Raw genomic sequence first — 61,514 nt, forward strand, 5'->3', positions numbered from 1 at the left:
CTGACGGCCCTGAAGGACGCCGTCCTGCAAATTGACGGTGTCAAGAAATACCTGGCCAACCCGCCCACCTACTCGATTCCGCTCTAAGAAGTGAAGAGGTGAACCGATATCGCGAATCGCCTCGCGAAGCGATCGAGGCTAGCGCTTCGCGAGGCGACGGTGCTGTTAAGGAGCAGCATTGTTCTGAACTCGAGGTTGATTGGTCTTTCTCTTTATCCGAATTGCACCGAATAGCTATATGGTACAGCAACATGGCGTCGAAAAAATCTATATGTAATGCTCAAATCGGTTTGAACCAGCAGTCAGGCGAAGCCTCTTTCGATTTTGTGACGTCATAATAGAACACTGACGCATGAAAGAGGTGACGTCGAGTTGCGCGCGCTTTTCCGTCCAGAGAACATTCTATGTCGAATATCACGACAGAGACTTAACAATAACACCCAATTATGCGCTCTGTAACCATTGACTGCACTTCGTAATTTGCTTCAAACCTGTATCAGGTTAGCTAGGGTGTGGGCATAGAAGCCAGTAGTCATTTTTAAACCCTTTTTAAGTTTGCCGACTGTCTGATTTTTTCTTATTTTACCGGATGCTTGCTACCACCTTGTTGCTGGAAGTTATTCGTCAGATCTCTATGGACCACGCGTGTTATACGAAATAAAATAAAATCAAAGAAAGTGTTTGGTCGTACAATATTTTACATACGTCCGGTGGTTTTGCATGAACATTCATTTGCAGGGCTAAAAGGCTTACCCAAGCAAGAATCACAAAGCAATCGTCAAAAACGCTGAAACATACTTACCACGCATTCGATGTCTCTCGGACGACGAAGATTCTACGCCGTCCGGCCAATCACGTTCCAGAACCGCAGCCGAGCCCCCGCTGACCTTGGGCGGCATTGGCCGGACGACGTAGAATCTTCGTCGTCCGAGAGACATCGAACGCGGGGTTAATTACTAACGAAAACGTGACTTCCCTTCGGACTACATCAGTTTGGATTGGGAGCCTATGATTCCATTTCGCTGACCATATTGATACAATTTACGAACGAGCCAGTGGCGTATCCAGGGGGGAGGCCAAGAGGCCATGGCCTCCCCCTTTGGCATCAAACATGCAAGTGGGCCCTTTGGGTCACTTGAGTGCAGTGACGTACCCAAGGGGGCCACGGGGGCCCCGAGGGGCCCCTGGTCACTTGAGGGGCCCCTGGTTATCTGAGGGGCCCTTGGCTACCTAAGGGGTCCCTGGTTATCTGACAGGCCCCTGGTTGTCTGAGGGGCCTCTGGTTATCTGAGGGGGCCCTGGTTACCTGAGGGGCCGTGGTTATCTGAAGGAGTCCTGATTACCTGAGAGGCCCTGGCTATCTGAGGGGCCCCTGCGTTACGTAAGGGGCCCCTGGTTATCTGAGGGCCCCCTGATTACCTAAGGGGCCCGTAATTACCTGAGACCCCCTGGTTATCTGAGGGGCCCCTGGTTACCTGAGGGGCCCCTGGTTATCTAAGGGACCCCCAGCTACCTGAGGGGTCTCTGATCCCTTGGGTGGCCCCTGGCCAGTGTCCTGAAGAAACCCTGGTCGCCCAAGGGGCCATGTTTACCCGGGGATTACCTGGTTATGTGAAGGGCCCCTGCAGTCACATGAAGGCATTTAGGTACCCGTGGAGCTCCTGGTATAACCGGCCCCCGGTTATCAGAAGGTCCCCTGGTCACCTGGTGGGCCCTTGGTCAATTGAAAGGCCCCTGGTCACCTGAGAGGCCCCTGATCACCTGAATAGCCCCTGATCACTTGGATTCAACGGCATAGCCAGGGGCGAGGGGCACATGTCCGTTATAAGGTTTAGGGTCCCCTCGGGCCCGAGGGACCCTGCGGTGCCAATTGGCAGCAGAGGGTTCGCGCTGGCCACGCTTCAACTGGAAAGGACACCACAGGGCTTGTGAGAATACCCCATGGTCTCTTGTGTAGTCACACTTATCTCCAGAAGGGCCCCACGCCGGGTTCTGAGGGACCTTGCCGGCCTCTGAGGGCCGTTGCCGGCCAATCAGGGATCAGCTGTAAGGGCCCCATACCCGTTTGTTATGGCCTCACGGTGCACACCAGTTTCTGATGGCCTTCACTGCCACCTCTAAGGGTCCCACACCAGTGCCTCTTAAGGGCCTACTTCGGTGGCTCTGAGGCGCCTCTGGCGCCTCCGAGGGCCCTAGGCCAGCGCATCTGACGACCACTTACCAGCGACTCTGAGGGTCTCCCGGCCTCTGAGGGTCCCTTGCCGGCCTATGAAGGGCCACCAGTAACTTTCAGGGTCAAACTGCGTCAAACTATCTTAAAATGCCATTTGATGGCCCTCATAGGCCAGCGTAGGGTCCTTAGAGGCCAAGGCTGAGCCCCCAGAGGCTAGCGTGGAGCCCTCAGAGGTCGCTTTGGCGGCCATAAAAAAGCTTAGACTTGAGCGTGGGACCATTTGACGCTGGCGTAGAGCCCTAAGGAGCCAGCGCTCAGTCCTCTAAGGCCAGCGTGGGACCCTCTAAGGCCATTGTGGGGCCTTCTAAGGCCAGTGTTGGACCCTCTATGTCCAGCGTGGGGCCGTCGATGTCCAGCATTGGGTCTTATAAGCCCAGAGACATGGGACCTTCTTAGGTCAGATTGAGGTCCATTGGCCACGGAGACCAGCTTGGGGCCCTCTGAAGACAATGTGGAGCCCTTTTAGGCAAGTGTGGGGCCCTCTGTGACCAGCGTGAACCCTCTGAAGCCAGCGTGGGGCCATCTGTCATCTGACTCCAGACTTGAGAGGCTGGTGCTTGGCCCTCAGAAGCCAGCACGGGCCTTCATAGGCTGGCGTCGGGCCATTAGAGACCACCTCGAGGGCCTCGGCAGCCACTCTTCAGACCTTATGCATGTTTGGGCCCCCTGAGGCCCTAAGGTAAGGATGGCCCTTAAAGGCATGCGTGGGACCCTCAGGGGACATCGTGGGCTTCTAGAGACCGGCGTGGGTTCGAGAGCGGCATAGGGACATCAGAGCCTGACTCAAAGGCTCCCAAGAGCCAGCGGGGGGCCCTGTGAGGTCAGGCATAGCATGGGTCTCCTGAGGCCATTATGGGGCCCGGAGGCCAACGTGGTTCACTCTGTTGCCGGTGTGGGGCTTTCAGAGACCAGAATGAGCCTTCAGAGGTCGGAGTGAGGCCAATGTGGGCGACATAGAGCCATCAGAGTCTAGATCAGAGCTCAAACCGAGTCGGGCCCTTCTAAAGTTAAGGGTACCAGCCCTCAACCAGCGCAAGACACTAAGAGACTGACATCTGCCCTTTGAAAAATGTTACATCTTAAAAAAGAATTGGCAAAGACATTTTGCTTTTGATGATTTTTAGTGTCCCTAGCGACGACCAAAGCAAAAAAAAAAAAAAACTATATGCCATACTGCTGAAATAAATTGTACGCTACAGAGCTATAGATATCGATGCCTTTTTCACGTTTCAACATTTTTTTTTTTAGATTGCCGAGTGTGCCTAAAAAGGCTCCCTCACATGGCAAAAGTGGCAAAGAACCGCACCTGGGCGTGAGTTAAGTACGCTATACTACTGGGGCCCCTAAGGTAAGGATGGGGCCCCTCGAACAGGTTTGGCCTCCCCCTTTCCAAGATCCTGGATACGCCACTGGAACGAGCCCTTCGCAAATATGTTCTCAATCTCACCTACTCCGATAAACCCCATCAGTCGCCAAAGCAAAACTCCATTGTGCGTAGAGAGTCTATCTTTATTTAGCGATGCACTTTGTGAATAAAATAGGTCGATAAAACACCCAACATCAATACCTCAAAAAGGTCCGTAAGAGTCTCAGTGGGCACCATACGACCACCCAAACCTAAATCAACCTCCTGCTCACGTCAATATTCTCCGTAACTCTCTCCACTCCTCCATCCCTCTGCCTCAACCCGTCCCACGTCGAACGAACAGACATACGCTCTCGCTCGTTTTCTCTCCCTCTCTCGAATCGACACATCTCACGCCGCGCCAGAGTTGGCGAAAACGACGCACACGCAACACACGCGGCGCAGACAACCAGACTGAGGGGCGGGGGCGGGGGCGGGGGCGGAGCCGCCCACAGCGCGCGGGCGGCCTCACTCACTCACTACCGACTACGATAGTTAAGAACATCACCAACATCTCGGGCCCGAAGAGAACCACATCAGCGGCCGGCATGGCATCTGGCGGCGGCGGTCGGTACTACGACTGCGGTCACCCGCCGCCAGGGCGGCGCCACAGTCGCAGTCGCCACCCAGCTTTACGGACGCAGAGTATTGGGTAATGAATGGCTTATTGCCTGTATGCGGCTGGCCAGAATAGTTCAGTCAATCAGCCTCAAGCTAACTCGCGTCAGAGACCAGATATAATAAAACCCGGACAAAGTTCTCGATAAGACCACAAGCAAAGGGGTGGAGACTGTCCAAACGCGTCCTAGCATCAATACAGCCGACGCCGCTGGCTGGCGCACCCTGTACCATTGCACGCACACACAAATACAGTCCCAAGCGGGTGGGCAGAATGAGAGGGGAACCACCTAAAGACAGGACGCGCGCGCTCCCCGGCGCAAGTACGGACATTGCAGGCACAATAAAAAGCCATCAAATCCGAGCGGCGGCGGCGGCGCTGCGCCTGCCACCTAGCGGCCGACCGTCAAAGTTCGGCAGCGGAGGGGCGCCGCGCGAGGACAGCAGCTGCGTTGGTTTTGATTTCGCCGCCGACTCCTCGACTAGATGTGACTTTCGGCTCGGCCAATCGGCGATCAGCCGGCCGACCGGCTAGCCAATCAGCACACAGCACGGCCGGCAGCCGACCAATCAGCGGGCAGCGCGCCGGCCCAACAACCAATCAGCGAACACGGAGCCAGTCGCTCCACCAATCAACAGACACCTAACCGACGGCTGCCGGCCAATCCGCGCTCAGCCCGCCCGCGCTCCACCAATCAGCGTTCGAGCTCGCCGCGCGCCCACCAATCACAAAACACCCACACCCCGCCTAGCTCCTTCGCGGCAAACGCGCGAGAACACATAACACCTACATGGAAATCGATCACATGACCTCCCCACTCTCTCTTTCTCTCTTTCTCTGCGGGTCTGCAGCGGTCTGGCGTTTCTGGGCGTCGAGCGTCGGGCGTCGGGCGGTGGCGTTTTCGGGCGTTTCTGGGCGTGGGCGGTGGCGGTGGCGGATTACTTGGAGCCGTTCTGCGAGCGGTGGAAATGAATGTGCTGCCACCTTCCGTCGTGTCGGTGCCAGACGCGGGTCTCCTCGGCCTGCTCCGTGTGAGGCACACCCTGCCTGTGGACGGTAGGTAAGATAGGGGTCAGTCCTGCCTGTGGAAGGTAGGAGAGATAGAGGTCAGCAAGGTCTGTGGACGGTAGGCAAGATAGGGGTCAGCAAGACCTGTGGACGGTAGGCAAGATAGGGGTCAGCAAGACCTGTGGACGGTAGGTAAGATAGAGGTCAGCAAGACCTGTGGACGGTAGGAGAGATTGAGGTCAGCAAGGTCTGTGGACGGTAGGTAAGATAGGGGTCAGAACTGCCTGTGGACGGTAGGTAAGATAGGGGTCAGCTAGGCCTGTGGACGGTAGGTAAGATAGGGGTCAGTTTGGCATGTGGAGCGAAGGTAAGATAGAGGTCAGCTAGGCCTGTGGACAGTAGGTAAGATAGGGGCACACCCTGCCTGTGGACGGTAGGTAAGATAGGGGTCAGCTAGGCCTGTGGACGGTAGGTAAGATAGAAGTCAGCTAGACCTGTGGACAGAAGGTAAGATAGAGGTCAGCAAGACCTGTGGACGGTAAGAGAGATAGAAGTCAGCTAGACCTGTGGACGGTAGGTAAGATAGAGGTCAGTTTGGCCTGCGGACGGGGGGGGGGGAGATAGAGGTCAGAGAGTCAGCCCTTCCTGTGGAGGTCAGCTGGGCGGTCGGAGGGTGTTGCGATCTCGATATTGATGGGCTGGGGGAGGGAGAAGGGCAGGAGGTAGGTTAAGGTCATACTCGTAATCCGAGGGGGAAAGATACTCGTACCTAGAGTCAATCAGTATGTAGTTGTAGAAGTAGGAGAACCACAAGAAAGACGTTGTCAGATGAAAAGAATACAACATATTTTGTAAAGAAAAGACAATGGGAGGAGAGTTGATGAGGAGGGCAGGAGACGAAAAAAGCCTGACAGGCAGAACACAACATATTCACACAAAGGCAGAACTTGAGGGGTGACGAAAATTGAGGGCGCCTTTCATCCACGCTAACATAGCCAAGTTACTGAGCTGCCTGTTGGCCCAGAGCTCTGCGATTACGAGAATATCAGCCCTCTTCCCACCCCAGAAGGGTCCCCCATGCCTTACAATACTCATCAATGTAGTGGGCGAGTCGCAGCTTCCTGCCCAGTGGACACCCCACCCCGAGCCCAGGCTTTACCTGTTAATGTACCGCGAGAGCCTCAGCCCCCTACCCACTCCACCCCCTGTCCCCCATCCTTACCTGTCAATGTACCGCCGCCCCCCCCCCCCCACCAGCACCCCGTTTCCCCATGCCTTACCTGTCAATATACTGAGATTGGAGCGAGCCGCAGCCCTACCTCCACCTCATCCCGTCTCCCCCTTCCTTACCTGTCAATATACTGCGAGAGCCGCACGTAGGCAATGCAGGCCGCCTCGTCTCCCAGCAGGTGAACGTTAGGGTTCAGGATAGTGGTGTTGATGGCCTTCCGGAACTTGCCCAACACTGCTGGCGGAACGACCACAGATGGGTCAGATAAGACGAAATAATAGAACCAACGAGATATCACGAAATTATGGCGAGAGGACCATAGACAGGTCTAATAAAACGGAACGTCGGGAATGGAAGTATCGAAATAATGGAATCATATTGATACAGACGATTCAGCTAACAAAGTAATAGCGCAATCGGTGGAACATTATCCACATGAGGGTGGAGGACATCATCTTAAATCGGAAAGCTACAACTGAAATAATGTGATAAATGATCGGGCTTCCAGCATGGCTGGTTATCGCTTGAGCAGCAAATCCAGTGGACCCAGTGCTAACTAGAACACTCGCGCTGTTCTAAGCGGCTAGAGAGCGACCAGGGCACGTGTCGAGCCCAGATGGTTCATTCAAGAAGCAAGGAACTTATCCTTTGACTAGTTCGCCTCCTTTGCTTTATGCATGAAGAATTACTAGTTTTTTTATTAGTCATAGTGAACGAGCAGCATAACTGCAATATTTCGACCTTAACTTTCGAGGTAAACCTGTACTATTCCCAATCGAATGCCGAGCCAGCATCCATTTTATTCCCTGACAAAAAGTTCTCACGGACAATAGATATCATCCTTTAGGAAATCTCCCCAACCTTAACCCTCGCCCGCACATGGGGGGTGGTGGTTGCCACCCCCCCCCCCCCCAGGCAGTCTTTCTGTTCTGCACTCAACATTTTTAGAGCTAGAAGGCTGATTTTTCGTATAGCTGCTCGTCTATCCTTTCTTGATGTCCACTGAAAATTCCAAGTTTCTGTGATTTTTGGTTTCGGAGATATGACCTTGTTTTTCAGGTCATGTCATGACCCAAATGGCCAAATCTCAACATCTTGCGTTTGCCATGGGCCTTGTGAGCTTTTGACACCCTGATTTCGGCCTTTTTTGCCAGTCTTACCTCCCACCTATCATGGAACATGTTGTTCGACGATGTACAGGGGTCAAGGTCAGGGTCAAGGTCAACCTAGGTCATCTAAGATAATTGCGTTTTAGGCAAGCTGAATTTACTTTTTGTGAAGTTTTTTGACTGCATTTTTGGTAAAAGCTTCTCAGATCATGATTTCATGTGATATGGACCCAAAAACAATCGGTGCACACATCAGTATACACACAGACACACACAGACATACAAACACATATAATTGACCTTGACCTGAAATGACCTCAGCAGCAAAATTCTGGTCGGATAGTGTGACAAAGAGGTTCTAGCTGGCTTGGCACCAGAAAACAGCATCGTCATCGGTATTTGATAAGCAGCGCACTGGATATCCAACGGTGACCCAAAACAGCAACATTTTTTAGTTTGACCTGACCTGGAAGGTCAATGACTGACCTGAGAAGGTAAAACTGGGTATCATTGGATTCGTCTCTTCCCAAAGAATCTTTTTGGTCTTTACTGCTAAGCTCTATCTCCAACAGGAACGAAATGGCGCGGGGGGGTGGCAACCACCCCCCCCCCCATGTGCGTTCTAGGATGGGAAAATGGCATGTGCGGGCGAGGGTTAAGCCGATCACGAATCGCATGTGACCATGTGACTTACCGTTGTCGAAGTAGAACTTGTGGAACTCCATGCCTTCCACCAGGTTACTGAGCGCCTCTGGCTCGAACGAGGTCAGGTGAGGGTCACACAGCTTCCTGCAACACCACAGGTCAACGAGAGGTCACCGAGGGGTCATCGAAGGGTCATCGAAGGGTCATGATAGGTCACCATCAATGAACGAAATGAATGAATGAATGAGTGAAATCTGAGAGAGCAGGATAGACCATATGACAGTCTTGTTATCGCGTGTAAATGATGCCCAATGAATGAATGAATGCATGAATGAATGAATGAATGTATGAATGAATGAAAAAAGGATACAGATAAAGTAATGAATAAATTAATGAATAAATGACTTGTGGGCAAGCTAAAATAATGCTTATTTGAGCTTTGCATGAATGAATGAATGAATTAATGAATGAACGAAAAATCATCTGAAGATAAAATGAAAGAGGGAATGAACAAGTAGAAAAGCGATGTCATGAAAGTAATGCTTCCTGCAACCTTGAAGATCCAAGAACACCACCCAAATATTTAAATAGAAACCTGGCCCAACCTGTACTCTACTTGTATTTGCCTGACTTCATTTGTATTCTGCGGAGAGCCACAAGCTTACGACAAACTCCCGATAAACCACAAACTTACGACATAAGACTTATGCCTCCTACTCCCTCTATATTCTATATGTATAGTAGTCCCAATTCTCTACTCACATGTAAACCTATTGTTTAGTTACACCAATGCCCTATATATTGAATTCATACTCCCTTACTCACGTCTAGACCCATAGTGATGATGATGATATTTATTGAACAGAAAGTACTGGAACAAAAGAGTAAATCGGAGATTGTCTACACCTTATCCCTCTACATTAAAGCTATAGTCCTCAACTCACTTGTAGACCTCATAGTGTCCCCCTTCTCCCTCAATATTGAAGTCATAGTCCTCTACTCACGTATAGGCCCTGTAGTCTACCTCCACACCCCTCTCTATATTGAAGTCATAGTCCTTTACTCACGCATAGACCTCAAGGGTCTCCCGTGGCCCCTCTAAATGGTACGCCCCGGCCCCCTACTCACGTATAGGCCTCATAGTCGCCAACTGTGATCGCCTCGACAAGTTGTTCCGTCAGTTTCACGATCTCCTGTTTCCGAGCTGCAAATACACAGTGATGACGTCACTGGTGGACAAGTGGTGACGTCACTGGTGGACAACACACGGCGCGGGTAGCGTTAACGTTAGATCGAGATGAAAGCAACAGCGAGAAGTAAAGGAGATAATTCAAGATTAAGTGTTGGTAAGTACTTCGTTATGGAAAAAACATAAAAATGCAAATGAAGTTAGCGTTAACTTGATAATTAATCGATAAAATAAACATGTCAAGAGTTAACAATCAACCACAGTAAATGAACGACAAATAGCACGTACTACTCTGGGCATTAGGTACGACAAATAATCCAGCTATAATAGCACTGGAATAATGTAAACACCTCGGATATCATTCGATGGCTGACATTTATAAGATTATAAACAAGTGCCCGGGATGTGATGCCCAAATGTAAGCAGTCTCTGTCAGTTATGTGCCAGGCGTGGAGCTTTGGCTGGATATGAACCACCACTCTAGACAAAATGTGTTACTATTGTCAAACGTCGGCAGTGCTTACGATTTGTGTGCAACAATTCAGCGTTTCTTTAGAGTTACGCGCAAGTTGGTATTCTTTCTGCTAACATGCAAAACAATGTCATGGCTGTGCATCTACTGCAAAACCGGCTACTGTTTGGAGGATGTTTACAAGATTTCTGATGAAGGAGAAGGAAAATCGGAAGTGGATGAAGGATAGTGTGGAATATTTGTCAGAGAAGTTGAGGATCGGGATATCTAATTACATTGTCACTGTATATTTATGTTAAAAAACTAATTCGGTTGAACATGGACTTACTAAAATTGTGTCGAATTGTTAACTTTTTTTGCAACTACGGCCAGATAATTCAACCTACAGCTAAACCGATCCTTTAACACTGGCGCACGGTCAATCTCACTCAACGACAGAGTCCTAATGGCTTCTTTGCCGTTTGTATTGTATTGTATTGTATTTCTGTTGAGGAGCACAGTGACTCCACAGCAGCAGTGGCTATTTGTTTCATTTGACGGTCTCAGTATATAAGCTTACCTGACAGGTTCGGTTGCTTGGCCGTCAGTTAGAATATATGATCAAAGAGAAAACTTACATCCATATTGCATAACCATTCCAAACTTATTTTATTAAACTGATTTCGTTATATCAATTTAGCACAATATCGATGACTGAATTCTTATGTCAGGTTTAAACAGAGTCATTGCGTACTTGTTCTGTTTGCTTTCTTCTTCCTCTCTTCGCTTTTCGAAACATTCACACCCGATTTGCAAATAAATGCATCGGGAATGAGCCAGCGTTATGGCCTCTTACCGTCTCGAAAAGTTAACTTCTGGTCATTTTTGTTGTAACTAACCAAATAATAAGCATTCCTACTAAATATTTCAGAGCCTACAAGGATAGCCACAGCTTGGCTTACCTATATCAGCTACTGAAAATGAAATACGCACATTTGGGGCACATCTACATATGAGGATGTTAGTATGGTCTACAAAATAATAAGGATACGATTCAGCATAACACAATACTTCCTGTGGCGAATTTGTGCGCACTTGACTGCCAGAAACTACCGATGTAAAGCCCGTCAGCGGTCTTTACAGGGTGATCAGATGATCCAAGATACATCTGATAACACAAGATACAAGATACGGCTGAATCAATATCTACTAATAAACGAATCGGGTTTTATCTACCAAAGGGCCCTACCTACAAAAGCACCGCTTACCTAAGATAGCCGGAAAAGTCCATGGAAGTAACTTCGCCAGACACAACTGCCAACCCAACCCTCCCTTGCATGAAACCGATAGGGCGACTATATTTATTACTGTTTTTGACATGACTTTTCAGCGGAGGATTGTATGTATTTCTCACCATTTATCGATAAATATCAAGTGAAATGGAGGCTCGCTATTTACAAAGACGTCACTATCTTTCAACCGTCGTAATAGCTAGGACGGCCTTAACATTTCCTGATATCTGGCCCTGTCTATCAACAGTTATAGTTCAACTACAGTCGCAGCATTGCACTAACTATTTCATTCGATATACCAGAAAATGGACTAGACTAGAAAATGACTATGAAAATGACTAGAAAATAGACTAGAAAATGTTCTTATAGCCACCATAGCAACGTGACAAAATTACAACGTAGAGCTCTAGTTATCTTCTCTGGACGCACCTATTGGCATTGAGGACAGTATTCAAGGTAGTAGCGACGAACACTGCCGTCCATATTACATCACCAGTGGCGCTGGGTTTGATAGTAGGGATAATGTGTCTATATCTAACTCTCGACATCATTTCGAATCGTATAACCAATACCTATTCATAAACCAACTGAGCAACATGATCATACAGTGTAAATGAATAGCTCGGTACCAATCGTCCAGAAAACAACTGTCCTGTATGGTCACTTAAATAAATTGCTTGCGACTGGCATGGTCCAGCCATTAAACCAGAAATCCAGGGCTTTTTACACAATTCCACATTCACAACTATGCTGATTTACAACAGCTGTCCCCGTGCCTCGGAGCCTAGTCATTGTTCTGAGAAGCCATTTTCCGACGTCTCACCGCTGCCGTCTAATCGCGAATGATGAGGATCTCAAACTGCTTACCCTCCTCCTCAGAGTCCAGCGAGCTGCTACCGCGTGCACAGCCATCTAGCGGCGAAACACAGAAACACAACATGCGGGGTTAATAGAAAGGTGGCGCTAGCTGCGGCGGCGGCGGGCGGGACGTTCAAAACGGCAAAGCACAGCACACCACACAGTAGAGAAACTAGCACTCCGGGAGAAAAATCCCAGATTGAGAGAGAAAATTGTAAAGCAATGCATAACAACACGCAGAGTAAAGAGAAAAAGGGGAAAAGAAAGCGTGAGCGTGAGAAAAGACACGAATGCTAAATAGCGAATTGCTTATAGTTTATGTGATCACGTCAAACGACAAGCAATGAATCTGAGAGGCGAGGCTGATCACCACAGTTGCATCATTGTGGTTAAGATATACTCACAGGATGATCACACATCACACTAGATTGAAATATAAACGGAACAAAACGTATCGGAAAACGATCCAGCAAACAATAGGTAAAAGTAAAGAAAAAAAAATAGCTTGAGATTGGATAAACGGGGCGAAATTGGATATAAATGAGAACAAAATTGGGAAACAGTACGCGAGGGAAAACGTTTCAAATAAGACCACAACACAACTGAAACAAAACATCAATGAAATAAACGCATAAAATCATTCAAATTATACATTTATATCCAACATCTCAGTCTGAACACCAGGCAGCATGACAAGAAAGAACTAATGCACAAACACGAACAAACGAGAGTCATAAGGCATGCCAGTCATCAATTCTAGTCGTGTGACGTAATAACTGACGCACGGACTGCCATATCCTGTCAGAGAAGCTGCCAAATCTGGTCCAACGGCAAAAAAAGTCCAGGGAACTCCCAAAAATAATGTGAGAGAATTCTGTGGGATATTTCTAAACCGACGCCCTTCCAAAGCCGTTGCCAAGTCTTTTAATCAAGACAACGTCAAAGGAACGGACACGACAAATGAAGCAAGCCAAAAATATAAAAAAAAAACAAACAACATTAAACACAGATGAAACAGATTTGGCAGAACTCTAATACCTGAAAGCAGGACTCCACTCTTGGTGTCATGCCTTCACGCATCCAAGAAACTTCTGAGCCAAGACGAGATGCAATAAGCCAAAACTAGCTCAAAATACCTTTCGCCTTCGCTCAGCAGCTCAACACGAGCAAACCTCTAGCTAAAGCGCTTCACGCGAACGCATTTATTCTCGTGCGCAGGCTGAGGCAACTGAGAAACTGCGGAAGGCTAGGCGAGGCAAGGCGAGGCGAAGGCAGGTCGAGGCGGAGGCGGGGGCGGGGGCGGGGTCGGGGTCGGGGTAGGTAGAGGCAGAATACGGGGGCGGGGGCTCACCTTTAACTGCAGCCCGCGACGGCGGAGGGGCGGTGGCCGAACTGATCCGAGTCACAACACTAACCACCGTTTGAGACATGGCGGAACTCTCACCGATTGCTCACTCGATCTCACCCAGTGTTACTCTCTGTGTGAACACCTCTCACTCGGTGAGATTCTCTCTACTCTCTCTCTCTTGCCCAGAGCCCAGTGTGTGTCTCCGTCCTATCTGAGCGCCCCAGTGTGTGTGAGTGGTCTCTGTTGCCGAGTGGGGCCGATTTCAGTCTTCGCGGAGCCGCTAGCGCTGGCAGCTGTTTGGCAGGGTACGAGCCGGGCGATATTGCCACACCGCTATCAGTCAATGTCACAGCTCACCCGGCGACGATAACTCCTCAGAGTCACTCACAAACTCACAAACTGGGCAATGAGTGACGACTAACTCACAACGGGAATTTGATATCGGCACTACTGGTATCTCAAAATGCACAATTTTGCAGCCGAAGCTTCGCTAAATGTGCAATTCAATTATTGACCTTCAACTACTAATCGAACACTTAAAACAAACCCTGGAGCTAACAGCCTCACAATAAATCAGCGGGTTCCACGAATGCTAGACTCTCCCAGTCCTTAACAATGTACAACATCCACAAATCTACTCTTGAACTGCCCACAGTCACAACTTGTCACCATCCGCTCAACTGAGCCACCTTCTAACGTCCCCCTCCACACAACACCCTTCCACCGTCCACAATCCACTGTAAACTATCCACAGTAGCACCCTTCCACCGTCCACTGTCCACGGTAGCGCCCTTCCACTGTCCACAGTCGCACCCTCCACCGTCCACAGCGCTCTACCGACCAGCGCCAAGATCTGACTGACGGACCAGCTGTGAGCGGTGCGCCACCCCCGGCTGGCAGCCGGCGAGCTAAAGTAAACACTGAGACAGACCGACAGAGTGACAGACTGACAGACAGACAGACAGACTGACAGAGCGAACATACAGACAAAAAGACAGACACACAGACAGACAGACTGGCAGACAGACTATCGAGCATCCGACCACACTAGGAAAGACCTCCTACTCCATTTTTCCGCGATTTTTTTTTTATCAACGAACCGAAAATATTATTTTACTAGTCCCTTATGATGTGACGAAAATCGCAGCACGGTTACCACTTGAGTGGCGTTCCACCCTCCACAAACCCATAGCACTCTTAGCACAGTCCTTTAACAAGACTCCAGTGTGTAACAAGTCTACTCTCCATCACGAAAAACACCTATTCACAGCTCGGACAGGAAACCTAAACGTCCCACACATTGCGCCACAGGTGTCTCACGTCCCAACGATCTCACGACACTGAGCGACTAGGACCAGTCCTAAACCTCCCTCTCCGCCCCCCCCCCCGCCCCCCGACGCTGCTAGGCGTCATCGAAGACAGGCGACAGATAGTACGGGGTCAAGGTCAGACCCCCGAGGGGGGCGGGAGGGGTGCTATCAGAGGCCCTCCAGACCTGAGCTCTGGTAAGCAGACGTCAAGATATCCAATCTGTCACCAAGTTGTGTGCTAGATATCTGTCAACGACGCGTTCACGGAGCGGTCTAGTTTGTAATTTTTCTCCACTTCAATGCACCCTTTCTAATACTTATTTTTGTCTTACTATCATATGCCATACGTTATTTATTACACTATGCCTATGCTTTGCAATAACAGTCGCTTGTCGGTTATTAACTATATGCACCACACATGCTTGTTAAGTTTTAAATTCCAGCAAAGACGTAAAATAAAATGCACCTACCTAGATCATGATCAAACGAGAAGAAAAACTGGCTGTGCCAAGTGCTATCCATTACTATAGAGTGGGATTACCAAGCAATCATCGACGGTTTATGACGGCCCACACCATTCTGTCCTCTACATTCAGTCTCCCGTCCCTCTATTTCTTATCTCCACTGTCGTCTCCCGTCTCCCGTCTCTCCGTCTCAATTTGTCGTCTCCGTCCAAATCTCCCATGGTCGACTTGGTTGACGTCACTGTTTCCGTGGCTATTTCTAGTCTCGACTGCGGCTGAGGCGGCCTGTGTCAGCCAATGGTGACAGAGAGGGGTCGGGTTGGCAGCCACACTGACTGAGGGGGGGGGACATCCCATGGGCCGGATGACCCCCCTACTGCCCCCCGGTCATGACGAGACAGGCCAATGTCAGTCATAGGCAGTCAAGCTAGATCAAAAGGTGAGTGTCAGCATGGCTGCTGTCAAATTCAGAGCGCGTCGCGGCAGTTTTCGTATTCTAAAAACAACGAAATAATGTTTTGTTTGGGCTCGAGTCCCGGGCCATGAATAGGTATGTAGGTAACAGGTTAAAATAGCTGGGTGGTCATGAATCGCAACTTTGTCGAGTTTCGGCTAGTTTCGGCTCACTTTATGTTTAATGTCACTCATAAATACAGGGTTCGTTTATGTCAGGAGCTGTGCACCATGAAACATACATGAAATATAAGCATGAGCATTGAACATCCAGGTTCAACGCGGCAGCAACAAGAAAACTGTAAAGTGTAATCATGGCTCGTTTTCGGGCAAATAAATGGCCCAATAGAGTGAATGTTGGTAGTTTGACCGTAGTTACCTAACGTGGTCTGTTTCATTGAGTTTATTACACTCTATCACGAATCTTTTCGAAAAAATTGCACTGATATTTATACAACAGCGCTAGATCCATGGATTTAAGTGAGTAACTACAATGATTCTGAATGAAAAGTTGCTCTCACTTCTACCTATCAGTAACCATGACTGTTGCTCAAAAACACTACACTTCCCTTGGAGCTTCTGATGCAAATGTGAGGCAATACAATATGAAGGGACGGATATCAGCAGACGTCAGACGAGCATTGGGGATATCAAGCAAATAAAATGAATGGAGCAGACTGAAATAATGAAGAAGAAAATGTAGAGGACAAAGCTGAGCTTTAAAAGAAGACAAAGCTTTCAATGAGCACGCTTCGCTTAAAATGCAATATTTAAACTCAGATTTGTTTTTCTGTTTTTCAATAGAAAAACAATTCTAAAGAATAGTGTTTTAAGTATTGACAATAAACCTCCGGATATATCCCAGCCGTCGTTAGGTACCTATTCCAAGAAAAGGTCAGGCAGGATTCCACCAGGCTTCTAATTGTTTTGCCTTCTGACATTTGACAATTTCAGGCTTGTTTCGTCATCATCTATCCCAGCAAAGCTTATCTGACGGTCGAATGAAGATGTCCTCTGCATATTTTTAGATCCTACACCGTCAGAGATGTCGCCACAAGCCCAGTCCAATAGCTATCAACTCAATGAGGTAAATGTCACCACCCCCGAGGTTTATCCCGATTTGAGTGATACTCAAACTTCAAAGCCAGCCTGAATAAATGATCAAACTAATTAATGAAAAAAGAAACTAAACCGGACTCCGAGAGGCTCCCTATGACGTCATACGATGTCCCAATGACATCATACTATGTCCCAATGGCGTCAGCATGGGAGTGATGATTCAAACAACCACACCTAGAGGTCCCGGTATGTCGGCAGGCGTGTCAAAGAATAGGAGAGTCGTAAGACTAGCGAGTGATTGCGAGTCTGGCGCCCGTTTGCACGCCGTGCAATACACAGCTTAGGTAGATGAAAACATTGCAGCTCTGCAATGGAGCCCGAAGTCGGGAATTAAAGCCAGGACCTCATAAGTTCAGCAAAAGCCTGGCTGAGTATGACGGCGAGTGAGAAATGGCAAGTGGTCACGTTTCTGCTAATGACAAGCATGCCTAAAGCCCGCCACCGTACGATGCAATAGTAATGACAATAGCAGCCCACTTTTCATTGCCATCATATGAAGCATCATAGTGCTTCACCACAAATAAGAGACCAGAATCTCCGAAAGAAATACACCTTAACCGCTAATTTTCACAGCCTGAGTCCGCCACTGGCACTAGGAAAACGTCTGGCCTCACTATCAACCGCAGCTCGACCGCAAACCTAACCAGAGATTGCAGTTCGCTCATCCGAACCGCAACTCAACAAAACTCCACTAAAATCATCACAACATGCACCAATGAGACGATTTGAATACCCTGCTACATTCCCTCTCCTTCACCAGTCATTAAAACCACCACGGAAACAAGCACCTCAACAAACTCCTCGCTATCGGAATGTATCCACTCGCCGTGGGGTACCAATGAGGCGTAAATTTGCACCTCGGACACCCCACGCCGCTGCAGACGGATCATGACATCATCGTTGAGCCGTACAGACGCGGCAGGCATTTCCGCACTGCGATAGCCGCTCATGTAGCCCGGCCAGAGTCTGCGCACCGGCTCCTCAGTCGAACGGACTGTGCACGGCGAGTCGTGCACACGAAGGAGTGCATGACCGGCAGGCGGGCACCACTGGGTGTGCACACTGCACGAGTCTGGACCAGTATGCACCATTTGCACATTGCACGATGTATTCGCTTGGTCAGTGTCAGTACAGGTAGATGGAAACGCGACAATTGGATTCGGCTTGGTTCAGAACTAACAGCTCGGTTGATAAAGAGCTTATTGCAGTGGTTAACTAAATGCAGTGTTACACTTTGAAGCTCACGAAACTACCATCAGAATGTGAACATATTCAAATATAATACCCAAGAGTGAGGTTGTGCAGCGAGAGTAATCGTATTCACATTTTTTGCTCAATCCGCCCCACCCGGGCCTTATGACCATACAAGTTATTCCAGGAACTCGCGTGTTGGACTAACTGTATTCGTATGCTACAATGAGCAGTACGCTTTACCGAGGAGATTCTCTGGAATAGAATGACGTGAGTGACGCCATTTCCTTACCAAAACGGAGCCAGATCAACTGATGGAGTCATACGAAGTGGCTACAATAGTGCATTGTTAGAACGTCGCAGCAATCCATGAGCTGGTGCGCAGCATGATACCTTTCCTGTCCCAACATTGAAGCGTTGCTTCCAAGAAGTTTTCTTCAAATAAGACTCGGTAGGAAGATCACATTTTTGTTTCCAAAGGATTATGGGTATTCCGTATTTATCATTGATTTACACAGGAACACTCATCAAGGGATATCCCAAATAAATAATGCATGATGGTCACCAGCGTGCGACATGCATGCCAATGAATTAATGAAAACTTCATGAATCACAATGCTCAGGAAGCAGAAGCATATTTGCTTCCACCTTCGCCACAAAATTTGACTAAACACACACCCACTTTTCTTACCTACCTATCAAAGATTAATTTCACCGCATGCCCCTTCAGTTCCCAAACATCCCCTAATCCTTAACATCCCTAACATTCCCTAATACTCATGTAATCCTCATCCAGGCTAATCCGTTAGAGCCCGGCGATCAAGGTTGTCTACAATCTTTGAAAAATCTTTATACTTGTCTACGATCTTTGTACCGAACGATCTTTGTACCGACTCCATCAGCTCGCTCTTCGGGCAGCAAGGAATACATGGACGACAGGCGCATAGCAACCGAGTGACGACAACAATAGCCACTGCCGGTCGACGAAGCCGGCGGCGACAGTAACGACGCGACGGTGGCGACAGTGGCGATAGCAGAAGCGACAGTGGCGACGATGGCGATAGAAGCGGCGACAGAAGCGATTGAAGAACTGACGAAGGAATGTGAAGATGGTGATGGTCCTGGTAAGGTTGTATGGGGAAGTGTAGTTTGTATCTAGCAAGGGAAGCGTTGGTAGTTTGTTGATATGGTGATGAGGAATGAAAACCGTTCGCGATGGACGGAAAATACCAAGGACCTATCGGCTGTCACACTTGCGGTTGTGTCTTTCCTCACTTTGGCTCTGCTGCTTAGTGCTTGACAGACTCATAACAATAAATCAATCTCTAAATCGCACTTTACCATGCCCCACCATCATGTGACTACGGGAGATCTAAGGTAGGCAAGGCCATTGGCATTCATGGACCACCTGCAGCTATTCTGGGGACTTCTCTAAAGTCCGCGGCCATCGACCCGCCCATATAACGTAGGAACCAGCGCCTTAATTGGCGTCTTATCCAAAACATCTTTGTTTGCCGGCTATTGTTTGGCGTCGAGAGGAGCGTTTTGGCTCTGACTGACGACGTTCAGGGAAAAGAAGTTCGAACGCTGGGTGAACTTAGCTCTGCGCGGTAAAAATTTGCTTATTTACAGCCAGAACAGCCTCTGGAGATGTTGGCATTGTCTTATGACAACATCAGCATCACTTGGTGTTGTTCGACATCAACACCGCCTTCAAACACCGTTGGACAGTTTCTAACGGTTACCTTCAGGGATCTCCCTGAAGCACACCCATCTACACTCCAACTGCCATTGTCTGCCAAATAGCGCGCAGTACCTACACCAGCACCTACCCTAGACCGGTTCACTCTCCTCGCCTCAATGGCGGAGGATTAGCAAGGCGAAAGTTTCACAGAAATGGGCACGATTTCGTCCCTATGAGCTGCGATCAAGCCGACGTTTTCAGGCGATGACACAGGTCGGGTTGGCTAGCGACCAACACACGTCAGTGGTAGTCTTCCCCCGTCAAATTTGTTTAATTTCAGCTTCTATTTCTGGAGATCTGTAGTTGATTTACTACTACAAACATCACTAATTTCACTCGCAATCCAAACAAAACACTCCAAACCTCATTCGTCACAGGATGTCATTTTCTTTGCGACGCGCCCAACTTTGACGAAAAGATGACAAATTCGTTGCCAAACAAACACCGAAAAAGCTTCGCCGGATTCGCCAACAAAGCGAGCGAGCCCATGCCAGATGCAGACTCCGGTTGGCATCACGTGGTGTCGGCTAGTTGCCATGGTTGCCGTAAACAACTGGCTACTGCCAGTCCGGAGAACAGCCAACCACAACACCACTCCCTGTCGGTGGATCCTGAAGCTCAGCAGCGCTGGCGCTCAGTGACCTTTCAGTTCCCGTATACCCCGCTTCGGCGGGAAGATTGAAAAATGGTTAAAAGTCCATTTTTCGTTTTAACGTGCCCTTACATCTCATCGTACAGCCTGAGCATCCTTTTACGTTCCCCGAACAACCAGAAAAATTCCTTACGTTTGACAGGAATTCACGAACGTTTCTTCGCGTTATTAGGACACCCTTGAGCATTCCGTTACACACCCAAACACCCTGAACACCCCTAGACATCCCTGGCAATCCGGGTAGCCAGGTCGACCATCTATCGACCAATTCAGTCCACTGGGGACGGCCAATAAATCACATTGGCCAGAACAGAGCCACGCCTGCCCGAAATAGTCCGCACTAATGCCCCAGAGAGCTTCCACGACTCACGAGCTCGGGGCTTCGACTCCGCGGAAGCTGGCAACCAATGTAGGAGTTGCAAATCTTCGCTTCGGGAGTCCGTACTCAACGACAATTGAGATTCCGAGTCGCTAGGACTCATGATGGTTGATGAGTGTCTTTGCTTTTTTGACACTACGTCCGGCGCTATTGTGAGTCACCGCCAAACAGGTAGACAACCAGCTACAACCATCTGTTTCGTCTATATCGATACCAGCGAACAGAACAGACTGGTGCTGACGTCTGATACACAGGTGAGGTGTCGAACAGAGCTTGGATAAACAGGCGGACTGAGCCAAATAGCACTGACGGAACGAGGAGGGTGTCCGTGGGGCGGAGAGTTAGAGTTGATGGCCGCTGTGGTTGATGTAGTGAAGCATAGGATGGCATGTGACATTAGGGTGGTCCGATATGCATAAAAGTTGTCCAAAACCGCGGGAACCGAGTTTTTCCCATAGTTCGTTTCAAGACTATTCCAAAATGGTGCGGCAATCGAAATTTCATAGAATTTTCACCTTGCCTCAAATCGATCGAAATTTGAAAGAATTTAGCCAATTTTGTACTTTTTGAACGTTCCCTTATAACTATGGCCCTCAGTTTTATGGGCAATAGGCTGTGCGGGCGACCTTATTTGCGAAGAAAAAATTGCAGATAACATCACAAAATGTATTATAATCTATTTCAAGAACGAAACGAAAAGATCACATCATGACTTTGTACCATGTGGATTACATTATATCACGTTAAGTATCACACGTCATATTCCCAGGATAGGAACCGTTCTGGTCTATGTTTGCCCACATGTGCCCTGGAACGCTAGGTCTAGAACGCAGATGCTATGATCTTCTTCTGGAAGTCTGGAAACTTGCGTCGGTGGAGCTCCACCCCCTGCAGCAGGAACTCCCTGGTCGTGTCGTCCTTCGTCAGGATCTCCATATAGTCGGTGACGAGTTTGACCCCGCGCTCGGCCACGTCGTTGGTCACCTTCACCTTGGTGACGAAGGCGGCAGTCTCCTGATAATCCGGGTCCTCTGACCACGTCTCGGGTCCGCTCTGCAGCCAGCTGGTCCCGGTTTCGAGCAGCATGAACAGGGTCCAGCTGTTAGGCCCGAGCAGGTCCACCAGTTCAGTGCCCTCATCTACGTCGGGGAAGTCCGGGACTCCCAGCTCCGGGACGCGGAACGTCTGCAGTCGCGCCGCCAGCCGCGACTTTTCGTCGACATCCACCTTGTCGCTGAACAGCGAGAAGACCACCAGCTCCTGGGTCAGGTACCAGCCGTGCCTCCGGAGGACCTTCAGCGCTGTGTCAGCCACGTCACGGTCCACCGCCCTGTATCGCAGTAGCTGTTTCACGAAGTGGAGGTCGTTGACTGGAGCATCTGCCCCAGTCATAGCCGCCGCCTTCAGGAACTGCGGGACGTACAGCAGGCAGTTGAGCTGGACGACCCTGCGCAGGGCGGTGATGGTGGCGGCCACCATGATGGCGGCCACCATGGTGGCCGCCATCATGGTGGCCGCCACCATGGTGGCCGCCATCATGGTGGCCGCCACCATCACCGCCCTGCGCAGGGTCGTCCAGCTCAACTGCCTGCTGTACGTCCCGCAGTTCGTCGTGCTGTTCGCCCTGCGCAGGGTCGTCCAGCTCAACTGCCTGCTGTACGTCCCGCACTTCCTGAAGGCGGCGGCTATGACTGGGGCAGATGCTCCAGTCAACGACCCCCACTTCGTGAAACAGCTACTGCGATACAGGGCGGTGGACCGTGACGTGGCTGACACAGCGCTGAAGGTCCTCCGGAGGCACGGCTGGAACCTGACCCAGGAGCTGGTGGTCTTCTCGCTGTTCAGCGACAAGGTGGATGTCGACGAAAAGTCGCGGCTGGCGGCGCGACTGCAGACGTTCCGCGTCCCGGATGACTTCGAGCTGGGAGTCCCGGACTTCCCCGACGTAGATGAGGGCACTGAACTGGTGGACCTGCTCGGGCCTAACAGCTGGACCCTGTTCATGCTGCTCGAAACCGGGACCAGCTGGCTGCAGAGTGGACCCGAGACGTGGTCAGAGGACTTAGTTCATTATGTGATCTCTTCGTTTCGTTCTTGGAATAGATTAACGACCAGGGAGTTCCTATTGCAGGGAGTAGAGCTCCACCGACGCAAGTTTCCAGACTTCCAGAAGAAGACCATAGGCCATAGCATCTGCGTTCTACACCTAACGTTCCAGGGCACATGTGGGCAAACATAGACCAGAACGGTTCCTATCCTGGGAACATGACATGTGATACTTAACGTGATATATTGCAATCCATACGGTACAAAGTCATGATGTGATCTTTTCGTTTCGTTCTTGAAATAGATTATAATACATTTTGTGATGTTCGCTGCAATTTTTTCTTCGCAAATAAGGTCGCCCGCACAGCCTATTGCCCATAAAACTGAGGGCCATAGTTATAAGGGAACGTTCAAAAAGTACAAAATTGGCTAAATTCTTTCAAATTTCGATCGATTTGAGGCAAGGCGAAAATTCTCTGAAATTTCGATTGCCGCACCATTTTGGAATCGTCTTGAAACGAACTATGGGAAACACTCGGTTCCCGCGGTTTTGGACAACTTTTATGCATATCGGACCACCCTAATGTGACATGACAGTGTCTATTGTAGCAGTCCGGCAACTGGCTAGGAGCATTAACAGAGAGGTCTATGTTAGAAGCCTACTTGTGAGAGATGCTCGTAATACAATGCTCCTACTTCCTTGTCAAGTGTGGAGAAATCGTTCACAAGAAAAGAGGAGCGTTGAGCGGAAAAGTGTTAAGGCTAGACAACCTAAATATAAAAAAGAATACAAACATCCTTGACCAAAATCTCTTTGTTTTATAAAGCGAAAAACAAGCTGCCAGCAGAAAGGGTTGTAAGATTCCAAAATATATGTTTTGATCAAAGACCTTTGCTTTGGTGTAAAACAAATGAAGCACTACCCAGTGCCCATGTTCGTAGGCCGGCGGCCAGAGGATGTTAATATATATATATATATATATATATATATATATATATATATATATATATATATATATATATATATATATATATATATATATATATATATATATATATATATATATATATATAAATAAAACATATACCCACGGGACCTTCCAAGTGAACACACTAATCGATCCCCATCGATTAGACCGCTTCCCTATTCATTCCACCACCAGGATATGCCCGGTACCAATCAATGTGGTACCTTCCACAACTAACGGCAAACAAAAGCAGCCTTTACCGCCGTGGGTCCGCCAATAAGCATGGGCAGAGGACAGTTCCAGCCTGTACTAGACTCTGACCAACTCAAATTAATATCGTGCGGCTGCAGCAGCCAAAAGTCTTCATGTTCTGGATTCAATCCAAAACTCCAGAACTTGTACGTAAACTTTTAATCCTTGCAGAACAATGGCCAGAACCGGACGGCTTTGCGGAAGCTTTGCAAGCATGGTAGCGGTTGCATATGACAAATTAAGCGGCATTGTTACGCTGTTTCGGCATTGCTTATTAGTAGCAACAATAGTATTTCAGGTTAAGACCGAATACATTTTGGTGCCAGGAATATGCATGTAAATTCATTAGGCCCACAAGCAAGTAGCCAATTTTCGACTTTGAACTGGTAAAAAACTATCTATCATCGTTGTGCACGATATGATCTAAAGTTTGAAAACATGTTAATTTTCATTGACTTTCAGACCTCAATTAATCACAGGTAGAAATATCCTCCCAAGCCCAGAAAGCTTAGCTGGACTCAGCTGTGGGAATCCTACTCATGCTGCAGCGTCTTCTGAGAAAAGAGAACAGCAACCACTTCCAGAGCGAACGACCACTTTTGGACAAACCGGTGGTCATTTCTGGCCTAAAATGCGGCGACATTACTATTCCAGAAGAACACTGAAAACGGAAACGACACCAAGCAGCACTCAAACAGCGCTGGAATCGCCTAGGGGAGAGTGGGGTAATTTGGCCGGTGGTGTAAATTGGCCGCCCCCACCTGTACGATGTCTAATAAAAGTGAGTGAAATAACTCTAGTCTCTATTCATTTGTCATGGGTAGAAATAACTGGAGGACAAATGTCAAAACTTTGCCCCTCGTAGTTTTATTTAAAATTAATAAAACGTTAATTTCATTAGAAAATGGTAACTTTTACTTCTGTTTACAAAGTTGTATAACATGTAGTATTTGGGCTAAAAACGAATTCAGACATTATAGCGCCATTCTTGGGGGTGTTCAGCGGTTCCAAGAGCAATTTCATCTAATTCCGTATAGTCGTGATGACTTTATACACAAAAATTTTCAGAATGGCAATATGGGGTAATTTGGCCGGGACTAGCGGGGCAACTTGGCCGGTGCGCTCATGGTCACTATGCTGGGACGGCCGAGTTTTCATGGTCAATTGTACCATAAATGACATAATTCATGACCAACTTTGACTACTTTGATGCCTTACTTCCGATTGGTCAACTGTAAGAGCATGTGACGTCATCAAAGGTTACCAAACGTTTTTTGCTAATAAATCCTTACATAAAAATGGTACAGCCGCACAAATGGTCTCATTCTGTTCAGCTCGCCAAGGCGCATCGAATGATATGCATGATGACCTTGAAATCACGTGACCTTGAGGTCAAGCGACCTGAGGTAACGTGACCTGAGGTCAACCTTTGACCTTGACTTCTCGAGGTCAACACATATATTTTTTGATGCGGAATGACGAGATAATTACGATGGTACTCGAAGTTTTGGCCTAGCTTGATTACTTCAAAAGTTATTCGTAAAAAACTGTCTTCGCATCTAGAGCCGCTAATTTGGCTATTTTGACCCCTGTGACCCCATGAGTCAACCTCCAAAATGTGGTAAATGCGTCATAGGACACACGTCATTGCTGAATCTGATGCTGACTCGCAATATAACAGAAAATCCTGACCGCAAACTAACACCGGCCAAATTGCCCCACACCCCCGGCCAAATAACCCTGCTAGTGGGGCAATTTGGCCGCCTTGCAGACCTTTATAATACGTCACAATTTCAATATAAGTAATTACTCTATCATTTCAAGTTCACTGTCCAGTAAAGTAAAATGAATGCGACACCTGCCAGCGTTGAGAAAATGCAGAAATGTGTCGTCAATTTTAAGTTACATCGTTTTCTAAAAAAAGCGGCCAAATTACCCCACTCTCCCCTACTTAGTTCGGAATGACCAATGCTTTTTGAGTACACAACGGTACCAGACTGATCTTCAAAGTGCCATGAGAGAATACGGGCAGGTGGCTAGATGTTCCCGGTAAAAAGCAGTTGCTGTTTCTATGGGAGAATGCCCACGTCACTATTTCCCGTCTGGCGCAAGTACGCCTAATCCCGCCGCCAGCGCGGCACTAAATGTCTCACACGAACCACCCAAGGCCGTCGCTGCACCGCTGCAGGTCACTCTGCGTCGTAAAACGTCGCTATTGCGTCACTTCACGCCGGTGCTATGTCAGCAGACACCAAGGACAGTCTGAATGCCTTACAGAGGTGATGTTGCTCGAACCAGTTACGTCAGCATACGCACGAATTCACGGATGGAAGATCACAGAAACATTAATACGCCTCTGACAGTCAAGTCATTCCTCTGGCCCGATTTCGGGTAAAATGTACATATGATGTAGCAGAGTAAAGTGTGGTAGGATGTGCATAGATGTGACTTGCCCACTATCGCCTTCTGAGAACCGGAAACTAACTCACTACTGAAGTAGCTAGCAGCTACTGGCAGCAATTTTCCCTATCAGCTTGGTGATAAGACCATAAATGATTATTCAAAAGGACAGATCATCCTTACAGCTTCACCTATAGAGCAGCGCAGAGAAACAAATTTGTGTGACAACTAGTTCAATAATCACCACAATAGCGCCAGAAATATAGCAAACGGCAATATGACGTGTGTCGCTGGCAGTAAATGACACTAGTTTTATGTCAGTGTGTGTATCATATGTAAATCGGAGAATGACGTCACCGTCATTTGGTTCCAGCAGCGACTGACATGAATGAAACATGGGGATTCCACGACTAGTCCAGCCACTAGCGCGATGTGCAATCGATGTGGTCATAAGTGGTTCATGGAACTAGTTTGTAATGTACGCCCCACGGAGAACAACTTAGGGAAAGAGGGTCATTTTTTCTCATAGCTTTAGCTAGTGCAAAAAAGGCAATGTATAGTATTTGAAAGAAAATAGCCGGGACAGCTTCAGGAGAATCTGGGGTTTCCCTAATGTTTACCTTTCCTGTGTCATGTTTACCAGTTACAACTGTCTTCCTTCAACGTCTACTTAGACAAAATACTTCGCCACAGGTCCCCCTACTAACCGTTTCCGGTCTGCCTCATCACATGCGTCGTCGCCGTGGTAACGCCTGAGGTCAGCGCAGTCTTGGAGCTCGCTGACGGCGCTGAACACATGAACACGTCATCCGATCCGTCCGTGGAAGGCGTGGCGGACCCTCCGGCCACCGCAGCGGTGGGGGCAGGTCGCGAGATGCACCCCCTTCCTCCGGTGACCTGTACTCGAACAGTGACCGCAGGTTTCGGCGGAGCTGGAGGAGCCAGCGCGGGTTGTACGCGCACCTTCACAGTAGGAGGTGGAGGTGGTCGCTCCGATATCCTCGCCGAGAACACGTTGTGAGGGGCGTTCGGAGGATGTCGGTGAGGCAGTCCTGACAGAGAGACTAGTCTGTCGGCCACTGAGGTCGCTTCTGCCGGACAGTGCGACGTAACACATCTCCACCGCGAGCTGCCACCCGAGTCACCACCGTTCGACACTGAGCGATAACAGTTCCCTTCAAGTACCAGCTCCGGACGACCGTCTACCCCCGTCGTCATCTCCGCTGAGAGTTCGGGACGTCCAGTAGCTGCCGACGGGGGCGACGCGTCGACCTCGCGTGGTCGCTTTCGCGTCTGTTTCGCCACAATCGCTGCCTCATGCTCGACACGCGTCCTCTTTGGCACGGGGTCAGTGGAGGGGGAAGCCGGTCGCACCCTGGCCACCAGAGGAGCCTCTGGTGCGGATTGAGTCTCCATGGGGGACACACCCGACCTTCCTCCACCTCCAACTACCACACCCACTCCAGCACTACCTCCTACGACTCCTCCAGCACTGCCTCCCCCACCGCCTCCGCCACCGCGCAGTCCCGACGCGCACACAGACTCCAGCGCTCGTCTCTCTCCATCGGGCAGTTCCGAGGCGGGAACCATGTTCTCCGGCAACCTCGTATAGTTCCTCGCGTGCGTGTGCGGCAGCCCCGTCCCCACCCCGGACAGATTCTCCACGCCTGATCCTGTCGTTTCCACACACGCCGTGCAGCCAGAGTGACGCTCTGAGCAAGTCCAGAGGGTCACGCCATCCGTGGCAGTGGTCTGCTCGAACGTGTACCCATCCACGATCATCATCAGCCGTCCTGTGCTCCTGCTGGCCAGTACGATCATGGCAGCGTTCTCCATGGTGGGTCGCCCTGGAGCCGCACTGGGGACGGACGATGGGCATGGGCAAGACGTGGGAATTGCACCTGTGCCTCCGCCAGGTCCGGGGCCGCAGACGGGTATGGCTGAGCTCGAGGGGACTCCGCAGCCCGGAGGGATACCTCCGGGAGTTCCTGGTCCTCCAGACACCACACCAGTCATGGCAGACACTCCTGCCGACACTCCGAGCACTCCCGCCGGCGCCGGCGACACTCCCATCCCGGGACTGATTGTACCACTCGCGCTGGGTTCCATCAGAGGCGACGCAGCCGGGGAGGGTTCCGTCTTTATATGCTGCAGAGGCTGCCACGGTTCCGCTAACGTGCCAGGCACACCTGGCGTTACTCCCGTCACAGGTGTGACGCTGGCACCTCCGTGTGACGGAGGGGGCGGATGATCGTGAGGCAGGTGAGACACTGACCGCACGACGTCCCTCTCGCGCACGGCGCGCACACTACACTGGCGTCGCGCACAGCGCCAGTAACTTCGCGACTCCGAGTCGCGTATCTTCTGGAATGGGTAGCCGTCGATAAGGAGCGAGACGGTGCCGCGTCGCGTGCTGCCGATCTGCACGTGCGGCGGCCGCTGGCTCATGCCTCCGCCGCCAACGGACACCCGTCTGGCGCGGCTCGCTCGCGTCACTGACGTCGACACATCACTGCGCGAACGTCATCACGTCATGACACACTCCGGGCACCAAAAACAGCACCCCGCGTCCGCGTGAGCCGCCGCCTCCACCGGCACTATCTCAGACACGTGCGGCGGCTCTAGATCCGTGCCGTCACTACACCCGCCTCCGCCGCCGCCGCCGCCGCCGCCGCCGCCGCCGCCGCCAGGCGCAGCCGACCGGCTCACTCGACCTCCTATTGATCACTGGCCAGTACCACGTGACCGTCAACGACAGCCACCAACGGTACCACGTGACCGGCGAGGAGCCGGCGATAGTTTGGCGGCTCGCCGCTAGATGGCAGGAGGCGTAGGACTGAGAGGTCTGCGAGGAGGGGTGGGAGGTGGGACTGGACAGAGGACGCTACTGAGGAGGGCTGAAGCCTCGTGGGACTCAGGGAAGGTAGGTAGGCATCAGTTTGGAAATGGAGAACAGAGAACGACTGAATGAATTAACAGCATGAGCCGAAGTACAAGGTCGAAGATGATTAATTAATTTGCCAGAATTGCAAAGCTGCACCGCTAGCTCATCCATCACTCCACAGTCTTGCAGTTTGCTCAGACCCGCGTAATTTAGCACCATGCCAGATTCCACCATGGCGTATGGTATCGTAAAGCATCACCAATCACCATGAATCCATGTCTTGGACAATTGGACAACAGATCTAATCCAGAAATCACTACTGTATATATCTGGATGACCGACCTCCCTTTGCTGAACTAACTCCCTTTGCTGAGCTTACTGACAGCACTCCAGCGGCGAGCAATGACAGTTGGTAGGGAGCCATTTGGCAGCACAACAGACCAGAGCGTCACACAAGGACGTCTGAGGTCCAGGACTGGCAGGACCTGCCGCGCCAACCGCCCAAACCGTCTGGAAACGACCGATCAGGAGAGGCCAGGACTCCGGCGACAAATGATCCTCTTCTATTTTAGAAGAATGATGATGATGATGAATTGGTTTTTGGGCGCTCGGACTACAGTGGTCATCGGCGCCCATTATTTTAGACGAATGCTAGATCGTCAATATGTCCAGAAGGCAGTAACAATCTAAAGAAGCAGAATTGGGCAAAAGAAACCTAACCAGACATACCTGCTTATCGCACGAGCCGTAAGAACCAAATAATGCAGATTCCAGAGCAGGCTAGCAACAAGACTGCGCGGGGCGGCTGGCTTATTTGATAGTTCATACCACACGAAACGCTAACGGTCTTTAGATAACGCGTGATGTGGCGAGCCTCACGACATCCTAATCGCAATGCTCATCTCCGATGTTCCGTGCCACAGCAGTTTGCACCAGCTTGAGGCTTGCGTTACGGGTTTAGCAAGTCACGATGAGACTTGGTGAGCGCCTGTTGGGGGGGGGGGGGAGATGAATGCAATCGGTGCTCGTTCTATTGCAGATTCAAGGTATTTGCGAGTTGATCATTTTTGAGCCCAAGCCATATCTCAATCTAACAATTATCATTGTTGTGGCCTGTGATGAGCTAGCTATAACTACCCTATAACGGGTCTTATCTCCCACTTTCATGCCGCACATCTAGCGTTAAGGCCTGGCTACACTATGCGTTTTCTGCGTGCGTTTTTTGCGGGTTTGTGTGTTTTGCGTGATATCTTTCTAGAAAAAGACGATATAACGTGTTTGTGATGTTTTTTTTATATTAACTTTTAGTTTATATTAGAGTTATATTACCTTTTGTACATATATACCTAATGCACTACTAATGTAAAAATAATATTATAACTTTTCTCTAGAACGATATTCCGCAAAAAAGCGCGAACCCGCAAATAACGCACGCAGGAAACGCATAGTGTGGCCAGGCCTTTACGTATGTCCAACGACATCCGACAAACATCTTTGATCTTGAATTAAGTGAAGATTTGAATTTTCCCTACGACCAAATCCAACTTGAGATATTCGTCCCAAACATATCCCTGCTGGTTCCTACCCTTATGTCCATTACCTCTTCTACACCTCATCGTTTAGCTTTCTACCCCTTTTCATCCTACATCGTATACCTAATCCTTCTCCACCCCTGCAATATTGGCCTCATCTCACACCAATATACTATCGCTCAGTAAAACGCCGACGCCGACGACAAACTAAAAGCCGAAACCAGAACCGACAAACGACCCGCCTTTCTGTCCGCTCAGCCGAGCTGATAAGGCTCACAGGACGGTCATGGTGGGCGGCGCTCGTGGAGACACAGGATATCCGCCATCGTCGACCGTACTCAGCAGAGTATACGATACGAATGCTTGAAGAGCTGGATCAGCAATGGGCACGCGGGGCGGTACTGGTCGGTTAGCGCTGGTAAATGGTAGGTGTCGCTGATAACTGGTAATTGTGCTGGTAAATGGTAAGTATAGCTGATAGCTGGTAAGTTGCTGGTAAATGACAACTACTGTTGGTAATTGGTAGGTGGGGCTGGTAAATGCTTAGTGATCTCGCCAGCAATGATCAATCTCAGTGAAAAAAGTAAACAGACAGGATACCCCAAATACAACCACCCATCCCATTTAGATTCCGCCCATATAATTCACATGGCAAGCCACCATTCTCCCGCCCATTTCTCTGGGGGGGGGGGGGGGGGGGACAGTGAGACGGCACGACCTCCGTCTTCTGCCAGGAGCATCCGTCAGAACCCCAGCCAAGTGGTCACGGTGGTGCGCCCCCAGACAACACGGCCTGGCCAGGTCGCCACCCAGGGCTGGGGCGGTCAGGGTCGCGGGGAACGGGACGGACGCGCCTCCAGGCGAGAGAGGACACGGTGAGGGAAGAGGGGTCAATTGGGACAAAAACTTGTGGTGGCAGAGTGGGAAGGAGGATTGATAAACTGAGATTAGGCAGCAAGCTATAGTTGATAGGTATTTAATAAATGCTTTCTAAGCATAATTGGTCACAATGCCCATTAGGTGTTTTAGGTTCGAATTAAAGTGACTTTAATAAAAGGATAACGTGATTATTTTTGTGATCCGTTCAAGCAGGTAAACGCTAGCAGTGCTGAGCCATTTCCCGCAAACATGTTTGACCGAAAACCTAAAAAACTCACTTGCGCTATAATAAACTTCTTTCAGGCCTTAGGTACTTCCCCGACCCGAAATCTCACCGTTTCTGGCGGCTTCATCGCGGTTGATTCGGCGATGTTTCTGCGAGACGCCCCTAGGTGGCAGCAGCTCCGCTACTCTCTTCACACCCTTCTCCAGCCACATCGTAACCACCGGAAACACTCTTCACATCACACTCTAACTCCCACACTCATCACAAACTCCACACGCCAAGTGCTGGGTTAGACACTTCCCCACTCAAAGTTTGAACAATCTTGCAGCCATCAGCCAATCAATCTTGCCGTCAAGTCCGAAACGAAGCGAAGCCGAACCGCGACCAGACGAAACAAAGCAAAACTCGTAGGAGGATTCTCCCCACCGCCACTCTCCGCTGTGCCGTCGTCGGCGGGCGTAGTACACAACTGATGGCTGGCCGGGCGGCTGAGGCCCGCTGGGAGCGAACTGTCCCGGGCGGGCGACGGCTCGTCTGACTCACTCGTGCTCACTGACTCAGCAAGAGGTGAGCCGAGTGAGCTGCTGCGGCGCGACCGGCCGCCACGTGTGAGACGACATGTGAGAAGTGAGAGGAAGCGCGACGTGTGGATCCACGTGGTGGATCGCCATTCGCCACATGCGAGCAGAGATGAGTCGCCACGGGTTTGAGTAACACGTGAGCCGCCTGGGATGCGAGATGCCACGTGAAATTGCACGTGTTCCTCTTCCACGTGATCCAGTCGCCACGTGGAGAGGTAACCACGTGAGAGGTCACCACGAGCCTCAATCACCACAAGACAGGAGTCACCACAACTACAATTGTTCACTCCGACCGTAGCATCAACCCAGAAACGGACCCACGCTTCAAAGACTACCAAAAGCACAGCCACCACTACGTCCATTATAAAACTTGATTCAAATCTGTCACTGTCTGTGCATGGGACGCAGCATGGGAGCAGAAATGGTTTCACTAGACGGTGGCTGTAAAGTCAGACTGCTGCAACCGCGCAGAAGTCGGGGGGGGGGGGGGGAAGGGGGTGTGGCCGTCTGGGGAGGGGGGGGGGGGCGGAGACACTTCAGTCTTCCTGGGAGAGGGACACTAGCCCCCCTTCCCTCCGCCCCTTAGTGATTGGCCTGGCTCACGGGGCGCTCGGGGCGGTTGCTATCTTATCTAGATCACATACAGACTGGCGCCCCGGGCGTACTCCTAGTAATACAATGCCAGCGGTCTAGACTCCTTGCAGCTGCATTTTCCGTCATTGAATGTGTACGGGCACCATGCAGAGCTAACTCCAGACGATCTGACCTTGTGTTGCCACTGTCTGCAAAACTACATAGACGCCATAGACAATAGTTAGGTCAGGAAAACGCAATCAGCGGACCGTGTGAACTAGACCAGTGGCATATCCACAAAAAAGCGAAATAACGTAAAAATGTCATGTAATTTTTTGGTAGTTTGGAGAACATAGCTTTATACGTTATGAGGCATTAATTTGGTACTGAGGAAGATTGCAGAGACAACGCATAACTAACTATGAAAAACATGATTTTGGTATTCTTTCTGTAATGAGTTGACTCTCCTTCTCCAAAAATAAAACGCTCTTGATATTTTGAATTGTGCTCGTCAACGACCCATTAAACTTTATAGAAAATATTTCTCAAGTATGACTAAGAACATGGAGTATCGTAGATGGTTATAGACAGTAACTCATGTATTTAACTGCCAAGGGTGGTTTCTTAGTAGCGTAGGTGGCGACAGAAAGTCCACAATGCAACCACTGGCCACAATGTGTTTAAATACAGCACACCGTTGAACACATCACGAACATCGTGAATCACAAAACGTACCCAGAAACTTGAGGAAAACTCACCATTTACAAGATACCTATCGCAACTCTGTACCATATACCCTCAGAGTGAGCATGCATGTTTATATGACGAAAACCGTGCACGTTTTTCATTGATAGCTCTGATTTCTTCTTACCATCACGCCAGATAGTCACTTGGACCATAAAAAACTATTTTTGCCAGAAGTTTCTCGACCAACTCGTGTGGTATGAAACAAGCCACCAGGAATGGACATCTCGCAACTGCGGTGGCAGTGGCAGGCAGGAATTAAGGGATTCCCAACCCAGTAAACAAACAAAGCAGTAATCTTCTACTTATCGTGTACTACATGGAAACAACAGGAACTTGCGAAGCATGCAAACTTGCGCGGCGCAAGTAATGTGATGCTGCTGAGATTCTAAGATAGCGGTAATCCTGGTTAGGACTTAATGAAAACTAAGAAGTTATGCAGTTTTAGTCGCTAGGTGTTTATAAAAACTCGTGGAGCTCGTAAAGGACAAGTGGAGCCTCTTCCAAAGTTCGCTATGCACAGGCTCAGTAGCGTCTCACAGAAAACTAGACAGGCCAGAACATCTAACTAGTCAGAATATCAAGATATTTCGGTAGTTATGGGTATTTTTCGGTGTTCTAAATATTTTTTTCTCCAACAGTAGTATCATGAGTTGGCGGCTTACGGGTTATGCAATGTTTGACTTCGTGATTACATTTTAACTTAAAACTGTGATGCTAAACCGTAGAAGAAGTTAATTACATTTGATCTTTGTAGTTTCCATCACTACACGGATGAAAATTGTCCCAATGCACACCAGCGAATCGTAGCCTGTCACGATTCACAAGATGATAGCATGGCAATAGTGCAGAGGCCCTCTGCCCTGCGATCAAAAATTGTCATTATTGCCTCGTTGAGTGGGACAGACCGTGTCTGGTTTTGATGGGTACGCCAAGCTTTGGCACCCAGTTTCTCGTTGTCAAGAATTGGCCGATCGGGCGGTAGGGGTCGGGACCTACGCAACAAGCTGTGCTCAGCATGTGAACTCGGCTCTAATCCATCCATTCAAACACACAGGCTAAATTCATTCAAATAAATCTTTTATATAATGTTTTATAGAGTACTGTATCAAATGTTTTTTAATTCTTCTTTCAGTACTGTCGAGGATCCGTTCCGAATAAGAGATGCAATTCCACTAAGCGCTCCATCCCTTGCATCAGAAATAAACGCTGAATTGTAGCACACTGTCTTATAGGAGGATAAATCCCGACTCTTTCATAATAAAAACGGAATCTGTGCATAAAAAAAAATTCTGCACGGTTTGACCGTGTAGAACGACGTTCGACATTTTTATGAAATACTGTACACTAGTATTTACACGGGTGTCAACCGGGTCTCGCTGAGTGTCAGAGTGTCGTGGAGTGTCGTGACTGACACCCGAGTGTCAGTGTGTCATCCAGTGCCATTCTGTGTCATCCGACTCACCGTTAAACACCTGGTCGTTTCGCTGAATGACGGGCACTAGAGAGACCTGACACTTGCCGGGGCCGTTCTCTGTGGAGAGCCCAGATCAACGCAACGCACACATTGTTAGACCCGGCTGACCCGGCAGCGCAGGTCAGGTCAGGTCAGGTCAGGTCAGGTCACGGCGTGGTCAGATCAGGAGGGGGAGGGTACATATAATAGGGTGTGTGTGACTTTTTTGTGGAAGAATTGAAGGTCAAATAATCCACCGAACAAACGGGCATGAGGATGGATAGTGACATGCAATTATTTAGACAAGGGGTAGATCCATTTGGAGTACATCTCATCTGCACAACAAAGAATAGGGTCAGGAGTACTATATAGGATAATGATATAGTTTTGTGAAGTCACAAAAAATGGTAAACTACTTGAGAAAAAATAGCGATAGCAGATGTTGTGGAATGCGTCGAAAAAAAATTAAGGGTAAAAGGTTGTTTAGGCTACAGAGTTATAATAAAAAGAGTTCGACCAAGACAAAACCAGATGTTGTAACCAATATTTTATTGACGAAAAAAAATACTTAAGAGGTATTTTGGGACACGAAAAATGAAAGTCAGCAACCGCAAGTCACGAAAAGCAATGGTAATAGCTACCAAGGTTATTCAGGTGAAATAGGTCCCGACAGTAAGTAAAAAACTAAAAAGGGGAACAAATGGGACAACAAATGAAATGACAAGCCGGTCAACAATAAGTCGTCAATCAGCTTCAGCCAGCCTTTGGGTACATTTTGACAGGAATAACGCACCACTGCTTGGACATGCCAGGCCAGGTCAGGTCGTGTGAGGTCAGGTTAGGTCACAGCTCAAAACGGTGCATGTGGCACACCCACACGGGCGCACACACACGCTGACGAAGTTACACAATCACAACACTTGCAATGACACTGAGAGTATGCACAGTACTTCACACGTCCCCGTAATGCTGTAACAATGCACTAAAGAGGCCATCCGAACCGTAAGAAACAATAGAACAGTTTGAGTGAAACCAATAAATGGCGATAGTTACTGGGAGTACCAAATTTCTACGAACTTTTTACAATGCTAAGTTGTAACCCAAATGATCCCGATCCGAAACGAGCTAGTAAAACAAATATGCATGATTAATATGTGATAGATAAGACTTTTCTGTCCGTAGCTCAACATGAGGCTAAAATCCCTCTGCATTACAAAGCGAACTCGAGAAAAGTGTCATTTCCTCTAACAAACCATACGACCACACCCCCTCTGAGTCATCACAACACAGGTCCAGCACACCACCCTTGGTAAACACGGCACAGAAGAGGGGTTAGTCGGCACCCCAGCCTCGCTGTGACCTCTGACCTGACACAGGTCACGGCCAGGGTCAGGGACACACACACATGGTTGGCACCTCACCCACATACATGCCGGGTGCTCCTAGCATTGGGAATATCGTGAAAATGGGTGCAACTTGGGACAAGTAAAAGCCGCTTCAAGTTGTGACACTAAAAATAGTAAAAGTAGCTTTTTGGCTTTTTAAGGAGAAAGGCTAATGCTAATTTATCACGCAAGATATTTTGTCAAGTCACCAGTCCCAAGTCATTTTCACGAACAATTCCCTGTAGGCGGAGTCTTTTTGCAGAATGCTGGCATGCAGCACTTCATATAACACAACAAAAATACAGGCAGGATCAAACACAACACAAAATAGACATGCAGAGTGGCAGAATGTTGCGCTCAGAAATTCTGCAAAAACCGCGTCTTCGGTTGCCATTTCAATCAGTTTTTTAACGTGCCAAGAGTTGAGATATGATTTTATATCACGTCGACTAGAAAATGTAAAAATTCAGTCGGAAGAGCATCTCTTTGCAAGTTTTCCGAGCACCTCTATATACAAACAACAAAAAGGAAGCGGGCATATCCAATACATACTACCTACCTGGTGCAGCCAAATGTAGAGGCTATTCTCTGCCAAGACTACCAACCATATGCTGTCAGCCTCTCTTACGGACCAGCTTTTTCATGCTTTTACCATTCCCTGTCGCTCATTGGCTCGCCAGCAGTCCAGAACCATGCTATTTACTCCCAAGTGCACTGCAGCCCTTTTTGGCCCACTAATATCCGCTCTCATGTCACCGATGACGTCACCGTTCTATGACGTCACCACAATCCCGGCGGTGTGTGTATGATGTCATCAGCACAGGGCTGGCAACCCTGAGAAGCCCCCACAGCAGTTGCGGCGATTCTGGCGCTCGCACCGCGTTCACTACGCATTGGCTTCTACTCATCACCCAATGGTGATCTAGTCAAAATTGTCCACGCACAAAAATGAGTACCCTTGCGCGATACATACGCGCCTCATTCCAATTATGTACAAAATACGTCGATAGCTTGGCGGGCTTTCTTCATTGACACGGTCCAGGCACGATGCTCGGGTCAGGGGTCAGGGGTCAAAGGTAAGGTCTCAGGTCAAGGTCAAGGTCACGGTGACGGGGGAGTTCTGAATGATACCGGATGCAGACTAACTCCACTAACTCTGACGTCTTGTGAAGGGTGAAAGTGGGTGAGTTCAATCCGACAGGAGAATATCACACAGATCAACTCGGCAGCAGAGGTGAAAAGGTCTTTGGAGAAAAATTACAAAAACTGAGAAGCATGACGTTGGAAGAATAAAGTGACGCTAAGCTTGGTAACCTTCGCGAACGCATTTTGCGAGTACTCATTGGCAATTTGAACACATCGAACACCGACTAAATTTTGAGCATTATCCAATCCCGCCTTTTCACCTCTGCATAGGTCAAATACGACAGCGGTTTCTAGGAGAGGGTGGGGTCGGCACTCGCCACACCAAGCCGGGTCCAAGGTCAGGTGGCCGGGTCGGGTCAGGTCACATACCTTCGGGCTCTCGGGCGATCACAGTGGCCGATCTGTCGACCTTGCGGTCCTCTGCAGCACGTGGCACGTGGCACGTGCGGACGGACGGCACGGCGGAAAAACGCAGAGAGAGAAAGAGATGGAGAGAGAGAAAGAGAGATAACTAAAAGTCACCTTTCCGTCTCGCACCGTTCGGCAGAGCGACAGTGCAGCGGGCAAAAAGGGCACCGGTCCAGTACAGTTCTGATGCTGTCGGTGCCCTTTCTCCCGCTGCACGTGATTTGATGCGTGATATGGAAATCCCCAATGGGATAGGCGTGCTATGTACAGAAAAAGTTTTTTTTATCCGAAAGCGGGCCAGAAGAATGTGCAATGAGTGACGATTTTTGACGTAGTTATGATGGAAACAAACCGGCCCATGTTCAAAAAACGTTGGCAAAATGAGTTGCGTGTTGTTTCCCACAAGCTAAAAGAGAACGTACAGAGCTAAAATGAAGCATAATTCAATGAATGGATAAATGGATGATCGAAGAGAATTACATAGCCTCCCAAGCTGTAGCTCTTAAAAAGATGTTTTAGAAATCTTGATCACACCATCGGTAAGTTTTACCTCATCAATATAAGGTAAAATGAAAATTTTAGAAGACCCTCTAACAAATTTTGGTAAAAATTTTAACGCCACAAGCACAAAGCACGCCCAACCCGAAAACAAATAAACGCTAACACATCAAGACGGGACACGCATCCGCCACTAGCAACCGAATGTTTTGCAAACATAAGCCAAGCCCCGAACAGAACACGCAACATAGGCCCTGCTGTCGTAAGCAAAGGGTATATGAGCAAAATGAATAATACGTGGCATGAATGAATGAAATGCCAACCAAGTTGCACACACCCCATACCATTACAATGAAGTCGAGCCATTCAAAATGACGATGCAATGTGGTGGCCAAATGGATGGATGAATGAATGAATGAATGAATGAATGAATGAATAAATGAATGAATGAATTAACGAATGAATGTACACTGGTGTTGAGCGATAAAGCATCACAATAAAGCAATGTGGACACTAGATGATTAACAACGAAGCTATTGTCTAACGTTCACGTAATATCATACTGACAAACGATTAACTTTTTGGTCTTGACAACTTCTGCAAACGACAACTTCTGCACTCTTGGTGAACGATGAACGAGTTGATACACTCTACACAACCCTCGTCCGCACTACCTACAAGCCTCATTGGTCTATGTCTTTCACCGGCACTACCTAGTGCTGTAAATTCACTGCATACCGTCTGTTTCACGCACTCTCGCTATGTTAGCTGCAGGTCCCGAAAAGCCGATCGAAAAGGGCCGTCTAAAGACACAGGCAGAAGCAAGGCATCCATGCAGAGCTAGCGACAAGCGCCGAAAAGCAGAGCATAACAATATTAAGGCGGAAACATTTGCCCAAAATGATGTTCTACTCCCAAGATACAGCAATAAATTTCGCTATGTGGGTGATATCGACAAGCAACTAGCAAGGAGTTGTACTTTACAATTTTCTTGTTTAATATGAATTGTACATTAAACGTCGGAAAACCCAGGGAATTTCACGGTCGTTAAATTTACTGAATCCTATCCCTATGCCAGCATCACCACAGGGTCACCTATGGACTATGGTCCAAGGATAAGGGGTCATCCGACACCCAGGGTTACTTCGAGGATCACCAGACGCCCAGGGGTCACGAGGGGTCATTCGCGGCAGAAATATCCCCTAAAAGGTCAAACAGCGCCTAGGGGTCACTCAAAAACCAAACTTAAGGGTAAGAGCGGTCCAAAGACCGTTCAAAGGGGTCACCCAGGTCACCCAAAAGTCACCCAGGAGTCATTCTAGGGTCACACGTGAATACCTTCAGGGTTTATAAACACCCAAGGGGTCACTCATTGCGGGAAACTCTTAGGGATTTATCAAAACCCAGGGGTCACTCTAGGGTCACACATGGCCCTTAGGACCACTTTACGGGTTTATGAACACCCCAAGGGTCACTCGTGGCTCGTGGTGCAGGCGGGTGGGGTGATGGTGAGAGATAATGATAAGTATTAGTGCGGTGTGTCGAATTAGTGTTGGAAACCACCACCAGGGGGCTGACAGCCGGGCCGGGCCGGGGCGCCGCATGATGTCATCAGATCAGAGCACTGTGTGACGTTATTAGAACAAATTTCTGAGAAAATGTGGGTCGCACCTCGAAATGCAGTGTATCGCCGGTATATTTTACCCAAATGTTTGACAAAATGAACAGTGGTTGACAGTGTAAAAGTGCCATGACTGATACTACTACAAAATCCAGGCGCTGTAAAATGGCGACTAGCGTAAGCGAAAGCGGTATCGAGACATAACATAAATGAAAAATTCTTACTCGAGCACCGTGCAGCAGAAATCCGAAACGCTCCTCAGATTGTTGCAGGTCTATTTTTTATCAGATGCAACCAACAAAATTTGGAATGAATTTCACATCAATCAGAAGTCGTTTCAAGGCATTTCATAGTCCGCTTGGATCAGTGAACTATTTTAAACGCTTTTTATACAAACCGGTTTAGGCACTAATCCCAGTCCCTCGGCATGCCTCGCTGCGAGCGACTTTGTTCAGCTATTCTACGCCAGCCAAAGAGCGCAGCGCGGTCGCGCGCAAACTGCCCGCCAAATCTCCAAGCCGCGGCTCTACGGGCGGTTCTCTGGTAGCACGCGGGCCGCCTGCTATCCTGCAGCTACCCCGGCCCAGCCCGGCGCGCGGCGCTGCCGGGGCCCGTCCCGGAAGACCCCGTGCTGGCGGCGCTCCGTTTCGAGGAAGCAGGCTGCGCTATCAGTCGAGCAGTCCTCACCGCGAGCTCCATTGACTAGGGCGGCCAGGGCGGGGACGGCGGCGGCGGGGGCGGGGGCGGGGGCGGGGGCGGCCGCCGCCCCCTGCTGCCCGCCCACCATCTTACGTAGGGCCCCTACGAGCCCGCCGCCGGCCGCGGCGGCAGCGGAGGCGCGCGCCGGCACCGCCGGTGGCGCCTCTGGTGGCCACATGGCGAAACACAGCTGCCGTCAGCGCTCCACAGACAGCGCACACAAAACGGCGAGCATGGGAGAGCATAGACCAGCCTCCGCGTATCGGGATACATAGGCTCTATGGACAGAACCCTTGGGTGTGTTTACTCAAGAGTCCGAGATGAATGAATTTCAATGCCGGATTCTTTGGTAAATCAAAGACGATTAGGAATAAGACGGTGAATACCTACCTGAGGATGTAGAAATTTTAACGTCAAATGGTCATTTACTGAAGGCATAATTTAACTAAACAACCATTATCTGGGCATGTAAGACAAAGTCCTAGTTACCTTTAAGCCAAGACACTGCACTATACCACTTAGATCATCATAAGCAGCTCATTAGAAGCCAAACAGCTACTTAGCCAAGCACAGGATTTAGCCAAGAGCCCAGCCTAAGGAAAATTGTCACAGCCAGCTACGAGCCTAAGCACGACACAATGACATAGCCTGACGCTCAAACACACGCAACATCGCAAAAGGAGGCAGACAGCAGGCGCTGAAAGGCAGCAGCGAACTTTACTGCGCTATAGGACTAGTTAAAACACCAGTAGTGGCGGTGCTGCTACAAGCACATGCACGAGACGTCTTTTCTCGATTATGGAGAAGACTTGCAAACTGTAGTTGAAAGGCCAACTGCAGTTGGAACGCAACATTTAAAAAGAAAGGCAAAGAAGGAAACAGCCCGATTCGACGCCATTTAAAGGAAATAGTTCACTTTCACGAAATTATTTTTTTTGCTATGGATTTGTGATTTTTTATGTTCAAAATGATCAGCAAAGAAAATAAAACCTTTTTACAACAAAAGATTATTTTCTATATTTTTGATATAGGAAGAACTTTTCAGTTTCTGTAAGGCACACGCGATCCAGTATGAAAAGAGCATGGGTCCCGAAAATTCTTCAGAAACTAGAAATTATCGCGGCCATCGGCATTTGGGCGATCTGCTCGTGCTTTTGTTACTGGAGCGCCTCACTGGAGCGAATTTCTCTAGAGTTCTCGTAGATAATTTCTCTAGTTTCTGAAGAATTTTCGGGACCTATGCTCGTTTCATACTGGATGCGAATATATGCAAGGCACACATCCTCAACGCAAGACACATTTTTCGGGACGAGAAATAGAATATCTTTGCCTAGGGTGATCGTTGGGCTGTAAAAGCTCCTGATTTATGCTCGTCTCAGCCCAAGCTACGGAACTGCTATTCCAGTTCAAAACCCATGTTAAAAAGTGAACTATTTCCTTTAACAGCAATCTACACCACAAGGTCTATGCGGCACTCATCTACCCAAATCTACATAGACATCTACACTAAAGGCACGACACTACAAAACAAATATGACGTCACACAACAATGAGGGCACACACAAACACGCACGCACGCACGCACAAATACACACTAAAGAAGGATCAACTATTAGGGTATCTTCGTTCAATCTTAGGAGCACAGAGTGAAAGCTAATAAGGCATTTCTACAATGACTGACTATGTACGAAAGGGCTAAATACAGGCAATACAGACAAATACAGGTTATATAGCATTCCGACCAAGGGTATACATATATATACCTTTCGGAGGCTATTGTCTTAAATTCAAGCCTGTCGCACTTAGGAAGTGCTAACCAGAATTTAGCGCAGTTTTGTTGAAAACCGAATCCTTTTCATTGTTAATGAGAAATATCAGCGATATTTATCTACAAAGGCACGACAATTCCATATGCGCCTAGTGTTTACATCAACATGATCGACCATCGACAGCGCTTCACTTGCCGCGTATTTTGATGCCAATCAATTTTGCCAACTTTGCCTATCAATTTTGAATTCAATGTCCAATGGTGTTGCCCCTTACCACTACCCTCAGTATTACCACAGTTATTCGTGAGGCCCGGCCCGGCTGTGTCCCCTCTCCCCTTGTTTTGAACCCCGTGAATAGCCTGACGCCATAAAGAGACCCAGGAATTATAGGTCACTTCCCTTCTCAGGGGTGGGATAGATATAATTTTTGTAAGAAAAGGGCATATAGTTCGGAAGAAGTTCGTCAGCGAGCACCCAAGGATGAGGTTACAATACCTGTGATATGGCTAACATGAGCACGATTCATTTTTTGCCAGAAATTGTCCATGTTTTACCGAAAGGATTGCATTTCTAAATTACCGCATTTTTAGATTTTTCAAACTTTAAAGACTACAACCACCATCCACTAAATTAAAAAAAAAACAATCGACCGCAGAGTTCCCCAGCCCCGTGACGTGATGCCGGCCCTATCTCTCTCCCCCCCCCCCCCCCACCCATACACCCCCATCCCGATTCGGCTCCACCCAGCTCCCTGTTGCTAGGCAGTGCGGGTCTGATGCCAAATTTAGCCACAGACGCTCCCCCAGCCCCGCGGGGGGTCGGTGAACTGCAGACCGACTGACCACGGCTGCAACAAGAGCCCCAACCCGCTACGGTTGGATGAATTTGGGAATTACGGGTGTCTAAGCTGGGATGCGAGGGAAATGTACATTTGGAGATATCTAGTGCGAAATGCTAAGGACAGATGCTTATTGTACAGTACAGCTATAGTATGTGTTGCTGTATACAAATTGAAATATACTACACAAACTGTTTAATTAGGGATGGGATTCTGAAACAAACGAATCAAAATAACTGTGTCCTGTAGGTCAAGCCTGACAATTTAGCTCTTGGCTTGTTCTATCACGAATTATGCCTATAAGAAATCCGTTGTCGTCCACTTTTACAGAGTTTCCATACGTAGCTTAGCTTAGCCACCATCCAAGCAATCTACAGCCCAGCCACCAGCATAGTCCACCACCGTCTACGGAAAAGTTTTGTCTGCGCTGGGATTTGAACCCGGCCTACCTTTGCAGTCGTCATCCTCGACAGTGGTGTTGCTCTCTGTGCTCTCTTTCACGTGAGAACCGTCACCCTTCTTGGCGACGATGCTGCGACCTGGCGGACACAGGTCAAAGGTCAAAGGTCAGATCAAGGGCCAAAGGTCAAAGGTCAGAGCAACGGCCGACTTACACGAACTAGGAAAAATAATGGGTTGAACAATGAACATTGAACAATGAATGCAAGAAGCAATACCAGTGTTGTAATTGACATGGATGCCTAGCACTAAGCATGCCAAAGGGTTACATATAGATGGTGGATGCCTAGCCTAGCACTAACCAGCAGGACAAATCAGATTACTCTGCTCGGACAAAGGATTTTTCAGGCCTGGTAAGTTTGGTTAGCTGATAGATTAGCGCTATCGCCGAGCCTTTCAGTCAAATGTCTTCCTTGTGACAATTTTCAAGAACTATGAGCTGGCTAATTTTAGTAACATCTCCGGAAGCTCCTAGACTTTGTCAACGACGTTCTTTGAAATCTGAATGTTATTAGCGGATCGTTTTAACGCGATGGGAGGTCCTGCCATTCTTGGCAGGCCAAGTTGTCAAATTTGAGGTTATGAAAACACAATGAATGAGCTCCTATTAAATCCAAATGCATTTGATTTTTTTCAGCGACAATCTGAAATACCGATGGTCGCACCAAGCAGTACTGAAAGCTTAGCAGAGTCAAGCATCGGATTTAAAGCCGACATTTTTCGACAAAGGGATGAATTCTAGACTTACAAAGAATCAATAGCGACCACAACATGTCGTCACCAGAGACTCAAACTGCTAAGCGGCCATTCGCCGGTAAAACCAGCGTTACCATGACAACGATAAAAGCCAGCGCAAACTTTGGTCGTAAAGCCTAAAGACGTCAGTAGAATCGGTGTCGCATTGCCCACAAAATCCCCAGATCCTAGTCTGATGCGGGTGCTAAAAAATGCATGTGGGAATGCTTCCGAAACGACCGTAAATAGCGGTACCTATAGAAATTGAAATGTTTCAAATACGAAGTTACGAATTAAGGACAACTTCCTGAACATATATTACATGGACAAGGTGTGCGTTGGCAAGCTTGGAACTTGTAAAAAATGTCCACAACGAAAGAATATTCAGCAAACTCTAAGCATCTTATCCTGAATGAATTCTGACACATGTAGCTTCAGCGTTATCATATCGAGCAAAACATTGATCGGACCAAACTTCCTTTAGGCTGAATAGTGGGACGTCACTCAGAAGAAGAATATACACACTCCATTGTTTATAGGGAACGGGTAGAATGCAAAGAACATATCTCAACTCAATGATGTGTGATAATACCTACTCTATAAAGCAACGCACAAACAACATGAGAAACTCACTGGAGAAGTTCCGAGTGGCAAGCATCGTAGTGAGAATGGCTCCCTGCGGACACCAAACGGCGTCAGTCGATGGAAAATGGTTCACAACTTTATGTTGGTCAAACATTCATAACAATGCCATTTAGCGATCCATGGAAGACAATGAATATAATCGAAGAGCAGCTGTAAAATATAGACTGCGGTCAAATGAAACAGATGCACTTATATTGGCTCAAATGACGTGGAGAGTACCTTCAGAACTTCAAATACGTAAACTAAGCGAAAACACTATTATAATCTTTAGAAGAACAAAGGTTATTGATAGAAGGTATGCACATTCTGTCAAATATTGCGAATGCTGAAAATGAAAACACCTTTTTAGAACGCGCACTCAACACACACTTTCGCACCCACTCCCCACATATGAGTCAACAAAGCACAAAAAATCCAAACAGCACCTTTCCACCCCTACCTCACCCCTAATATTATTTTAAAGCCACCGTGTACCCAACACAAAACAACACTACAAAACCAAGCCCCAGAGAGTGAGCGGTCAATTCCGATACGTCATTTTCCAAGTACACCTCGGGGTGCGTTGCGTGCTGGTCGGTCGAGTCACTGGCGATACAGCCAGCTCGCGGCCAAAGCCGGTCAGTAAAGTGGCAGGTCGTAGCGATGACCGCTCGATTTGACCACATTGAGCGCTGAATGGAATTTAACGGCACCAGCTCACGCACACGTGGAGGTGGAATTCAATGTTTCGGCTCGGTTAGTGGACGGCATAATTTTGGGCATGAAAGATTCAGTTTTCAAATTGTTTAGCTTAGTAGGTATGCCGACTAGAATTTTAACCATGTCAAGCAAATGCATCTCACAATGCGAGTTTTAAGTGTCCAATTAAAAATATGAATATGTGATAGCATTAAAATGCAGTTCGTGTTAATAAATACGATATCAAAAGACATAACTTATTAGCATCATAATTTGGACAAGGAAGTGCATCAGATATTACTCAATAAAAGTATTAGGGACTTATTACTGAAATCAGTTCACTTCACCTGAAAACCATGTTTAGGGACAATTTCACAACAGCATCTCGCTCCACCCCAAAAAACCGTGCCACCGCTGCGCCGACACACATTAACACGAAACCTGACAACATCCTCCCCCTGCGACATCCTCCCCCCCCCCCCTACGCCACACTCACTGACCTTGAGCTTGCGTCGAGCGTTGAACTTCTTGAGGCAGTCGACCGTCTGCTGCCTGTGGACCACTGAAGCCACACGCTCCCTTTGCTGTGAAACACAACGGGCAGGGCACACGGGTTAGAAGGGGGGATTTGTGGCGCATAGAACGCGTGTTGTGACGCACATAGGACATAGTTATGACGCACAGGCGCTATGTTCTGTCGCACAGGAGACACATCGTGATGCACAGGCGGTATTTTGTGGTGCAAAGATGGCATAGTTATGTAGCACAAAAGAGAAATTATGACGCACTGAGGACATATTGTGACCCAGAGGCGGTATGGTGGCGCACAGCCCGTACTACTGGACAAACAAACCAATAAAATTTCAATCAAAGACGAAGTATTTCAAATAAGACAGCGCCGAATCTATTATAACCCGGCCGGGCCCGGGGGGTAATCCCAACCACCGCAGCCCGGGGGGGGGGCGTTTTTCGCCCCCCCTGTCTAACTCCGTAAATAAGGGAGCTACGGAAGCAAAAGCGATACCAAACGAAAGGTCCTTACGAGACGATTCTAATGCACCTAAAATTTTTGACCTCAGGTCAATTTTCAAGGTCAGAGGTCAAGGTCAAAGGCCAAAACCGGCACATGTGTAGTGATCTCAAAGTAAGCCTTCTAGAGGACGGCAAGCTGCATCAAACTGGCAAAATTGGGTGTCAAACGAAAGAAGAGAATCTGAGGATTCTGAAAATGTGCTTCAAATCAAAGGTCAAGGTCAAGGTCACGCTCAAAATTGACCTCAAACTTGGCACTTTTTCGCACATCTTGCGTGCTAACTTCCAAGATGTTTTGAAATGTTTTGAGGCTTATCAGTTCCCTATTTGTGGTTCATCTTACGATACAAGGCTGCTCAAAGGTCAAGGTCACAGAAGAGTGTCCCTGCTAGAGGCTACAGGGTGGAAAGTAATTACGCGAACATGTATTTTCTTACAATTTCGCCCGTCAGTGGAGATTTTGTATGAGCGCGGGCTGTTATGGAACATGACTGGTCGTGTTTGTTGTCGCCTCATCTAACAAAAGTGACCTTACTTTGAAAAATGACTTGGAAGGTCTACAACACCTCTCGGCTTCGAGTGGTGCTGACGCCATACGCTGCTCAAGACCGAAATGGGCAAAGAGCTCAATTTGAAGTTGCCAGGGAAAGCGTTTGTGATTATTTTGGCTGGATTGGTGCGGAAGGGACTCGGAACGGTCTCGGCACCAGCATTACTCAATTACACCTTTGGTTGAAGCATAATAAAACTTAAGAGGACTTAAAAAGCAAAGCCGTTGGCGGCAGTAAAACCTCGGCGAATTCAGGCGCCGAATGGGTGGTCACCATTTCCGCGACCAAACGACAACAGTCGACCCGAAAACAGGCGAAATGGTTTACTTTGGCCGGGTACCCGATCTAAGATATCACGATTCATACATAAATCCGTGAAAATTCGAAAATCAAGCCGTACAAACAATCGAGATGGCCAAAATTCATGAATTAACAGCAGGATTGTCAGTTTAAGTTTTCTAAAGACCGCCAAACCTGAACAGAGGAGGACAGGCAGCTGGCTTTGTGGTTGGGTGAGACATCTTCGAAGCTATTTCATCCGTCAAACCTGCAGAACAACGCGTTGGGGGCTGCTGATGCGTCCGACGTCCCGCCCGTCCCAACCTTCAAACATCCGGCAAAAGAACACACATCAGCGTGTTATGAGCGCCCGGATGGTGTCAGAATTGCATGTAGTGACCAACAAGGCCACCAAAAATAAAGTATACAACTAGTGGAACATCCTTCCAGACGAGTCCCTTTATCTAATCCATCAATGCACCAAAAGGGGCAAAATGATTGAGCGCACTTTTGTGCCCGACGCAAAGAAACTCTTCTACATGATTGATAAAGTCCTTCCTCTCACGGCCAAAAACACGCAAGACTGGTGCTTTGAGAACCCGTTCTTCTTCTGGGCATATAATGGTCAATCTGGGAATAGCCCAGACCTCAATTTGATCAAAAATATCCAGGCGACTCTTCAGGAGAGCGTCTAAGAACTGCTAGTAGCCACCAACATCGATTGCCTCACCAGACAGCTCCAGGAGGCGTGGACTAAGCTTTGGCCAACAGTGCTTGACATGCTGATGTCAATTATGCCTGAACGCCTTTGTCAGTGTATCGCACATAAATAGGAATATATGAAAAGATGAAATTTTCATGTTACCGCCGCTTTTTCCATTGCTGTAAGACGAAAAAGTATGTTCGCGTAATTACTTTCCACCCTGTATTTCACTGATTCAAGTTAGTAATAATAAATAAGACAATTTTGCCATCCGGAAGCTCTAAATGAAGGCTTAGAGGAAAATAGATGCCAGATTCATGATCAGCGGGTACAAATCCATCATAAACGACCTTTCATGTGTCAAGGTCAACCAGAGGTCATTCGAGGTCACATGAGGTCAACATGAAACTTGACCTTTTCCGAATAAAATATATATCATTCGACGCGGCTTGACAAGGCGAATGCGATGGTACCACTGTCATAGCTCTAGGACCATTTTTGTCGAAGTTATTTGCGAAAAACTAAAACCACATTTCGGGTTCGTTGACCTGACCTCTGACCTCAGGTCACCAAAACTATTTTTCTATTTTTCTCTAGGTCAAACGCTACACAGCCGTGCTCGAAATTTGTCTGTATCTCTAAAACTCTATTTTTAGCAGCTATTTGAAGTTTGCGTCTGTGACGCCGAAGTTTGCCGTGCAGGGGTCTAGAAAAATGGACCTTGTGACGTCATCAAGGGGGCTAGGTCCAAATTTTTTACTACAGAAGATGTCAAATTGATGGGAGAAAAGGTACTGAAAGTTTCGCCTTCCTATCCCTAAGCGTTCGGGAGTTATCGCAAATATTCGCCAGGGGGGGCGAAAAACGCCCCCCCCCCCCGGGCCCGCGAGGGATAACCAAGGAACGCACTATACCAAAACAAGATTAATTACATGTTCAATTACTATTTTAAAAAAAAAAAACTCTTAAACATCCCACCACCTTCCAAGGCCCAAACAGCAGACGACCAATACCATTAGCGTCTTCCCTGTACCCGGGAGGCCACACTAGCACCGCCTCCTCCCCACTCATGTGTCTCTCTTCACGACAGCGTAGTTATCCCCAGGGTGCCGTTCCCATCGTAACGCATCCCCTTGTTAGTCGCAAACGGGCTGCTGAGAAGACACCAGCGGAGTTATAGGGATGCTTTTTTCGAGACGAGCGAGCTGGGGTAGTGATGATAGCGTTAAATGATAACCGACCGCGTCGCTGTTCGAGCATGCCCGAACATGATATTTTAAGAACTCTTTAACTCTGTAGGTTGGATAGGGAGAGATTCCTAAGCAACGTAACAGCGGCAGCTTTGACTGAATTTGAACATTAGCCATGCCGCGCCATGTTGAAATACTATGAAGTAGCCAAGTTACTACTGAAAAACAATAATTGCTCAATAAGCACACTCAAGCATTCTAGTCGAATATCAATTACATCTAAACCTCATACCTCTTCAAAATCTATTCGGTCAATTATGTTCATTTCGATTCTGCCTGACGATTCAGTTCATTGTCCCGAAGCTCGACTCCAACCATTGACTTCTAACGCCACCTAGGCGCACGAATTCCAACCGGCCTATCTCCGTGCTATGCGGTGCAGCATGAGTTCAGGCGCCTGATGTCAGCGCCATCTAGGAACAACAATTTAAGCAGTGGCGACTGGCTGCTCTTCCGAAGCGAAACAGGTATTGAAGTGGGGTTTGAAATACCGCGCAAAATCCGATGGAGGAATACGAGCAGCTCTAGCCATGATATTTAGGGATAATAAATCGCTAGTTACGCATATTCCATGATAATCGCAACGTCCTACAATTTAGCGTCATTTTAGCATTACTCAAGCATATCCATGATACTACGCCGCAACGTCCAATAATCTAGCGCCATTTTAGCATAACTCAAGCAGATCCAGGGACATCGAATCGCAACATCCTACAATCCAGCGCCATTTTAACATTACTCACGCAGATTCAGTGACATGTAATCGTAACATACCATAATCTAGGGCCATTCTCTTACTAATCGATACTCACGCAGATCCAGGGGTGTTTCAGCGCCTCTGTGGCGTTGATGCGGCGCTGCGGGTTCACCGTCAGCATCGAGTTGATGAGGTTTTTGGCGTCCGGTGTGACGGTGTCCCATTCTGGAGACGGGTACTGGAGGAACGAACAAGAGAGACACCGTGAGTGAGGTACTGTAAGATGCGTGTGATGAGCACACACATGGGTGACTGGGTACTGGAGAAACGAAAAAAGACACGCGATACATGTGAGATATCGTGATATACACGTGATCAACACGCACAAACAGAGCGGCAAAAAGACACCGTGAGGAAATGTAAGATACGCGTGTCAAACACAAGGGAGATGGGAGAGGAGAGACAACGCAAACGATGTCTAATGAACACACACACACTATGATCACCCAATGATGTAGCTTAAATGAAGACCAGCACACTAGTAGTTTCTGTTAGGTACATGCAATAAGCAGCACGGTTGCTCACCGTTATTGTTTCACGACCAGTATATTCCGTAGACAGCACGTTCAGGAGCAGGAACAGGATGCTGGCAGGAGATCACGAGGTACGTATGTACAGTAAGCTGTCCGGTTAGGAAACACACAGTCAGGTCACAGGACACAGAGGTTGGGTTAGGTAAGTGCATACACTGAGAGGATGTAAGAATAGTTACGGCAGGCCTGCAGCTGTTTGATTATGCACTTTTGCTACATGTGAAGGTAAGGATAAGAGCATGAGATAAAAGAGAAAGAAAAAAAAAACATCACTCCCTGTTGGTAAATTCAACGAATATTTAAGCACTTTACGAGGCTGTTTACTTGTTCAAATTTGTTCAAAGTTCTCGTCCTAGCGCAAGACTAAACGAAGAACAGCACACATTAATTTTGTGAATGAAACGCATGCAACTGACGGCAAAATCAAATTTCAGACACTTCTGATGTTCGTGAGAATTCAATTTCATTTTGAATTGCTTAGAAGCCCATCACTTCGCAATTTGAAAACAGCACGATATTGCTCCAGTTGCGGTGTCAGACGCAATTTAAGTTGCAATGCATTTATTTGATACTAGCCGCGTTTACATAGGGTTTGGTGCGTGTCCCTTGGTCTGCCGGAAATGTTGCAAAATATGCCAACGGCGCTTTGCAAGATACAACATGATTTCATTCAACGCCAGGGATAGCACAACATCGAAATAAATGCAGCATATCCAAGCTAGATACAACAAACCAGGGATGCGGAGCCGTGGAAATTTCAAACGGCTCCGGCTCCGGCTCCGGCTCCGGAGAAAAAAATCGGCTCCGGCTCCGGCTCCGGCTCCGGGTGAAATGTTATGGCGGCTCCGGCTCCGGCTCCGGCTCCGAGTAAAATGGTCCGGCTCCGGCGGCTCCGGCTCCGGCGGCTCCGGCTCCGACTCAGTACATCCCCTACGCAATCAATTAAATACGGGTGGAAGAAAAATTGGATTGGTTATACGCGTTACTCTTTGCCATGACCGGCTCACCGCGTCCCCGCGCAAACGCACCTCGGAGAACTGGCAGAACAAAGGGCTAGGAAGCGATGGCATTGGAAACGCAGTCGCCGCGAATCGGAGTTCAGTGAACCATCGTAAGCTGACACTCGTCTCGGCTGCATTGGGGGGTGAGGGGTGGGGTGTGTGTGGGATGAGACGGTGCTGGGAGTCGCAGTCCACTGCACTGGTTTGAAAACGATGGCTGTCACCTGATGACTGGTCCTCATGTTCTGGGGATGCAGTAGACGTGGGGGGGGGGGGGGGGGGGAAGAGCAAACAGGAAGTTGTTTGCGTACTGTGGGATACTGGGGATATTCGGATTTTTTCATTCACTTGATGGCCCATGACGTACCTAAGTACCATATGTTTTACTGCCTTGTACTGTCAAACCGAACTAGGTCAATTATTTTTTTTTCCTCTTCAAAAAATAAAAAGGAGCCGGAGTCGCCCCCTTTTTTGGCGGCTCCGGCTCCGGCTCCGGCTCCGGGCTATATTGTTTCACGGCTCCGGCTCCGGCTCCGGCTCCGGGCAAAATATGCCGGCTCCGGCGGCTCCGGCTCCGACTCCGGCTCCGGCTCCGCATCCCTGCAACAAACCCTAAGCAAACGCGGCTACTGACTCTGTGGCATTAGCATAACTGATGCACACTATGTACAGTTTTTTTTTTCAACACGCTGTTGAGTGGTGATCATGACAGCTTGCTGTTATTCACAACTTGTAACAAAATAGACAGTGGAAGGGTCCTCTTTTTATGACGTTTGCTTTAAGAAAATGAAAGCAAACGACATAAAAACTCAACTCAAGCTACGAAGGCAATCCGAATTCAACAGGTGAAAGAGCGAATGAATTTCATCATTTTCCGTTGCCGATGACTAGCATTAGCGTTCAACCAAAAATTTAGGACCTCATTCACCCAAAGTAGTCCCACACAAAGACAGCCCATGTCGCCATATTTTCTGGCCGAGTCCAATATATCAGGCTCCAGCGAGCAGCATTAGCCACCGGACCAAGTCGTCGATTCTTCCGCGTTATCGGAGACGAAATTTATTCAGGGCTCCGATTAGTTCTGCCAGAAATAGCCTCGTTAGTTGGACCAAGTCGGCGGGAAAACTGGGAAACTGACTAAAACTGCGACTGACCGACACTGCGAGAGGGAGGGGATAGAGGAAAGAGAGCAGAGGGAAGATGGCAGCGGAAGAACAGAGAGAAGGGAAATGCCGGAGGAGAGCGATATAGATAGCAAGAAAGTGAATCGAAAAGAAAGAGAGGGAGATTGGCCCAATAGCTTCACATTTCTTGTTTATAGGAGTTTAAAAGTGCGCTGACTACAAGGTCATTTTGCGCCCAGAGCTCCACATACAAATTGCCGTTAGTTTTTTTTTCCAGTTTCATAACAACATTCATCACCATTAGCCACCGATCATTGTGAATGTTTTCCATGGATTTATCTACTGTCCAGCCTCCCAGAGGCAGTAGCCCTCCCAGTCTTTAGTCTCCAGCAAATTCATACAAATGTACTCATATTCCCGCGGGATTTCCCCAGCTTACGTCGTATGCGCCGGACTTGATCTGCGCATAAAGCCGGTGCTGATCCTCGTCCCAGAAAGGCGGGTAGCCCACCAGCAGAATATACAGGATCACACCTGAAAACAGACAGAAAAAAGAAACGTGAGTGACAGAGTATCACGGAAAACTGTGACATAACGTGAAATTCATAACTATAGTCTGGCAAACCTAAGAAAGAATGGATTTAAAGTGCTGCGGCCGTTGATACATGTGCATTTATACCATGAGGGCATAATTTGTCACAACTTTTCGCACACATTTTCCGAACCATACAGTTCAAGTGGTCAAAACACGTGCAAAGTGATTCAGACGCTTTAACTCCGTTCTTTCTTAGGTTTGCCAGACTATAGAGAGGACGCAAGAACGAGCCACACATTGTTTACAATGTGCGGTTTGGTCAAAGAGGGACATGAGCAAAACAACCAGTAGGCAGCAACGAAGGTTATACCAGACACTCCCTATGTTTCATTTATCCGTACCTTCCTCCTGCCATCGCCACACGACTAGAGCCTTATACCTCCCACCTCTCTCCTTTAACCCTCTCCCTCTCTCCTGAGACAGCCAACCCCGCACCAATTTCCGGGTCATTCCATTCGACACTACCAAACACCACCGCCGCCGAGCAGCATCTCTTCAACGCGACTTCCCTGGACGGAATTTCGCAATCATCTCTTACAGATTCCGTCCGATGGCGGGTGTTTCGGGTCAGGTAGGCCGGCGGGGGTGGTGACCTTTCGCGTCGACCCGGCGAACTTCGATCGAGGGCGGACACGGTTATTCCTTGGGGAATGGAAGGGCAAGGGTTGGGGAAATCTTGGGGGAAGATGCGCACCTGTGAGCGATAAAGTAGGACTATTACGTTCCTCTACATCACTTGATGTTATTTTAATTTTTTCTTTTGTAAGCATTTCAAACTTCATTCTTTGTCTTAAGAAAAAAATGCAGTTGCTCACACAAGCAGCTACAAAAAATAGCACAGTTGAATTAAAATGACGAGCCAGGATTAGCATGCATTTCAGTCTCAGTTCAGGCGGAACTTCTTGATACCCTAACATAAACATCAGAGTCGAGTCAATATTTCTCATGTCCACATTTGATGGCAGATTGAGCTTTAGAAGCGCTGGAGGGCAGCCAACCACTTGTCAGCAGCGGACATTTGTCTTGAACTAAGAAATGCGGGGATGTGACCAATCAAGAGGAACGTGACGCTGTTTTCAGAACAAACAAAAACCCACCTAAAAGCGTTCCGGATTTAAAGCACGCCTAAACTTAGAACTGCACAGTGCACACATGTGAGAATGTGGATATGGGTCGTTCACGCTCAAATGGAGCGTTCGCATCTAATCATAGGTGAAAATTATCGTAAATAAGCCATCATTATCCCCACCACGCCGCCTAAGGAGCCGCGAGGAGTGCACTGGAGCATGCTCGCTCCACGGATCAATCTCGCTGCAACTGACCAGCGCAGACGTTATATAAGGACGGGTCTATAAATAGCCCGGGAGTCGGACCTGGACCAGGATATGAGGCTAGGAATAGATATCGTATCAAAAGGCATCCCGTGGTGCCCTCTATATTTGACCTCATCAAAACCATCGGGACGGATGCCCAAGCAGTGAGCAGTTCGTGACATGACTGCTAGCGCAACACACAGTCAACATGAACCCGTAAAAAGCGACAAGTCAGAGCAAGGTGAATAATTGAACACATAGTTTACAGAAAATCGCACACTGCCGCCTTCTAACCTGGAACACAACCCACCCAGCTTCGCAAATAAAGCCCCCTCACCCCCTCTCTGATAACCGCATGACTAACGCCTGTAAATCCACACCAGAGCTAGACAGGACGTCTGGCAACTGGCAGACCCCGGCAGTTGAGAGTCCCATCAGCACGGCTGGTATTTGGACCGTGTTTATGTAGCTCCAACACACCACCGTCGGCCTTTCGTGATAGCTCCACAGGTTTCGTCACGTGCCTCCGCTATTCTCGTGAAATTTATAAAGCAGATTTCATTATTTGATTTCGCGAGCCTAGAAAATGAAATGTCGTATTTGCATAAGATGAAACAAATTCCGGCAGGAAAAGGCTCGATCTCGAATCCCAAATCTAATAACATGCGACTCTACTTTTAGCTGGCCTCCAGAATGAAGAATTCTCGGTCGAGGTGGGAAGCAATGCTTGTTGAGCGTAGCCTATACCCCAGTTCCACGAACTCATCAGCAATGCAAACAGTACTTCCCACGTTCCTCCGCGCATTGCAAAGCAACTGCTTTGATCTAGTACCTCTAAAAGTTCCTTATTGGGGCATTTTCCACGTAGTGAAGGAATCTATCTCACTGCGACGCAATACCTGTCCAGCGGAGAAAACAAACGACGCAGATAGCGGCCAAAAACATCCGATACAAAATATAAATTCACAAATCCACAACAAATCTTGTACATCATAATTGAACGAGGATGCTTTGAGACGCCAGCATCTCAGTCAAGGAAGTTGAATGTCAGCTGTTATAGTTTCAAGTTCGACAACAACCCGCTGACACTTGGAAGAGGCCAACTGATGAAAGGAAGGAAAGGAGGGAGAGATAGATAAATAGATAGATAGATAGATAGATAGATAGATAGATAGATAGATAGATAGATATATAGATAGATAGAGAGAGAGGAGTGGTTGGAGACCTCTCTCCTCTCTCTCTCTCTCTCTCTCTCTCTCTCTCTCTCTCTCTCTCTCTCTCTCTCTTTCTCTCTCTCTCTCGCCGATTTCCGCCTACGGTAGCGCTGAAAAGTCGCCAAACTAAATCGGTCCGCCAACAGCCCTGCCACCGTTGACATAAACAGCCACTGCCAATCAGCTGACTAGTGACGTCACCGGCGGGCCAATGACGTCATCACACGGCCGATCAGCTGACGCCGGTGGTTCGCGTTGGTGCTATTCGTTAGTCAGTCGATAAAGCCAACAGTTTGGGAACGGCGCAACGCACCCCTGGAGTAGAGCTGCCGGAACGGGCCCGGAGCTCGGAGTAGAGCGGCCAGATTAGGCCCGAGAAGAATAGAAATAAATTTTGCTGATAGCTTTACGGCTTGAAGTTCTCATAGTTGCAGAAGTCAGTATGAACTATTACCATGAAATCATTTATTCTAAGAATTTTTCAAACATATTAACGTCTTCCACGAGAGCATCCGTAAAGACGGCAACCATAAGCTCCATGGCAACACATTAGCAAACATAATCCAGAGGGTTAGCCCTTCGGCTGTAGCTCTGCCGCGTGGTCTCAGTGTATCTCAATGCTCCTGGGCATTAAACGCATGTTGGGCATCAGACACCTGAGGCATGCTAAAAACCAGCCATAAAACGACACATTAGATAATGAAGCTGATCCTGAACAAAAAGCTGCTTACTGCGGACTCAAAGAGAGCCATGCCATGCTTAGCAAAGATTCATTATTCAAAAATATGGTATGGATTTATTTCCGTTTCGACCGGGTACCGAAAGAGAATGGAAATATCAACCACGGAAGCTAAGGAGAATGCCTTGACAGCTAATGTTACAAGACGTTAAATCGTAATAAGAACGCAAAGTACTAAGTGTCAGCTACCAGCGTAAATTCTCATGATCATGTATTTAAATAAAATGAATCTAAACCTGTATTGCAGTATTGCAAGAACTGCAATAGCGAAAAGCGAATGAAGAGGATCGCACGAGAATATCATGTTTGAATTTTTACGCAAGATTTGTCGTGACTTCTTGGTCCACATATTTTGAATTTTGGCTGCAATGAAGTAATGATTATTTTGGTGAATATGTGTCATTTAAATTTTCTGGCTATATTAATTTCCATTATTTGTGCTGATCAATGTATCGCCTTGTTTCAGGATGAAATTTGTTACATAGCAAGAACTTTGATCCGAAGAAAATTTGTTCTGTTTCTTACTTTGTGTTGATACAAATTCTACATCACATTGCAGTTTTATTGAGTTTATACACGAATATTACATTTCATCTTCATAGTCATAACGACTTCTTTGAAACTTAAACAAACCTTGATTAAGAATAGCGTAATTTGAGTAAAGTAACCTGAAATTACCAAAAATGAACAAGAAGGAAGAGGAGGAACCACGATCATCGGATACAACGAAGGACATACGAAAAGCGAAACAAGAACGAGGAAACGCAAAAAGGAAGTTTACTAGGAAAATGTTGGGCTTCCGCGACATGATTGAAAAGGATGGTCCACTAATGGCGATCCAAGAAAAATTTGAAGACATAAAGGACTCGTACCGCCAACTCGAAAAGTGTAACGACTTTGTCAACGCTGCAATTAATGAAACTGGGCCACATCATTTGATTGATAAATTATTGGAAGAAAGTGACGAATATATGACTGATATTGAAGCAAACATGGATGAAGTCAGAATGCAATTTGCAACTAAAAATCAAAAGGAACATGCTAAAATTTCAGAAATAAGAGTCAAACCTCTAAATGCGCCGCAGTTCTCTGGCAATATCCGGCAATATTCCAGTTTCAAGCAAGATTTTGATAGGCTAATGAAAAAACAGTTTGGAAAAGACGCGTATGCCTTACGACAATGTTTAACGGACGACGCATTGGAGACGATCAGAGGAGTAGAAGACGATTTTGACGAAATGTTTCGGCGACTCGACGCGAAGTACGGGGAGCCACGAAAATTAGTTGATTCAATCATACACGAAATTAAAGTGTTAAGACCTATCGCTGAAGGAGACCACGTTAAATTTATTCACATGGTGGATATAGTAGAGAAGAACTGGTTGGAGCTGAACAGAATGGGAATGGGAAATGAGATGGACACAACAACAATGGTAACGATGATAGAAAGGCTACTTCCGATGACGCAGAAACGGGAATGGGTCACATTACTGGACCGGCGAGAACATTTAGATGCACCAGGCGGTTCGATATTTCTAAAACTTTTATCATATTTACTTCAAGAAAAAAGGGTAATAGAATATATGGAAAATGACGTACGAAATCCAACCGCTTCTAAATCGAAATTCACTAGCAAAACAGTGCATAACGTTGAAGTCGATACTGCGAAGCGGAACAGCGAAACGAACGACGATTCCAAGGAACCAAACGAAATGAAAACGAACGATTCTCAGAACAACATGATTCAACTATGTAATCAAGTTCAAAACATGACCGAACGCATTGAACATTTATTTAACGATCGAACGAAACGAAACAACGAACCCAATCAAAAGAAACAACTCTCCAGTACCGACAACAAGATTTGTTGGATACACAAGACAGACGCACATCCAATTTATAAGTGTAACGCATTTTTAAAATCAAGTCATGAAGAGAAACTTTGCAGTCTAAAACAAAATGGAGTGTGTTTTAATTGTTTGAAGCAAGGACATATAGCCATGGCATGTCCTTTTGTCAATCAATGTGACAAACTAAATCATCTGCGACAAAAATGCGGCAAGCGCCATCATCCCTATCTGCATCTTGACAGAGCTCCAGCCAATGATTCCACAAATCACAATGCGATTCACATGGCTAGAAGGAAAACACAAGAGCCATTACTTGCAGTTAGCCATGTCATATGCAACGAGAGAAAAATTGCGGTGTTATGGGATTCCGGAGCGAATGTGTCACTTATCGATCGGAAAACTGCAGCTACATTAAATCTCAATGGTATAGAGGTTGAATTATCGATCACGAAAATTGGCAATCAATCTCAGGCATTGACCACTAAACGATACGTCGTTCCTCTATATGACGAAGACGGAAAATGTTGGAAAATCCATGCATATGGAATAGAAGAGATTACAGCAGAATTACAGGAAATCGACATGACCAATATTGCAAACATGTTTCATATTCGACCAGATGACATCCAAAGACCACACGGTAAAGTTGATATGCTTGTTGGGACGGATTGCTGCGTCCTTCTACCAGAAGTTGTCAAAACGATAGAAAATATCCAGTTACTAAGAAACCAATTTGGGTTTTGTATACGTGGTTGCGTCCACTCTGATGCAGGAAACACGTCATCTGACATGAATAATGATGAATCCAACACTGTCATGAATTTTTGCGATGTCAATAATATCCGTATTGACTCAATCACCACTTTGAAGAAGAAATTAGATGAGTACTTCACAGTAGAAAATCTCGGGACATGCTGCACACCCAGGTGTGGCGGATGTAAGTGTGGAAAATGCGCCACGGGCAACGGAAATTACAGTTTACAGGAAGAAAGAGAACTATTACTTATCAAGAAAGGCCTGACATATGATCAAGATCAAAGAAAATTCATTGCTCACTATCCGTGGATAAAAGATCCAATGCAACTTCCTAACAATTTCACAGCTACATACGCGAGATTGAAAGCTACCGAAAGAAGACTAAGCAAAATGGGAGAAGAACATGCCAATGATTATGCCAAGCAAATGGAAGATATGATTACACGAGGAATAGCTCGAAAATTATCAGATGAAGAGATAGCAAATTTTACGGGTCCCGTACATTACTTACAACATCATGAAGTGATCAAACCAGATTCTTCATCGACTCCACTGCGCATTGTTTTTAATTCATCGGCATCATTCATGGGCCACGTTTTAAACGACTACTGGGCAAAAGGTCCGGATTTTATCAACAATCTGTTTGGCATATTACTGCGATTCAGGGAAGAGCGCATTGGTTTGGTAGCGGACATTAGCAAGATGTTCAATTCCATTCGATTAGCTGAAATGGATCAACACGTGCATCGCTTCTTGTGGCGAGATATGGATTGCAGTCGAGAGCCGTCTCATTACATTTTATTAGCCGTTACCTTCGGCGACAGACCAAGCGGGACGATATCAATGGTAGCATTGAAAACAATTGCGGAACTGAACAGGAACACACACGAAAGAGCCGCTGATATGATAATAAGAAATAGTTATGTTGACGATTTGATTCAGTCAGTCCCTCAGGAGAAAGATGCTTTTAGTTTGGCCGAAAATGTGCAAAGCATATTGAAGAAAGGTGGTTTCAACATAAAGCACTGGATCATGTCCGGTGATGACAGCCTAGCGTCAACTTCAAGTGTCAAGATGGTAACCGTTCATGAAGAAAAGATATTAGGAATGCGTTGGCTTCCAAAGGATGATTATTTTGCTTTTCAAGTCAAAATAAATTTTTCTCCGAAACGCAACAAAATTCCAACAGGACCAGATTTGACCGAAGAAAGCTTTGATAAGGAATTTCCAGAAATTCTTACAAGGCGAATGGTTCTTAGCCAAGCAGCGCGCATTTATGACCCTTTCGGGTTCATAACACCGGTAACTCTATCTGCTAAGATCTTACTGAGAAATCTGGTGTCACAACCTACTGAAGGTCGCACGGAAGCAACGTCAATAAGATGGGATGATCCAATACCAGATGGTTGCAAACAAGCATGGAAACAGTTTTTCAAAGAATATACAAGTTAAAGGAAACAACATTTGCTCGGTGTCTGAAACCGGAGAATGCTGGTGAACCTATACTGATTATTTCTCTGATGCAAGTATTCAAGCATACGGAGCTTGCGCGTATGTACATGGAAACTGAATACGGTGAATATGAAACTCGCCTTATTCGGCCAAGCAAAGAAGAGCACCAACAAGACAACTCACTATCCCCCGTCTTGACTTGTGGTGCAGTACTAGGGTGCCGACTGAGAAAAACATCCGCAG

The 61,514-nt window shown here is 47.7% G+C and overlaps 3 protein-coding genes across 36 annotated transcripts in view; 2 read left to right on the plus strand and 1 right to left on the minus strand.

The window, feature by feature from the left end:
- LOC122375516 (glutathione S-transferase-like) overlaps positions 1 to 680 on the plus strand; it is a 13,739-nt gene extending 13,059 nt beyond the window's left edge. For all 3 annotated transcript variants that reach the window (XM_043354969.1, XM_043354971.1, XM_043354970.1), the window contains exon 5: positions 1 to 680. This exon is cut by the window's left edge and continues 84 nt beyond it. In XM_043354969.1, coding sequence (XP_043210904.1) covers positions 1 to 87 — 87 coding nt within the window. In that variant the 3' untranslated portion in view covers positions 88 to 680.
- Positions 681 to 3,721: 3,041 nt separating this feature from the next.
- LOC122375512 (calcium/calmodulin-dependent protein kinase type II alpha chain-like) lies at positions 3,722 to 53,890 on the minus strand. Of its 32 annotated transcripts, none has more exons than XM_043354943.1 (12): positions 53,792 to 53,890; positions 50,750 to 50,872; positions 46,623 to 46,706; positions 45,433 to 45,475; positions 44,055 to 44,144; positions 38,142 to 38,192; positions 35,251 to 35,319; positions 12,050 to 12,094; positions 9,379 to 9,454; positions 8,300 to 8,394; positions 6,616 to 6,730; positions 3,722 to 5,304 (listed from the first exon to the last, which is right to left on the minus strand). In XM_043354943.1, exons 2-12 carry the CDS (start codon positions 50,813 to 50,815, stop codon positions 5,196 to 5,198), a joined length of 843 nt encoding a protein of 280 aa, XP_043210878.1. In that variant the 5' UTR covers positions 50,816 to 50,872; positions 53,792 to 53,890; the 3' UTR covers positions 3,722 to 5,195. The 32 variants fall into 32 exon arrangements, with proteins under 32 accessions (XP_043210878.1, XP_043210885.1, XP_043210884.1 ...); XM_043354941.1 differs by lacking the exon at positions 3,722 to 5,304 and adding an exon at positions 5,560 to 5,689 and having other exon boundaries at positions 6,616 to 6,733; XM_043354950.1 differs by lacking the exon at positions 38,142 to 38,192.
- A 3,617-nt stretch (positions 53,891 to 57,507) lies between these two features.
- On the plus strand, positions 57,508 to 59,703 carry LOC122375514 (the record flags this gene model as incomplete). Its single annotated transcript, XM_043354968.1, has 2 exons — positions 57,508 to 57,586; positions 57,680 to 59,703. A coding segment is annotated over exon 2 (1,807 nt), but the record flags the coding sequence as incomplete, so codon positions are not given.
- Positions 59,704 to 61,514: the final 1,811 nt, after the last annotated feature.

Source organism: Amphibalanus amphitrite, unplaced genomic scaffold (assembly GCF_019059575.1).
Source record: "Amphibalanus amphitrite isolate SeventyFive unplaced genomic scaffold, NRLGWU_Aamphi_draft 001858F_arrow, whole genome shotgun sequence".
NCBI classification, from domain to species: Eukaryota; Metazoa; Arthropoda; class Thecostraca; order Balanomorpha; family Balanidae; genus Amphibalanus; species Amphibalanus amphitrite.

Bases quoted from the DNA above. Each gene is read 5' to 3' on its own strand.
- LOC122375512 (XM_043354934.1), bottom strand. From the start codon at position 28,814: ATGAGCCAGCGGCCGCCGCACGTGCAGATCGGCAGCACGCGACGCGGC. The intron at 6,734-8,299 runs GTAAGTCACATG...TCGTTCCGCCAG, and splicing joins CAAGTTCTACTTCGACAACG to CAGTGTTGGGCAAGTTCCGG. The intron at 5,690-6,615 runs GTAAGGAAGGGG...TACCGTCCACAG, and splicing joins CTCTCGCAGTATATTGACAG to GCAGGGTGTGCCCCTATCTT.